General features: G+C 47.3%; 3 protein-coding genes across 4 annotated transcripts in view; all 3 read right to left on the reverse strand.

Moving 5' to 3' along the window:
* The window catches only part of MRI1 (methylthioribose-1-phosphate isomerase 1), a 6928-nt gene extending 5514 nt beyond the window's left edge, over positions 1 to 1414 (reverse strand). For both annotated transcript variants that reach the window (XM_075859164.1, XM_075859163.1), the window contains exons 1-3: positions 1233 to 1414; positions 324 to 559; positions 74 to 246 (exon numbers count right to left, since the gene is read on the reverse strand). In XM_075859164.1, coding sequence (XP_075715279.1) covers positions 74 to 246; positions 324 to 559; positions 1233 to 1364 — 541 coding nt within the window. In that variant the 5' untranslated portion in view covers positions 1365 to 1414. The remainder of the gene's footprint in view (positions 1 to 73; positions 247 to 323; positions 560 to 1232) is intronic.
* A 23448-nt stretch (positions 1415 to 24862) lies between these two features.
* Positions 24863 to 43317, reverse strand: KHSRP (KH-type splicing regulatory protein). Its single transcript, XM_075859165.1, has 20 exons — positions 43117 to 43317; positions 37874 to 37967; positions 37307 to 37345; positions 36410 to 36446; positions 36284 to 36336; positions 36124 to 36195; positions 35891 to 35948; positions 35261 to 35432; positions 35051 to 35149; positions 34228 to 34395; positions 34048 to 34150; positions 30905 to 31005; positions 30683 to 30824; positions 30428 to 30588; positions 30064 to 30191; positions 27085 to 27185; positions 26741 to 26941; positions 25519 to 25590; positions 25228 to 25436; positions 24863 to 24957 (listed from the first exon to the last, which is right to left on the reverse strand). The coding sequence occupies exons 1-20, from the start codon at positions 43189 to 43191 to the stop codon at positions 24949 to 24951; spliced, it is 2094 nt and encodes a 697-aa protein (XP_075715280.1). The 5' UTR covers positions 43192 to 43317; the 3' UTR covers positions 24863 to 24948.
* A 19499-nt stretch (positions 43318 to 62816) lies between these two features.
* Positions 62817 to 72089, reverse strand: part of LOC142750231 (mitochondrial adenyl nucleotide antiporter SLC25A23-like) — a 61725-nt gene continuing 52452 nt past the window's right edge. The window contains exons 4-10 of the mRNA XM_075859167.1: positions 72036 to 72089; positions 68870 to 69028; positions 68633 to 68785; positions 68037 to 68144; positions 67741 to 67908; positions 67489 to 67642; positions 62817 to 64970 (exon numbers count right to left, since the gene is read on the reverse strand). The exon at positions 72036 to 72089 is cut by the window's right edge and continues 58 nt beyond it. Coding sequence (XP_075715282.1) covers positions 64786 to 64970; positions 67489 to 67642; positions 67741 to 67908; positions 68037 to 68144; positions 68633 to 68785; positions 68870 to 69028; positions 72036 to 72089 — 981 coding nt within the window. The 3' untranslated portion in view covers positions 62817 to 64785. The remainder of the gene's footprint in view (positions 64971 to 67488; positions 67643 to 67740; positions 67909 to 68036; positions 68145 to 68632; positions 68786 to 68869; positions 69029 to 72035) is intronic.

A 72089-nucleotide genomic window follows, 5' to 3' on the forward strand; every position in this document is an offset into this window, starting at 1 on the left:
GTAAAGATGAATGTTCTAAGTAACTAATCTATGAAAAGCTAAACAAAAAAACAAAGCAGCCGTCTCCTCTTACCCAGGGCAGTGCCGTAGCCAGCCGTGGCCAGTGACCCGGTGTTGCAGTGGGTCATTATAACCGCCCCGCCAGGGGCATCAGTAGTTTGCAGGATGTGTTGGGCGCCAAGGTCCCCGATCATACGATTGTCTTTGACGTCCTTCTCCAGAAGGGATTCTGCCCACTGGATCACACTGACAGGGGAATGACAGGGGGTGAGGAAGAGGACGGGCAGGAGACGGGACACAAGCACGGCTGGCATTACATGTACCTGTCAGTTAACCCCTGCACGGTCACCCCCGGCTTCTCCGCCTCCTGCGCCAGGAACGCGTTCAGCTCGTCAGCGGCTTTCTTCATGTTGACTGCTGTGGGCCTGGCACCCACCAAGTGATCCAGCGATTCACGGACAAAGCTCAGGAGATCAGACATCAGCTGTGGCGGGCTGGTGGTCAACTCCACTGCCAAGCTGAGGGAGCCCACAATGGCGATCGCTGGAGCACCCCGGACCTGGAGAGGAGGAACCCACCTTGTGCGTACGATTTTATTTTTAAAGGGCGAGAAAAACATTGGTCACGGTTGTTCATTTCCCGGCTTCTGAGAACCGGGATCACGATGGACGCCATTATGTGTTCAGTTCTGCAACTTCCTCACATCTGGAGGTTTGTTACTATTGTATCCAATCTCCTGTGAGGTAAACACATTCGCAGCGCAAATCTCTTTCCAGTATTGATCGTTTGTTACTATGTATCAGTGCAGGTAAAATGATCAGTCCTGAGTCACAAAGGATTGCCTAAACTGGATCCAATTGTAACAAACCCTCAACTGTGAGGAGTATTAGGCTCTGTGCAAAATACTTGGCATCATCCCCTGCCCATTTGTTTCAAAGTAGTCGCCTATATTGGTTAGACCTGTTGCTAAGCAACACTCTGTACTAAGAGCTGAAGAATAACCAATCATTTCTTTACTGAGGTAATAAAATGAAAGCAGTGATCTGATAGGTTACTAAAGGCAACACCCCCAACTTTGTGTTCCAATATTTATAATGGAAGGGGTGATGACATGATAACTAACCAATTATCTTCAAGAGCCAAGGTCATGTGTTATTTGGGTAACAAAACCACGCCCCTTAATACACAGCAGCTACTGTCGCTGTAGCCCCTCCCCCGTCACCACCACTCACCTTCATGGTCCGAATGGCGTCCGCTCCCTCCCGCACCCCGGTCACCGGATCATACTGACTGCTCTGCGGTAGAAGCAGCTGGTTTAGCACCTGAAGAGACCCCCTGCAGTACCTCACGGACTCCAGAGACATGGCGAACACGCTGCTTCCGGGAGGCGGGCCTATGATCACGTGTCTTTAGCAGGAGCGTGGTTATTTATAGAACTGGGGGGGGGGCGGTTTTTTTTTTTGTCACAACTTTATTGCTACTTATTACAGCTTCACACTCCTGTGGAATTATTATACAATATACCACGTTTCTAAACGCCTATGTACTAGCCCTGTGACGTATTATTACGTCATTGGTATTACTATACTCTGTTACTACATTATTACTCTATCACTGTATCCATGTAGGCTCTGCGCGCATCACGTTTTTTGGCCTACGCTTGACGTATACACCAGGAAAAGCTCCTGACAAGTCACCATAGAGTTTAATGCTATACGTTAAATGTATACGTCATGAAATCTCATGACCCTGTACATGACGTATGCATTTAAGGGATACCCTTATAGTTTAACGGGGATGGATGCCGCTGTTAGTCATCCATAAAACGCACGTAGTCCATAGACTATAATGGTACCCGTTAAACGTATACGTCATGAAAGGCTATTCACATGTTTATGACGTATACAGAAAAGTGTTGTCTACTACGTTATTCCATTATCCAATAAAAGGTATACCGATGTATACCAGCCCGACGGGCCAAAAGGACATTTTTTTGCCTCTACTGGGCCGGGTTCCCACGGCGTTGCGGAATTTAATTCCGCAGCGTGTCAATTTATGCTGCGTATTTTTTTTATTTTCTGTGGCGGGTTTTCGCCATTGAATTCAATGGGGATACAAAAGCTGCAACAGAAAGCCAAATGTTGCGACATTGGCGGCATAATCGCAGCTCCTGCAGTCCGACGTCCTGGGAAGACGGTTCTCCCATGTGACCGCTGCAGCCAATCACAGGCCGCAGCATCACATGGCCTGCAACGTCACCGTAAGAGGTCGGACTGCACGTAGAGAAGAGGGAGGGGGTAAAGTATGGATGTTTTTGTTTTTTCAATGTGGTGCAACTTTTCGGGCGGAAGGCACTGCGGTTTCCAGGTCGGATACGCTACGGTTTTTACGCAGCGTATCCTGACCCGTGAGAACTCGGCCTTGGCTAATGAAGCCCTAACCACACGTTTAGGCCTCATGCACACTTCCTTCACATCTTTATCGGCCGTTTTTGACGGATCCATGTGCCCGTTTTGTGGTTTCCGTGTGCACTCCGTGTTTCTGAGCGCCGAGCATGGTACTGTCCAGGGTGCTGAAAGAGCAGGGTTGTTCAGCGCTAGTCACTGTACAGGGGGCTGAAAGAGTTAATGGGCTGCACTGATCGGCGGTAACTCTTTCAGCACCCTGGACAGTGGCTGAAGAATAACCATGCTCGGCGCTCGCAAAATACAATTCTAATGAGATAAAACAAATCAGTTCATACTTACCCAGAACTCCCTGCTTCTTCCTCCAGGCCGGCCTCCTGGGATTACGTTTCATCCCATGTCACCGCTGCAGCCAATCACAGGCTGTAGTGGCGGTTACGCCGGACTGGATGACGTCAGAAGGCCGGCCTCCAGGGATGACGTTTCATTCCACGTGACCGCCTCTGCAGCCAATCCCAGGCTGCAGCGGCCACATGGACTGCCGCGTCATACAGGAAGGTCGGACTGGAGGAAGAAGAGGGACTCGTCACCAAGACAACGACCGGGTACGTATGAACTGCTTTTTATTTTTATCAGCAGCCTCTTCTCTCTATCAGTGCTGGATAGAGACAAGTGGCTGCCGATTAGTGTAATATATCTGTAATGTACTTCTGCACGCCCGGCCGTTGCTAGGCAACGGCTCCGTCACACACAGACGGCCCACGGATGCCTTCCGTGTGCCTTCAGTTTTTTTGACGGCCCCATTGACTTGCATGGGCCTCACGGTCACGGAATCTAGGACCAAAGTAGGAAATGCTCTACTTTGGATCGGAACGGAGCAACGGGACCGTCAAAAGAACTGAAGTGTGCATGGCCCCATTGAAATGAATGGGTCAGGGTGCTAGCCGCCAGAAAAACAGCTAGCACCCTGAAGGAAAAAACTGAAGTGGGCATGGGGCCTAAGGGTAAGTTCACATGTAGCGTAAATACTGCAGATTTTCCGCAACAGATTTAGTTGTGGAAAATCCGCAGCATAATACGGTAGCAGCAGAGCGGATGAGATATGAACAAATATCATCCAGACGCTGCGTAAATGATGAGCGGAAAAAACACTCAGAAATTGACCTGCCGTGCGTTTTTTTTTAATCCGCAGCATGTATATTGTATTTGCGTAATCGCTGTTTTTTTGTTGCAGTTTTTTTCCATTGAATTCAATGGGGAGGTAAGACATGAAACAAATAGCAGATGTTGCGTTTTTTTGCGGCGGAAAAGTAGCTATTCCACTGCAAAAAAAAGGCAAAACAGAAAAATAAATAAATCTTATACTTACCCAGAATTCTGTGTTTCTTTGGCCAGCCCGGCCTACTGGGATGGCATTTCATCCCATGTGACCGCTGCAGCCAATCACAGGCTGCAGCGGTCACATGGGATGAAACGTCATCCCAGGAGGCCGGGCTGCTGGACAGCGGAGGGATGCGTCGCCATGGCTACCTAAGTACCAAACTTTGTTTTTTATGAGCAGTTTTCTGCAGCCGGCATTCCGGACAAAAAAGCGCACAACAATTTGGTTTTGTCTTTTTTCGGCCGGAATTCCCTGCAGCGCCCAAGGCGAATACACTGTGCGCTCTTACGCAGCGTATCTGCCCTGTGTGAACATACCCTAAGGTCTCTTGCACACGACCGTTTTTGACGGCATCCGAGTGGCACCCTACAGTCTTCAAGGACCCATTTACTTTAGCGGGTGAATCGGGTCTGTGAAAAATGGTCCGAGTCTCCGATCCGAGGAAAGATAGAACATGTCCTATCTTTCCTCAGATCACTGACGGGACTCGGACAGCACACACGTGTGCATGAGGCGTAAGGGTATGTTCACACTGGCTATATTCAGATGTTTTTTGGGCCGTAAACACCTCGAAAAATCGCTAAAAAGGTGGGGGCTGAACGCCTCCAAACATCTGCTCATTGATTTCACTGGGAAAAATGGTGTTCCGTTCCCACGGGGTGTTTTTTACAAAAACACCTCGTAAAAAGAAGTGCAATAGAGAAAGAACTCCAAAACTGGCCGTACAAAAAGGCTGAAAATAAGGAGCGGTTTTCCCTTGAAAACAGCTCCATATTTTCAGCCATTTTTTGTTAAGAGTGTGAACATAGCCTGAGAGAGAATATCTCCATATATACGATGCAGCCTGTATGCACTGCGCTCTGCTGTGTGCATGATTCCTTACTCTTATATTACTCTCAGTATACCCCGAGTTACTATTCTGCTACTTACTGGTCCTGGAACATGTGATTACTAGAGGAGTCTGTATTACTACTACACTATGAGGCCTCATGCACACGAACGTAAAAACGCCCGTAATCACGGGCCCATAGACTTCTGTTGGTCACGGGTACCTCCCCGTATGCTTACGGGAAGGTGCCCGTGCCATTGAAAAAGATAGAACATGTCCTATTTCAGGCCATAATAACGGCACGGGCAACCCATAGAAGTTTATGGGGCTCCCGTAATTACGGGTGACTACGTGTGTGCACCCATAATTACGGGAGCGTTGCTAGGCGACGTCAGTAAATAGTCACTGTCCAGGGTGCTGAAAGAGTTAAACGATCGGCAGTAACTCTTTCAGCACCAGGGACAGTGACTACCGATCACAATATAGATAAAGCTGTAAAGAAAAATAAAAAAAGACGTTCATACTCCCTGCTTCTTCCTCCAGTACGGCCTCCTGGGATTACGTTACAGCCCATGTGACCGCTGCAGCCAATCACAGGCCAATCACTGGCTGCAGTGGTCACATGGACTGCCGCATCATCCAGGGAGGTCGGACTGGATGTCAGGAGAGGGACGCGTCACCAAGACAACGGCCGGGTAAGTATGAATTTCTTTTACTTTTATTATGGAAAGGGCTGTCCCTTCTCTCTATCCTGCACTGATAGAGAGAAGGGGCTGCCGATTAGTGCAGTGTAATTTTGCAGCGAAAACGTGCCCATAAATACGGGTCGAATACGTGTGACCAAGGACCCGTATTTACGCCAGTATTTACGGGTGGACAAAAATACGGTCGTGTGCACGGGTCCGGTGTCACACGTATTCGACCCGTTTTGCACCAGTATTTACGGACCCGTGTCCGTAAATACGGTTCCGATGTCACCAGTATTCCACCCGTATTTACGGGCACGTTTTTGATGCAAAATTGCACTGCACTAATCAGCAGCCCCTTCTCTCTATCACTGCAGGATAGAGAGAAGGGGCAGCCCTTTCCGAGATAAAAGTAAAAGAAATTCATACTTACCCGGCCGTTGCCTTGGTGACGCGTCCCTCGACATCCAGCCCGACATCCCTGGATGGCGCGGCAGTCCATTTGACCGCTGCAGCATGTGTTTTTTTTTTTTACAGGTTGATTTATATTGTGATCGGAATTCACTGTCCAGGGTGCTGAAACAGTTACTGCCGATCAGTTAACTCTTTCAGCACCCTGGACAGTGACTATTTACTGACGTCGCCTAGCAACGCTGCCGTAATGACGGGTGCACACATGTAGCCACCCGTAGTTACGGGAGCTCCATAGACTTCTATGGGCTGCCCGTGCCGTTATTACGGCCTGAAATAGGACATGTTCTATGTTTTTCAACGGCACGGGCACCTTCCCGTAAGAAAACGGGAAGGTAACCGTGGCCAATAGAAGTCTATGAGCCCGTTATTACGGCCCGTAATAACGGGAGTTTTTACGGTCGTGTGCATGAGGCCTAAGGCAGTATTTTCATCTATCCTGAAATACGACCGTAAATATGGATCAATAGGCATCCGTATTTCCTCCGTATATACGGGTTCTTACAAAAAGAGGGAGGTCGCACATGATGTCATCAACATGTTGCCTAGCAATGCTTCAGTTAATACGGCCGGTGTACAGATGCACATCAGTAGCCGTCCGTATTTACGGAAGCTTCCATACACTTCTATGGGAGAGTCCTTGCCGTAATTACTGACAAGAATAGGACGGGTTCTATCATTTTTTCAGCACGGACGCCCATCCGTAAAAATACTGAAAGGTGTCCGTGGCCAATAGAAATGAATGGGTCCGAAATAACTGATGAAAAATACTGTCGTGTGCATGGGGACTTACGCTGCGGTTTTGCCGCACATAATACACATCGTTTGTATTGCCCCTTCATGTTCTGCTGTTTTATCTTCAGTCTCCTCTAGGACGTGTCTGCTACAGCGACCAATCAGAGCTCAGCTTTCATTTTCTAGCCTGCGTTTGGACAAATGAAATGTGGACTTCACTGAATGTCACCGAGCGAGGCGTGGCATTTTTTTTTAAGATGATACAATCAGTGCTACCCCAGCACACCACTCCGGTTCTCGAGCCGGATCACGATGCATTTGTTGTAAATGGAGGGGGCAGAGTATCACATTTTGGAACGAGTCACGTGAATGGAGTGGCCACCGGCAATAGCAGCCGCCTAAATCGAAAAGGGATTAAGAGCTCCGAATGAGGTTTACTTAGAGGGTTTTTCCAAAGAGAGAAAATTGATGGCCTCTTCTCATTATAGGATACCAATATCTGATCGGTGGGGGTCCGACTTGGCACCAAGGGGATTGCAGTACTTGTTGTGCTGCCCTTCCCATTCTCTCTCTTGACTGCTCAATACTGTTAAAGTGTCAGTGTTTGACAGTATTGAGCGATGAAGGGAAAGCGCGCTTCGCATGAGCGCTGCAGCCCCTACAAAACAGCTGATTAGCTGGGGTGAGTCGGACCCCCACAGATCAGATATTGATGGCCTATCCAGAGGAGATGAATTTTCTCTCACCGGATTAACCCCTTTGATATGTTCACAAGCATCAGTTAAAACGGCTGAAAATTACGGAGCTCTTTTCAGAGAAAACCGCCTGACTTTTAACCGTTTTTGAAGCTGAATACGTTTTTTTGAGGCGGTTTTGGAGCTATTTTTCTATTGCCCCTACGAGAAACAGCTCCAAAAACGGCTCAAGAAGTGACTCCCATTTTTCACTCAGCGTTTCCTTTTTTACAGTTTTTTAAAACCGCAGCGTAAGAAAACGCCCCCGTGGGGGCGTGGCTCAAATGGCAGCCTGAGAGGACACATGAATCGGAGCTCCCGCCAACCTGATTGATATCCTGCATATCTAGCACCCATCCCTAAATCTGTCACCAGCTGGTGCGATGGATTGAACCCTGCACGACTATCTGTGGTTGTATCCGCGGTGTTCCCGGCCCCAGCGAGGAGTAATTCACAAGACGCTGTTCTGAGGTCGACGCCGCCATTTGCTGCCGACTCGCATACACGCGGGCAACCACAGGAGACACGCTTCTCACAGCACTTACCCTTATATTATATATACCTGCCACAGCGGACTCTGTGGGATCCTCTGGATCATGGATCAATATCGATTCATATTTACCTGACCCCCGCTCCGTCCTCACAGAAACACCCTGATATATTTGTCACAGTTTCAATTACTCTGCTCTCTGTTTGAGCACTGGGTCGGTCATAGCCAGTTAGAATTGATCCACCAGAAAACACTAGATCCTTACGTCCACCCCTAAATCGATGGATCCACCCCACACTATCGTTTCTGGGAACGAACAGGAGGAGGAACTTACCCTGCGTCAAGTATCTCATCAATTACTCCAGGCCATAACGGCTTGCAAGACTTCCTTGGCGGGGAAAATAGAAGAGATTAAAATTGATGTTGGTCTTCTGCGGCAAGATGTGCAATCAATGCGGACGCTTAACGGAGATGGAATCTCGTGTTTCCCAACTGGAGGAGAGAGTTTCTCCGCTGGCATCTACACTATCTTCAGTTTTGATGCATGGCAACAAAAAACAGATGACCTCAAAAACCGGTTACGCCAAAATAATATTCGAATCATCGGTTTACCGGAGCGTGAGGAGGGTCAATCCTCTGAGGGTTTCTTGGAAACGTAGCTAAAAGAAACTCTGGGGGATGATTTCTCTCCGATGTTTGCTGTGGAACGCGCACATAGAGTACCAGCGGAACCCCCACCACCTAGACCAACTGGTATCGTCCGATATACATCTTTACCAACCGCTAATTATAGCGCCGGTAACCCCTATATATCGAAGATTGTCCTTTATGTACGGGACACTGTTACTTTGAGCAATGTTTCTTGTTCTGTTTGGTTACATAACTTTTTCCTTTTTTTTTTTACTCAGGACCCAATCACTCATGGGCATTACTCAGGACCCAATCACTCATGGGCATTACTCAGGACCCAATCACTCATGGGCATTACTCAGGACCCAATCACTCATGGGCATTACTCAGGACCCAATCACTCATGGGCATTACTCAGGACCCAATCACTCATGGGCATTACTCAGGACCCAATCACTCATGGGCATTACTCAGGACCCAATCACTCATGGGCATTACTCAGGACCCAATAACTCATGGGCATTACTCAGGACCCAATCACTCATGGGCATTACTCAGGACCCAATCACTCATGGGCATTACTCAGGATCCAATCACTCATGGGCAATGCTATGAGGGAGCTTCTTCCTTCCTCCATTTACATAGTGTAAACACATTGATATATTCTTTTAGCTCTATGCACCAAGACGCTGCTATGCCTTACACATTACTTCTACACCCCAATGGCTGATAATATTGTATGCATGACCTGGAATGGTAGGGGACTAGGTACACCTCTTAAAAGGGTAAAGGTATTTTCCCATATACGACAATATATACCTCATATATTAAGTCTTCAAGAAACTCATTTGACATCAGAATGGGCTTGAGGGCTAAATAAACCGTGGGTTCAGTGGTCCACCTTCGGCCTCTCTAGAAATATTACATTGGGCGGTTAGCTTCGGACTTGACCACCCAGATGCGTCTGTCATATATATTGGAGATTTTAATCCATTAATGGATAACAACATGGATAGATTTCCTGATTCATTGACTTCTCGTCTGGGCCTCACAACTACTACTTTATCCACTTTTATAACTGGAACTGGCTGGTTAGACCTGTGGCATTTTCAATACCCTGATGTACATGTCACTCCTCAACGAGGCGCACGTTGTCTCGTCTGGATTACATCTTTGGGTCCCATGATCTTGCATTACGCATGGACTCCATACAACATGGTCATAAAGGAATATTGGATCATAATCTGGCCATTCTTTCTCTTCGAACCCCCTTAAATAGAAGCAGACCTTCGTGGAAAGTGAGCCCATTTTGGCTATCTCTGATTGGCCCCTCAGATAGGATCCCAGATCAATTAGACTGTTTCACATCTACTCATGATACCCAGACCAGAGAATCTCTTCTATGCGATACCCTTAACCCCTTAGTGACCACTAATACGCCTTTTTACGTGATTCACTAATGGGCTTTAGGCTAGGCTGACGCCTTTTCACGTCAGCCTAGTCTAAGTCCTGCATGGGTCTCCCGTGCAGGCAGGAGCCGGGGCTCTGCTGTCTGATGACAGCTGAGCTCCTTTTCCAACGCCCGCGATCGAAGTTTACTTCGATCGCGGCCGTTTAACCCGTTAAATGCCGCCGTCAATAGCGACCGCAGCATTTAACTTTGTTTACAGAGGGAGTGCGCTCCCTCTGTCACCCATCGGCGGCCCGCGAATGAAATCGCGGGTCTCCGATGGGGTGTCATGGCAGCCGGGGGCTTGATAAAAGCCCCCAGGTCTGCCCTGGACATATTCCTGTTAGGACGCGCCGGAGGCACGTCCCAACAGATTGCCTGTCAGATTTACACTGACAGGCAATAATGCTCTGGTATACGAAGTATACCAGAGCATTATAGCAGCGATCTGAAGATCGCACAGTAAAGTCCCCTAGTGGGACTAATAAAATCAGTCATAAAAGTGAAATAAAGATTATTAATAAAAAGTGGTTTTATTTAGTAAAAGTGTAAAAAAAAAAAAAATAGTACACATATGTGGTATCACCGCGACCGTAATGACTCCATTAATAAAGTTAATATGTAATTTAAACCGCAAAGTGAACGTAAAAAAAAAACGCAAAAAACTATGGCGAAATTGCAATTTTTTTCCATTGCCCCCCAAAAAAGTCATAATAAAAATGAATCAATAAGTCCCATGCACCTCAAAACAGTACCAATCAAAACTACGTCTCGTCCCGCAGAAAACAAGCCCAAAAAATCACTATATTGATGGAAAAATAAAAAAGTTACAGCTCTTGGAAAGCGACGATGCAAAAACAAATAATTTTAGTTCAAAAGTGTTTTTATTGTGATAAAGTCGTAAAACATAAAAAAACCTCTACATATGTGGTATCGCCGTAATCGTACCGACCCATAGAATAAAGGTAACATGTTATTTATGTCGCACAGTGAACGGCGTCAATTTAAAAACGCATAGAACAATGGCGGAATTTCAGGTTTTTTTTATAATCCCCCCCAAAAAGGTTAATAAAAGGTAATATAAAAATTATATGTACCCAAAAATGGTGCTATTAAAAAGTACAACTAATCCCGCAAAAAACAAGTCCTCATACAGCTATGTAGACGAAAAAATAAAAAAGCTATAGCTCTTTGAATGCGACTAATAGAAAAACGAATAAAATAGCTTGGTCATTAAGGCCTAAAATGGGCTGGTCACTAAGGGGTTAAAGAATACTGGCGTGGGTGTTTTATCGTCTACCATTTCATATATAAAACGCACATCTGCCCAGGATGAGGAGATTCTGACCTCTAGGTTGAAATCTGCCGAACAATCCTATACAGGGCCGCCATCAGGCGGCTATTACTGGTGCTCCCGTCAGGGGCCCGGCCACATGGATGAAGAAAAGGGGCCCGCCGGGGTGCCATCGCCCCCCTCGGACTGTTGCCCCCCCTCGCAACGCTCGCGCCCCGCCCCTACTAACGCCCACGGCACCCCCTAGCAACACTCACGGCACCCCCCCTAGCAACACTCGCGGCACCCCCCTAGAAACGCTCGCGGCACCCCCCCTAGCAATGCTCACGGCACCACCCCTAGCAACGCTCGCGGCACCCCCCCTAGCAATTCTTCACTGGATGGGGAAGATGCAGCATGTGCTGAAGCTCCGTGTGGAGATCCCACCCCCCAGCCTTGTGAGTATGTTCCCCTATCCATCCTGCTTCCCATCCCCCTGACCCCATTTGTAGAATGTATAAAGTTGATTAAAATATTTTTTGGTATTTTTTCGTTTTCCTAGCGTTTTTTTGCCGCGATTTTCGTAATCGCGGCAAAAATGGCGCAGTTTTGGTGCAATTATATAAAAATCACGGCAAAACCGCGTGATTTGTGCCGCAATTACGAAAATGGCATAAAAAAAAGATACAAAACATGAAAAGTGCTGTTAGGCTATATTCTCACAGTGCGGTCAAATCACGTTTTTGAAAAAATTGTGGCAAAAAAATGGGATTTCACCGCACTGTGTAACTAGACTAAGGCCTTATTCAGACAGCCACTTTCGGTCCGTGACACACGGAGCGTGTATCGGGTGACGCACGTGATTCGCGCTACAGTAGGTAAAGAAGAGAAGGGAAACATAAAGGCCCCTCCTTCTTTACTGTGTTGTAAACATCAAAACAGAGTGTCATAATGATGCCGGCTGTGCGAAAATCACGCAGCCACGCACCATATAGAGATGCCACACTGAACTTTTGCTCGCGCAAAACGCAGCATTTTTTGCGCGTGCAAAACGGACACGTTCGTGTGAATAAGGCCTAAGGCGATATTCAGACCAACGTGTGTGAAATCAGACGTGAAGAACGGCCGTTTTTCGTGGCCGATTTGCAGCCGTGCAGGACCCGTCCTATTTTTTTACAGGCCCTTGACACGGTCCGTTAGAACAACGACCATGTAAATAACCCCATAGAAATACACGCAGCCGTGTGACGGCCATTAAAAAAAACGCCCTTCACACGGACTATTAACACGTTAGTCTGAATAAGCCCCAACTCATGTGAATGGGGTTTGTCAGAACGTCACGCACGTGCAGCATTTCACCCCACAAATAATTTTTCTTCAGCTTCCCAGTACATTATGCGGCACAATAAATGGTGCTGTAAAGGATCTGCCAGGCACAGCTTCTGTATCCACGCCCATGGGTAATCAGTCTGCACCTGCTTCTATGTCTGTGAGACTGACTCCATCTTCCACCACTCAGGATGGCAGGCTTAGGAGTGGGAGAGCCTATCACAGCCTGGCCAGACGGAGCTAGCTCCCGCCCTCTGTCTATTTATACCTGCCTTTCCTGTTCCTCCTTGCTTGTGATTCTTCTCGTTTGGTTTCCTGGCCCTGCTGCAGCTTCTTGATCTATTTGACCCTGCTTCATATTGACCCCGGCTTGCTGACTACTCTTCTGCTCTGCGTTTGGTACCTCGTACACTCCTGGTTTGACTCGGCTTGTTCACTACTCTCCTGCTCTGTGTTTGGCACCTCGTACTCTCCTGGTTTGACTCGGCTCGTTCACCACTCTTGTTGCTCTCGGTGTTGCCGTGGGCAACTGCCCCTTTTCCCTTGCTTCTGTGTACCCTTGTCTGTTTGTCTGTCGTGCACTTACTGAGTGTAGGGCCCGTCGCCCAGTTGTACCCCGTCGCCTAGGACGGGTCGTTGCAAGTAGGCAGGGACTGAGTGGCGGGTAGATTAGGGCTCACTTGTCTGTTTCCCTACCCCTGTCATTACAGGTGCCATGAAAAACTACAACTTGTACCGCAAAAACAAGCCCTCAAGTAAAAAAAAATTATAGCTTTTGGAAGGTGGAGAGGAAAAAACAAAAGTTAAAATCCAAAAAATGGCTGAGGAGGGAAGGGGTTAAATAAGCTGCATGCCTATTAGGGTCTGTTCACACAATTTTCAGACGTTTTTTAAGCAAACTCGTGTTTTTTACGGCCGTTTTTGGAGCTGTTTTTCTGTAGAGTCAATGAAAAACGGCTCCAGAAACGTCTGAAGAAGTGACATGCACTTCTTTTTCGCGGCCGTTGTAAAAAGAACGGCCCATCGGAACACAACGCCGTTTTTTTCTCATTGAAATCAATGCACAGATGTTTGGAAGCGTTCTGCTTCCGATATTTCGGACGTTTGCGGCCAGAAAAACGGCCGAAAATAAGCTGTGTGAACATAACCTAATGTTGCAGAATTGTAACGTATTTCATCCTTTACAATGTAAAGGGTTAATTTGCTGTAAATCCCCAGCAAATTCTGTAACGCACACATTGAGGAATCCGGTGCACAAAATCCGCATCAAAACCGCAGGTAATTCCGCAGGTAATATCTGCACGTATTAGTGCGTTTTTTTATAAGTTTTTAGGTGCGGTTTTTACTTTTTGATGCGGAAATAGGTGCAGGTTTTAAGCTGCAGATTTTTTTATTATTTAAACTAGTCAGAAACAATTCGCAAGCGGAAACGCAAGATAAAGTGACATGTATCATATTTTCATATACGCACCGCAGGTCAGTTTTTGTGCAGAAAATGCGCCATGTAGATGAGATTTCTTGTTCTCCTTTACTTTGCTGCTCCTGGTTTACACTGCGGATTTGCCGCACGAAAATACCCGCGACAAATTTGCACGTAATAAGTATCGTGTGCATTTGGCCTAACAGAGATTTTTTTTAACTCCCACTAAGGCCCCGTTCACACATGTTGGATTTGATACGGAATCCGATGACATGTCGATGATTCTGCATCCCATGCATATGAGGTTTCCGCAACCCAGTTCACATGCTGCGAAAAATTTTCCACGTGTATTTTTGTCCGCACCATGAAAAGAAATCCGCCACAGCAATAAGTAGCGTGCGACTTATATTACATGGAAAAGCCGAGGATGAGCAACTGTGAATGATAATGGGACTTAGGCCTTGTTCACACAGTATATTGCAGGCAGAAACATCTGCCTTGAAATTCCTTCAGGCTTTCTCTGCCTCCCATTGATGTCAATGGGAGGTCAGAGACGGAAATGCCTGAAGAAAGGGCATGTCGCTTCTTTCTCTCGCGGGAAAAAAACCGCCTTCGCCTCCCGTTGAAATCAATAGGAAGCGATTTCGGACGTTTTTTGCCGCGGTTTCCGCTGAAAAAAATGTGGCAAAAAACTCTGTGTGAACAGGGCCTTATTCTCGTGCGGATCTGCGCCAGGAATCAAAGGGAAAGCCTCCGATTTTTGCTGTGGAAAAACACATTGAACTTTAATGGCAACGTAAGAGCGGAGCATTAGTTCCGCTTACATCCTCACAAGCGCTTCCCCCTCCCTTCCCCCTTCACATCGTGTTGTTGCCCTAAGTTTATCGTGTAATCAGGAAATCTCCTACCTTACAGTATAAACAACGTAAACGATAATTCACAGGGCTCCATTATGTCCTTTTAGCCTCCGTCGGGCTGGTAGACGTCGGTTTACCTTATTTTTGAAGGATGGAATAGTGTAGTAGACTTTGTTATTCCGGAGTCCCCAGGCAGCATCACAAGTGCTCTACCCGTGGAGTTTGTCCCTGGGAAAGCTCCTGACATCACTGTCCATATATGTAAAGTGACATCAGGGGATTCTCCAGGGCCGGAATCCCTGGCAAGAATGTTGCAGATGCGGCCGTGTACTCAGGCATTGCAAAGCTTTGGACGTCACTTTACGTATATGAACATCAGGAACAGCGCCATAGTCCCCGGGCAGAGCGCTAGTAAAAGGCTCCAGCCCTGTTCATGGGCAGTGACTTCAGTAGTTTCCCCATGGCCATTCCCCGGGCGACGTATCCCACTGTATGCCATACTGTCAGATAAGTTTTGGCTAAATAGATCAAAATCCCAAGCATTAACCGGTCACTGCCGGCTCCATGGTTTCCTTCACTATAATTGACATCAGCACCAAAATCAGTTAATGCGTATAACGTACAAACGTGAGCGCCACAATTTCCGTTGCCCACCCCCGGTAATGGAGGGGGGGGGGGGCTCAGACATCTTGGCTGTATGGGGCCCAGAAATTCCTGATGGCAGCCCTGATCCTATATATCTGATCCTAGTGATGCTCACAGGTCTGACTGGTTAAGCTTTCAGACACTATACACACACAACACCAACATGTTTTCTAGACAATCATATTTTGAACTCGGAAATCAATCTAGAAAATGATTGGCATTTATGGTGAAGCAACAATCTACCTCAAATTCGGTCTTGAAGCTTAAGGCCCCCTCGGGGGATATACTGGCCAGTGGCGGATTATCATATAGGCGTTTCAGGCGGCCGCCCGGGGCCCGAGGCTCCCAGGGGGCCCATGGCAGCCCGAACCGCACATCATCTCCTAAATCTATTCAGCGTGCTAGCGCTGCTAACTGCCGAAGATGAGGAGCAGGGAATTGGCCGGGAAAGGGGTAGGACACGCCTCCCTGACAAGTGCGGGCCGCCGCCATTGAGTAACAGAACAGCGACGGACGGCTGTTCTGTTACTCCAAAGCAGCAAAAGAAGAGCCGGGCAGGCGGTCACCGGCGCTGAGGTCAGTACAGGCTTATCCTCCTGCCCAACTGGTTCCCGACCGCTGGCTGTATTTTTACCGCCAGCGGTCAGTGACGGGTCCTTAAAACCCGAGCCATAGACTTTCTACGGCTCGGGTTTTAACTTGCCCGCGCGATCGGGCAGCTGAATATCGGGTCTCCGGCTGTCAGTGACTGCCGGGGACCCTGAGGAGAAGATAGGAGCAGCTTTCGCTGCTTCTGTCTTCTCTGATCTCTTTTACACAGCGCTCAATGAACAATAAGGAATAGAGACAGCAGCAGCGGCGCTGTCTCTATTCCTCCCGGTGATCATGTGACTGGTCACATGATCGCCGGGTGCCGTTAGTGGCAGACTGCTGCTGGGTCTTACTAGACCTAGCACAGCCCAGTTAGTGACAATCGTCACTGTGAGAGGGCTGATTTCCCCTGTAACTGGGGCTGCTGTGGAAAAACATGGTGGAAAAGAAAGAAAAAATATATAAAAGTTCCCCAAAGGTCTTTTTTGACCTTTTGAGGGACAGACCACAGTAATAAAAAAATAAAAGCAAAGTAAAGTGCAAAATTTTTTTAATAATAAATACACATAAAATACCCCCCCGCCAATCATTGTTGTAACGCTAGCGCTGACCCAATTACCCTAATACAGACATGTAATATATTAACATTTACGGTAGACAATGACGATCACAAATAAAAGGTCTATTTTAGGGTAAAACTATGTTATTACCAAAAAAAATAGCTGAAAATTAAACACGCTGTGTCTGCACTGCCAGAAGCTGGGCGTTGTGAAGAGAAGTGGATGATACTTCTCATCAGAACGCCCAGCTAGTAAAAGTAGTAAAAACGCCCCGATGTACGCACATAATACACGCCCACTTGGACTTGTACTTTTAAACACACCCACTTGGACTTTTGCAAGCCTCATTTGCATAAATACAAAAATGGTCATAACTTGGCCAAAAATGCTCGTTTTTTAAAAATAAAAACGTTACTGTAATCTACATTGCAGCGCCGATCTGCTGCAATAGCAGATAGGGGTTGCAAAATCTGGTGACAGAGCCTCTTTAAGCATTTTTATAACCAAACCACGTTTATCTCAAACTATTGGGACCCCTATGATAATAATGTCCTACTTTCATTTGTTCAACTACAGACTAAATATGACGTGCCACATACCCATTTTCATAGGTATCTACAGATTCGTCATACCTTACAAACCCAATTCCAACACTTGGGGAATGAATTAACAATCTCTTTCCCACTTATTGGAATTCTTAAATCACAGGGTCTCCAAGGACTGATATCTACTCTATATACTCACTTATTAAGCAGAGACCGGTTAATTAGCAATAAGCATTTAAGGACTTCCCCTATAAGTATGTACCGGTAACTGGACCCCAGCGTATTTTTTTCTTTATCTCTAGGATCAGTTCGGAGACAGTTCCCTATCCTACCACTCAGGAAAAGATTTGTTCTAGGCTGTATACAGGGCTGCGCCTCAGTGACGAAGGTGTACCAAGATGGAGGACATCTTCTTGGTACACGGCGACGGGGCACTTTACCTTATCCTGGTAACGGTAGAAGGGGAGGAGGACCCCCCTGTTGGAGCATCCCCCGTTCGTCTAGGTCCGAGGTGGATTTCCAGACCGACCGCCCGCGCTCTCCCAGTACCCGGAAGTGCTGCTCAGCGTTACAGAGGCATGGATGGGGGCGGAAGTGATGTCAGCTTGGCCCCGCCCCCCAGTTGTGATGCGCTGACACAGCAGGCTCATAATGCCGGTGTCTCGTTTGAAAGATTGCACGCCCAGGCTCTGGACAGCCCTCTGCTTGCTAAGGTTACTACGGCTGTTTACATTGATGGGTCCTGATGTGTCTTGATGCTGATGGCTATGCTCATTTCCTACCATGCGTTTCTTTCTGCCTCTTCTCTAGATGTTTGCCAGAAGAGAAGGTAGGAAAAGGACCCACAAATCCAGGCACAGGCTTTGCAGGGAATGCCTCCAGCCTCTGCCTGATGACACTGTCAGATCTATGTATATCGTGCTCCACCCCAGTCGCCTCCTCTCCCAGGGAGGATTCTAGGGGATTTATGCAATGGTTAAAACAAAATTTATCCGTACTTTTTGAACATGTCAAATCATCACACCATGCTGAAAGGGCCAGACACTCTTCCTCTCCACCTCCTCAATACCAGGAGGATTCCTCCTCAGCAGGAGGTTCAGATTCAGAGGTGGTCTCTGACTCCCCAGACTCTGACAACCCTGAGGAATGTTACATCCTGAGTAAGGATAAGCTCCGTGATCTCCTCAGAGCGGTGAAGGATACATTGGAGACGGGGAAAGAGGTTGAGCATAAACCTAAAAAGGACAGACTGTTCTATTTTCCCATTACCAAGGGGAAAAATGCTCCCAGCCATCCTATAATAACGGAATGGATGAAACGGGATTGGGATAAGCCTGAGAGGAAGTCTGAACTGGGCTCTTGGTTTAAAAACCTCTACAGACTGGAAAAAAATGGCTTCAAAGATTGGGAGAATATTCCAAAACTGGACTTGCCAGTGGTTAAATTGGCAAAGAAAGCCGTTTTTACACCCGATGAATCAGCCCTGCTGAAAGACCCCATGGATCGCAGGGCGGATTCCCTTCAGAAGAAGGTGTATACCTCAGCAGTGGGCTCGTGCAAAGCCTCCTTGTCTTCAGTACCGGTGGCTAGAGCACTCCGGGTCTGGCTAAGCCACCTGTCACGGGATCTAGAGGATGGAGTCCCAAGGGCAGAAATTCTCCAGTCCCTCCCAGTAATGAAGTCAGCTTCGGAGTTCCTCTGTGACTCCCAGCTGGATAACATCAAATGTGCATCTAGGGTTTTGTCCCTGTCGAATGTGGCCAGGAGGGCTCATTGGCTTAAATTATGGTCAGGGGATAATCTCTCCAAAAATAATTTTTGTGGCCTCCCTTTCCAGCCAGAATCTCTGTTTGTTCCCCAACTAATGGATATCTTGAATTCCTTGGGGAAGGCAAATGGATACCAGGCGTTACTTTCGGGATCAGAGAAGAAGGTCCCCAAAGTTCAATAGAAAGTTTCCAGACCGTCATCGCACGTTTAAAACGAAGCGGGAAAACCTTTCCTCCTTTCAGAAGAAAACCCCCGGCCAATACTACAAGTAGAAGCAAGGCTTCAGAGATTCTCCTCTCAGTGGTCGGTGACATTATCCGACGACTGGGTGACGGCAACCATCAGGAGAGGATACTCGGAGTTCAGAAATCTCCCCTCAGACCACTTTGTCCTCAATAGGCATCACAATCCGATAGTTGATAGTCCATCGGCTTCTGCAGGTCTTTCTCCAAAAAGCAGCCCTGGAAGATGTTCCAGTCTCAGAAAGAGGACAAGGAGTTTACTCCAGAGTGTTCCCGGTGTTCAAATCAGACAGCAGTTGGAGGCTGGTAATAGACCTGACCTTTTTCAATCAATATCTGGTGAGGAGAACCTTCAAGATGGAGACTATGCGGTCGATGATGAACCTTCTGGAGAGGAACGATTTTATGGCAACAATCGACCTCACGGACGCATATTTGCATGTCCCTATTCTGGCCGCACACAAAAGGTTCCTCCGACTGGCGGTCCAGACGCAGGGCAGAATACAGCACTTCCAGTTTACCGCCTACCCTTCGGGATTTCGTTGGCACCCAGTGTGTTCACGAAAATCGTGGTGGTCTTAACAGCAGCGCTGAGGCTGAGAGGGATATGTGTGGTCCCTTACTTGGACGACTGGCTAATAAAAGCGCCATCAAAATCCCTTCTCCAAGAGCATCTCCTAACCACATTGGAGTTTCTTCACTTTCACGGGTTCCTGGTGAACTTCAGAAAGTCACAGCTCTCACCATCACAGAATCTGAAATTCTTAGGATTCATGGTGAATTTCCAGTCGATGACCGTCAAGTTGTCTCCAGGGAGTATTACTGCAATCCGGGGTTCAATAGAACGCCTTATTTGCCATCCGAATATATTGGTTCGAGGAGCCATGAAAATCCTACCTCTAATGACCTCATCCATAGATGCGGTCCCCTGGGCCATAGCCCACATGAGATCATTACAGCTCGACATCCTCAGATCCTTGGACAAGAATTTCAGAAATCTGGACGCCCTCTTCAAGGTCTCCAAATTCACCCTTCAAGACCTCAACTGGTGGTTAATGCCGGACACTCTCCGGTCCGGCAAGTCTCTGGTTCCCCCACCACAGAAAGTCCTCACAACGGATGTTTCCTGCTGGGGTGCCCATGTAGATCACCTATGGGTTCAGAACAGATGAAGTCAGAAGGAAGTGTCACTATCCTCCAACATGAAGGAACTCAGAGCAGTGAGATTGTCGCTAATGTCCTTTCAATCCCATCTGGGAAATACCCAGATCTTGGCCCAATCGGACAAACTTGCAACTGTGTTCTATGTAAACAAGCAAGGAGGAACGAGGAGTCCCTCAATGTCAACCGAGTGCAGACGACTTATGAGTTGGGCAGTACAGCATTCATTGGGAATTTCAGCAGTTCACATCAAGGGCTCCTTGAACCACACTGCAGACTTCCTCAGCCGCAATACCCTCCATCCGGGGGAGTGGAGTCTCAACCATCGGGTTTTCAGCAGCTTAGCTGCCACGTGGGGAATGCCAGACGTGGATGTGATGGCATCAGAAGAGAACAACAAAGTACTCAGCTTCTGTTCTCTGCATCACACCCGCCATGCAGTAGCATTAGATGGCCTGCCTGTCAGTTGGAGAGAAAAATGTATCTACATTTTTCCTCCCCTTCCCTTAATACCCAGAGTACTGAGAAAAGTTTGGGACAAAAAAGCGGAAGCCATTGCAATCCTGCAATTTTGGCCCCGCAGAGCCTGGTTCTCCCTAGCCTTGTCTCTCTCGAAGGGCAGGTTCCTGAAACTACCAGTGTCACTGGACCTTCTGTCCCAGAAAGGGGTGTATCACCCGAACCCTCGCAGTCTACATCTCACGGCCTGGAGACTGACCGGGAGAACCTGACAAATGGGGCTCTCATCTGAAGTCATTAACACCTTGCTGTCAGCTAGACGCCCCTCAACGGTCAAAGTATACAACAGAGTTTGGACCCTGTTTACCTCCTGGTGCTCTAAGAATTCAGCAAACACAGTTTCTCTGAATACTATCCTACAATTTCTTCAGGACTTCAATAAAAGGTTGAAGCTAAATACCCTAAAGGTGCAGTTCATGGCAATCAATGCGCAATTGAAAAAAATAGTTTCTCCAACCAGCAGTTGGTGAAGACCTTCAAGGCTTTGAGAAACCTTAGCCCAGTCTCTCGGGTGCCCTCTCCTTCCTGGGTCCTTTCAGTGGTGGTGTCAGCTCTAACAAAGCCACCGTTTGAACCCATGCAAGAGTCGTCCATCAGATTTCTCCCCTTCAAGGCCTTCTTCCTGGTGGCAATCACGTCGGCCAGGCGCATAAGCGAGCTGCAGACCTTTCCTTCAAAGAACCATATTTGAGGGACCTGGGAGATTGTCTTCTACTGCGTACCATGCCTGGGTTCTTGCCTAAAGTTCCTTCCTTTAGGAATATAAATCAATAGATATTATTGCCAGTTCTTTTCCCTCATCCCCAAGATCAGGAGAATTGGCATACACTGGACGTGAGAAGAGCAGGTCTCACCTACATTCAAAGGACAAAGGCTTTTAGGAAAGCAGAAAATCTGTTCCTCCAACAGCCGATCCTAATAAGGGGCAAAAAGCAAGTAAAGCCACCCTAGCAAGGTGGATTAGATAAACTATTGAAAAATGCTATAATCTCAGTGACCTTCAATCTCCTCTGCAGATCAGGGCACATTCCACGCGCTCTACAGCTACCTCATGGGCAGAAGTCGGGCATATTCCCCTGGATCAGATCTGCAGAGCGGCTACGTGGGCATCCGCATCAACCTTTGTCAAGCACTACAGGCTCGACTCGCTGGCATCAGAGGGTTCTCCATTTGGCAAAAGAGTGCTTGAAATGGCGTTTGCTATCCCGCCCATATAGCTATTGCTTGGCAAGTCCCATATGTGTTGTGCTGCCAAGGACGATCAGGAAAACGAAAATTTACTCACCGAAATTTTTATTTCCTGGAGTCCGGAGGCAGCACAAGCATAAATTATTTAATAGAAACGGAGTTTTATTGTGCAAACGCTGCAAAACATTAAAAAAAAAACGAAAAACTACCAATAAAAGCTACAGCTCGTCCCGCCAAAAATAAGCCCCCAAACCGCTCAATCGCCCAAAAAATAAAAAAAAGTTCCGGCTCTCAGAATTTAATGATCCAAAACTACTTTTTTTTTTTTTTTTTTTTAACAAATAAGCTTTTCTTCGTAAAAGTAGTAAAATATAAAAAAAAACAAAAAAAAAAAAAAAACTTACACATTTGGTATCACCGTAATCGTATTGAGAGAACAAAACTAAAGTTGTTGTTTTTATCGCACGGTGAAAGATGTAAACAAAACCCCAAAAACAATGGAGGAACCAATTTTTCCCAGTTTCCCAGCACATTTTATGGCACTTTAAATGGTGTCAATAGAAACTACAACTCCTCCCGCAAAAAATAAGTCCTCACATCGCTGTACTCATGGAAAATGTGCAGTGAATTTTTCGTGTTTGCGTATTACAGTAAAAGCAAAGTGGATGAAATTTCAATAACTCTTCTCCACGCGCTGCGGCGTATTTATGAACACAGAAAAGGTGCATAAAATGAATGGAATTGCGGATTATAAATCAGCGGCGCGCATGTTTATGCTGCGGAGTCGCTGCAGTTTTTCCCCTTGGAGTACGACGATTTAAAAAAATCAAGCCTATACTCGCCTCTTCTGGTGATGTCATAGCAACGTATCTCTGCTCTTCTGGCGGCATCGGTCACATGTGATGAAACGTCATCACAGCAGGTCGCCCTAAACAGCACCCAGGAGAGCAGGGACGCGTTGCTATGACATCACCACAAGAGGCCGATTCAGGCTTTATTTTGTTCTGGTGGCCGTTTCCCACACCAAATGAAAGCACGATTCAGTGTAAATGTTCGGCTAGATTTCCCAGCAGGCTGCAGACTTTTCTGCAGAGTTTCCGACTTGTCTGAACATACCCTAAGGCCGGGTTCCCACGAGACAGATCCGATGCGTAAAAACCACGCAGCGTATCCGACCTGGAACCCGCAGTACTTGCGGAAAGCAGCGGCAAAACGCACTCATACCGAAGTAGGTAGTTATGTCGGCGCGTCCCTCCATCGCAGTCCAGCCTCCCAGCTTGATTGGCTGCAGCAGCGGTCACATGGGATGTAACGTCATCCCAGGAGGCCGGACTACAGGAAGAAGCAGAGCGTTCTGGGTGATTATTTTTTTGCATAACCGCCACAAATCCACCGCAAAGGTCACAACACTTGGCTTTGTTGCAGGTTTTGCATCCCCATTGAATTCAAAGGGGAAAACCCACTAGGGAAAGACAAACGCAGCAGAAATGGACATGCCGAGAATTAAAACCCGCACCGCAGATCAATTTATGAACGTTTACACGCCAGTTTTTTCCCCGCAGCGTGGGCATGAGATATCGAAATATCATCCGCTTTGCTGCTATTGTAAATGCTGCGGAATCTCCACACAGAATTCCGTTGTGAAAATTCCGCAGCGTTTACGACCTTTTGGTGGTGAACTGTCCGACGGCCAGCGTTTCAATACTTTGTCAAGACCTTTGCTTGCTGCCAGCTCATAGATAAATTCTTACCCAATGCTTCTTACTACGGAGGCTTTGCTGCAATTGTATCCACCCTAAACAATCCTCTGCAACACAAAACTTTATCCAGTGCCGTTTGCTACAATGTATGAGTGCAGGTAAAACTTATCAGTATTGCTTAGCTCACAGAGATTGCCTAGACTGGATAGAATTGTAGCAAACCCTCAGCTACGACTAGTTTTAAGCCTCTTTCCTATTCACTGACAGCATGCAGAGATCCTCAAAAATGGTGAAAAATGTAAATCCATAGCATACTAGAAAGTTGCAGTACCTCATTTACATTATACTAGAAAACAGATGACCAGCAGGGACCACTGCTATAGGGTAAAGGGGCGGCGCAGCAGCCTACAGGATACCATAAATTGTGCTTACAAAGCAATAGGGTGAGGGGTAACTGGTTCTGCATTGCAATCCCCCTCCACAAGTCTGGAACTGACCCACGTAGACTTTTCTTTCACAGGTTTATTGGGGTTCCCTTTGCCGTTCCAAAACACAGCATAGAATTAATCCCGAGAAACATTAACAGGAAAATAAAACATCCACCTGAACCTGGAAACCGGCGGCGCGACGGACGAGACCGCCGCAGGAAGAAGAACAGAGCGGAGAGCCAAGTCGCCAGAGTTTTGTCATTGTTTATTGTGAAGTTAAAAACAGGCAATAAAAAGTAAAAACTCAGCGTACAGTTTCCATGTCTCTGAACAGACAACACACATCGCGACCCCCCCATTGGCGGAAGGGACCGGCGCACTTCACAACGCCCCAGCTGCGGATGTGGGACCAGCAGACAGCATGGGGGGTGTCACCAGGGAATGTTCAACCAACTAAAAGCACAGGGACAAAGAAGGGGGGGGGGGGGAGGGAGAAGAGGGGGGATAATCTCTTTACGTTAAAAAATAAAAAAAAATTATATATATTTCATTACTCACAGGCAGCTCCAGCGAATAAAACCGTGTTTTTTATTTGTCGGGGTGGGAGGGGGAGGGGGGGGGGTGAGTGGACGGGAGGCGCTCAGATTAGTCCTAATGTCTAGAACCTGCCCTGTCGCTGAATAAACTTCCACGGGGGCCGGGACATCTCTGGTTTTCAAAGATGAGAAACCGGGAAAAGGATGAAGGACAAAAAAAATAAAAAATAAAAATAGGAAAATGTCCTAAGAAAATAAAAATGAAATAAAAATACAACTAGTGGACTTTATCAAACATCTTCTCCCCTCACTGAGGTCAGCAACAGAGGCTCCCGTCTCCAGACTGGTAATGAGTGACGACGAGTCGTGACATTCACTGGGCCTGGAAGAGACAAGAGGACGGGACGTCACGTGGTGGGCACAACAGTCATCCAACCATGGGGGAGGGGGACTGTTATCCCTAAATGTACATCCAGGGCAGCGCAAACACAGAACCTAGAGGAGTGTCCCAAGGGGTGACGCTGCTATGCCATCTGGATGGTTGGCCCCACACATGCTCGTTATTTGTGAAAGTGCATACTACCGCTGTCAATCATGGCGGACTGCCTGCGGGTGATGGCACAGGTTAGTGATTTCTACATATGAGACTGACCTGTGGCCCCTGCTGTGCCGGAGGCGGCTGCGTGGGTGGCGCTCCCGGTGCCTGTCCATAGTACGCTGCCTGTTGTCTGTAATATTCCGCCCATGCCGCACTGTAGTCTGGTTGTGCTGTGGGTGGAACAGATGATGCCGCTGCCACCGCTGCCGTTGCAGCCGCTGTGGTGACCACCGCTGGGGCGCCAGGAGCGGCTGCTGCTTGGGCTACAATACATTACATAGAAACATTAGAAAATAAGAGCCGTAGCAACGCTGCACGTGTAGAGACTGGGCCCGGGCACTGCACCTTGTTTCTTGTAATATTCTTCCCAGGCCTTTGTGTAATCCGGCTGTCCTGTGGGCTGAGTCGTCTGCTGACCTGCAGGAGGAGGCGACAGTCAGAGGGGGGCGCTATACTGGGATACACCATCAAAAACAGACATTTCTTCTGCATTTTCTTACATTTTAACCCCTTAATGACCGGGCCTGAAGAGACCTTAATGACCAGCTCAATTTTTCTGTTTTTGCCTCTCTGCGTTTCAGCAGCCATAACTTTATTTTTTCACCGACGTGGCTCTATGAGGCCTTTGAATTATGCGAGAGAAATAGTATTTTTTTTTTTCCCCCCACAGTTGGGGGTCAAAAAAGTTACAAATTTTTACGCCGTGAATATAGGAAAAAGCGATTCTTGGAATAGGTTTTTTTTTTTTTTATCCCGTTCACGTTAAATAACCCATTAGATTAATTCTCCAGGTTATTACGGTCGTGTAGATACCTAATATGTGTAGGTTGTTTTTATTTACTGTAGGGGCAATAAAATTTATTTAATGCAAAATAAAGACTTTTTTTTATTTGTTTGTAACTTTATTTTTTACTTGCAATGTATTAGCATACTTCTGTACGCTAATACATTACACTGTCACTGACACAGGCTGCTGATCGGGCAGCACATAGTGTGCCCGAACAGCAGGCACACGGAACAGACAGCCCTGGGGTGCTTTGTAGGTCCCCAGGGCTGACTGCAGAGGGATTCCCCAGTGTTTGATCGCATCACTGGAATCCCGGTGATGCAATCAAAGAGGGGAATTCCCTTCGATCATGCCGTGGTCACGGACCGCGGTAATCAAAGGGTTAAACAGCTGGGGTCCGAATGTTTGCAGACCCCAGCTGTGTTCAGGAGGCTGCTCTGAGATCAGGAGCTGTAAGTTACACGAGCGCTCATCAGCAGCGACGCCAAAAGACGTCTCTGTAGACTAAGCACCCGCACCTCCTGACGTCAAAAGACAGTGGGCGGTCGGCAAGGTGTTAATAGAGGCTGTTCACTGAAAATGGTCATTGAATTGCTCCAATCGACAGATTGCAGAACGTAAAGACCACGATGACCGCTCTGACGCTCACTTTACAACGCTGCTGCAAAACTGCACTAGTCCAGGCACGAAAAGCAAACTGCTGCAAACCACAATATCCCATTAACCACGACGGTAACGGATCACAGCAGCAAATGCACAATGAGATCTTTTCCAACTCACCCATCTTCTTATAGTACTCCTCCCAGGCCTTTGTGTAGTCAGGCTGGCTGGCAGGCGGGGGCTGCTGAGGAGGCTCTCCTTGAGGTGGAGGGACCGGGACGGCAGGGGGCTGCCCAGGGACAGGAGCAGGAGGTTGTTGGTAGTAGTGCGAGTAGTAAGCGGCCCAGGCAGCGCTGGGGTCTGTGGGGGCGGGAGGTTTCGCTATGAAGGAAATTAGGGGGAATTACTAGTGGGATTGACAGATCTTATGTCAGCCGGCGTAAAATAACCCATTATCAGCACTGGACACAACTTGAGCGCTGATCCAGAAGTCACCAGCCATTGAGATCTTGCATGTGACTTACTTGGGTCGTGAGGAGCTGGCGGTTGCCCCCACTGGGGATACGTGCTGCCCCAACCTTGTGGGGGGTACTGGTGAGAAGGTGGAGGCGGCGGAGGCCCCGGACTGCAATACAAAAGAGGAAATGACAGATCAGTAGTGAAATACTGATGGCCGGTGGGGAAAAAAAAAAAGCTTTACATTTTTAGGCAATTTAACCCTTAGGGTATGTTCACACGCAAATTCAGAAACGGCTGAAAATGACGGAGCTGCTTTCAAGGGAAACCAGCCTCGGATTGTCAGCAGTTTATGTAGCCGAAAAGGTTTTTTTGGAGCCGTTTTTCCATAGACCATGAAAAACAGCTCAAGTGACAAACAGGCTCCTTTTTACGCAGCGTTTTGTTTTTTTTCATTTTTTTTTAAAAACTGTAGCGTAAAAAAATTTCCCCGTCTGAACGTAACTTCGTTTCTCCCATCGAATACGTTTTTAGGCGTTTATTCCCTGAAATATGCCTAAAACAAAAACTGTGTGAACATACCCATAACCCCTTAGTGTCCAAGCCGGGTTGTTTGTTTTTTTGCGGTTTTTCACTCCACGCCTTCTATGAGCCATAACTTTTTTATTTTTCCATCAATAGAGCGATGTGAAGGATTATTTTTGCGGCATGAGATGTAGTTTCTATTGGCACCATTTATTAAAAGTACCATATAATGTACAGGGAAACCGAAAAAAATCATCTAAGTGGGGTGGAATTGGGAAAAACTGATTCCTCTATTTTCTTTATTCTTCTCAATAGAATTACAGCGATACCAAAATTTATATAGGTCTAGTGTTTTACAAAAGAAAAAAAAAAGAAAAAATATTTTTCCAGATTCAGAAAGCCATAACTTTATTGGACCAAAAAACAGCAATTCTGGCATTTGTTTTTTTTTTTCTTTACGGCGTTTACCATGCGCATTAAATAAAGGTATATTGTAACGTTTCAGACTTTTACGGACGCAGTGATACCAATTTTTTGGGGGTTTTTTATTCTTACATTAAGGAAAATTTTCTTTTTAAACTTTAAAAAAAAAAAAAAAAAAAAATTCACTACGAAAACTAACTTTTTTAAAATCCATTCTATTTGTCCCTAGGGGGACTTGAACCGGCGATCATTAGATTGCCGACAATACACTGCACTACTGGTCATTTTTACAGGCATCTGAGATAAAATGACTGTTCACGCTTGTAATTTATGAATGTAAATATGTTTGTAATAGACGTACATTTTCCAAATCGGCCCAGTTTCCAGATGCTGCCGTGGGGTACCTGACTGGTGACGTCACTCTCTGGCCGCTGTGTTGATCTTCAATCCTCTTCCGGGTACACGACACGTCACTAGTGCCGTGTATGGGCTGTTCTGTTATACCGCCCGTAACGCGTTCGAGATAACAGCAGGGACCGCACATGCACCTTACGGGCGGTATAACAGAACAGCCCATACACGGCACTAGTGACGTGTCGTGTACCCGGAAGAGGATTGAAGATCAACACAGCGGCCAGAGAGTGACGTCACCAGTCAGGTACCCCACGGCAGCATCTGGAAACTGGGCCAATTTGGAAAATGTACGTCTATTACAAACATATTTACATTCATAAATTACAAGCATTAACAGAGTCATTTTATCTAAAAAAAAACAAACTAAGCCCTGCCAGAGGCCAGGCCTAACAGAGGCAGAGTGAAGGGATTGGGGTGCTGTCGGAGTGGGGCGCCCCCCTCTCCAACGCTTCAGATGCTGCAGTTGCAACTGACCGTAGCATTTGAGGGGTTAAACGGCCAGGAACAGCGCGATTGCTTTTACCGTCCGTTGGTGTCAGCTGTAATACACCTGCGCCTTGATGTAAGTGCAGGTCGAGGTGCATTAAGGGGTTAATCTATGCACAAGAACCATAACATGCAAATACCTGCAGCCAAGAAATGGAAACATAATCCCCTTAAAATAGCACCCAAACTATGGACCATAAAAAAAAAAAAGTTCAACATTAACAGAAATCGCCTTAATCCCGGTATAAATAAAAAGTTAAATACAGCGACAGCACAAAACTGATCGTTTGCTACAATGTACCAGTTCGAAGTTCAGGCTGTCGGGCTCACAGAGCATTGCCTAGACTGTATACAATGGTCTAGATCTCGCTGCGGAGCGCAGGTCTGTGCCAGTCTGCAGCCTCTGAATGTAAACCAGTGTTCTCATTCACTGACAGCAAACAAATATCTTAATAGTGAGGAATTGAAACAAAAGTGTGTGTGTGTGTGTGTGTGTGTGTGTGTGTGTGTGTGTGTGTGTGTGTGTGTGTGTGTGTGTGTGTGTGTGTGTGTTTTACTAAAACTCAGCATTTCATACGCTATTCTTAAGACAGAAGCCAGCTGGAGTACGATGCGCCAATATTAAGAGGTGTACGCCGCCGCTTAAATTTGGGCTCTTTGTACGTGGATCAATGCACGGTCACAAATCTCTTAATAGATCTCACCCATGTATATTAGAAATGTTTACAGCTTGGCATACAGTGATAGCGCTTTATTACCCCAGGCCCCATGCACACTACTGTAGAATTTGTCCGTAATTACAGTCCGCCATTATGGACCAATTCACTTCTATTGATCACAGACTCCTTGCCATATATTTGCGGGCTGTAGAAAGCCTCCGCAAAAGATAGGACGTCATATCTTTTGCTTTTTACGGACCGTGCTTCTAATACTTTGTATGGGAGCACGGGCCGAAAGTGCTGGTGGGCTCTAAACAGCCGCCAGCCGTAATTGCAGAGCGTGATAATGGGCACGGCTGTGTGCATGAGGCCTAAGACCGGAACAGCTCCCCAATGCTGCATTCGCACAGACGCTTAGTTGGATGGCGCCACTTGTTCAGCGTACTTTATATTACATCTTTTGGAAATTTAGCAGTAACACAACAATTCATGTACAGTAAAAACTTTAAGAAGGGTAAAATATAAAAAAGTTGTAATCACCATAAGTCTTCAACATACTGCGGCGGAGCTCCTGGGGGCCCAGGTGGGTAAGGACCTGGGTTAAATGGACCCATAGGGCCAGCTGGACCAGGACCAGGGGGCCCAGGTCCAATCGGGCACAAGGGACCCTGGAAGAAAAACAAACATTTTACATTCTCACATCAGTAAAGCAATTTTAAAATAAGTTCTCTCTTCTATTTTAATGACCCAATTTAAACGGTTTTGCAAAACGCTGTATATAAAAGCAGTAAATAATGCTGAAAACTAAAAAGTTGATTAAGTGGAGGAGCGCGCATAGAGGAACCCGCATAGAGGAGCGCGCAGAGAGGAGCGCGCAGAGAGGAAGGAGCGCTGCAAGACTCACCTCAATCTTTTCTTCAATAAGCTGTTTGGCATGGTCGATCTGTTGCGGGGCTCCGCGGATGATGAACATCTTGAAGTTCGGGTCGCCGTTGGGTGGCGGCTGCCGCGAAATCTCCACAAATGCTCCAGTCTGTTGGTTGATTGCCTTTACATTTTCCCCACCTGCAGACGTGGAAGAAACCATTAAAGGGTGAGAAGGTGCGCGACGGGGGAACTGAACGTGAACACATCAGACTACTAAGACCAATCAGCTCACCTCTACCAATAACTAGGCCACATTTATGAGAGGGTATGGAAAAAGTCATTTCTCCTCCAGGAGGTCCCCATGGCCCCTGCCCTCGGCCCCTTCCTCGGCCACCAGGTGGCATGCCTGGGCCTTGAGGTCCCGGAGGACCGGTCTATAAAAGAAAAGTACGAAGTGAACACGTGATAAAACGGATGATGAAGGTAAGTAGCTCCATTTACTACAAGAACTTACTCGCAAACTCTGCAACAGGTCACCAATTATTCTGGCTGCGTGATCACACCGGTCCGGGGGACCCATAATGTGTGCGATCTTATCTGGACCACTGCCATCATCTGAAGGGAAACAAGAGGAATTAAATCTTCACCTCACTGGATCTGGTGCCAACACATTATAGAAAACAGAAACAGACTAAAAATGATCTACAGGCAAACTCTAAAAACACCAAGGAAATAGCAAAAAAAACACGCCATACCCTCATCACTGGCACTTAACCCCTTAATGACCAAGCCATTTTTTACGTTTTTCCATCGTCGCATTCCAAGAGCTATAACTTTTATTTTTGCATCGACATCGCTGTATAAGGTCTTGTTTGTTGCGGGACAAGTTGTATTTTTTAATAGCACCATATTGGGGGACATATTATCTATTGATCAACTTTTATTGGGGGGGGGGGGGGGGGAATAGAAAAAAAACCTGAAATTTCGCCACTTTTTTGCGTCCTAAATCTACGCCGTTTACCGTGTGGTATAAATAACACTAACTTTATTCAGCGGGTTGTTACGATTGCAACGATACCAAATTTGTATAGTTTTTGTATGTTTTACTACTTTTACAAAGTAAAAACGCTTTTTTTTCAAAATTATTTGTTTTTGTGTCTCCGTATTTGAAGAGCCGTAACGTTTTTATTTTTACGCCGATGCGGTTGTATGGGGGCTTTTTTTTTGCGGGACGACTTGTAGTTTTTATTGGTACCATTTTGGAGTAGATGCGACTTTTTGATCACTTTTTAATCACATTTTTTTAAAGTCAGGATTCACAGAAAACAGCAATTTTTCTATAGTTTTTTATTACATTTTTTACGCCGTTCACCGTGCGGGTTAAATAATGTAATAGATTTATAGTCGGGGTCGTTACGGACGCGACAATACCAAATATGTGTAACTTAACGTTTTGTTTTTTTAATAGTAAAGCATTTTGTAAGGGGAAAAGCTGGGTTTAATTTTTTTTCACATTTTTTTTTTATTAACTTTATTAAACTTTTTTTGTACTTTTTTACTAGTCCCACTAGGGAACTATAATATGCGATTCTGCGATCGCATTTATAATACACTGCAATACTTTTGTATTGCAGTGTATTACTGCCTGTCCGTTTAAAACGGACAGGCATCTGCTAGGTCATGCCTGTGGCATGATCTAGCAGGCATTCGCTCCAGGCAGACCTGGGGGCCTTTATTAGGCCCCCGGCTGCCATTGGAGACACAGGAGAGGGAGCTCCCTCCCTCTCTCCAAAACCACTCAGATGCGGTGCTCGCTATTGTGCACCGCATCTGAGGGGTTAAACGGGTGAGATCGATAATAATATCGATCTCACCCGGCAGAGCAGGGACGCCCCAGCCCTCAGCTACATCTACCAGCTGAGAGCAGGGAGATCTGACAGTTCCCTGCTCTGTAAACTTATTCCGATGCCGCGACGTAAAAAGTCTATGGCATCGGAATAAGGCCCGTTAGTGACCGACGTAGAAACACGATGGGCCGGTCACTAACGGGTTAAAGGGGTTGTCCAGTTTCAACAAATTGTTTTCCCCCCAATATACTATATATAACCGATCCTGTATTAATTCTTCAGTTTTCACAGCCTCTGCTTGTCGTTCCGCAGTAGGACCATTTGTTTACTTCGTGGATAAAATGATGTCCATGATCCTGTGATGGACACCGGTGCACGGCTCATTACAGTTAGTGTATAAGTGATCGCAGCACCTGTCTGATAACCACATGACCATGTAACGAGCCGTGCACCTGTGTGTCCATCACATGATCATGGAGAGGATTTTATCCACCGAGCGTAATATACAGCATATGGCATTATTTAGCAGTTTTCCCCTCTGCAGGCTCTATAATTCCCAGTGGTCCCTGAGCTAGTGGGCAGAGCCCTAACCGCTATCATGCCTTCTATACACTGAACACCGAAGAGGAGACTCCTGTTCTATCCCTCACGTATAGACATAATGCAGGAGCAATGAGCAGTGTAGCTGAGAATCCAGCACTGGGGTGACATAACACTTATTAGAAGTTGCAGTAGCGTCAATGTGTGTCTGTCTACACCCTCCTCTCCTTTCACTCTTCATAGACTTTTATGGGCAGCATCTGTGTCTGCTCCCCTTCTCTCCATAGACTTCTATGGAAAGCGTGTCTGGGCCTCTCTGCTTCCTTTTCCGGCCGTCAACCCCCCCCCCCATCTCAATAGACTACTATGGGCAGCACCTCCCTGCTTCCCCTCACCATAGATTTCTATGGGCAGCGTGTTTGCTCCTTCTCCCACCTCTCCATAGACTTATTGGCAGGCAGCAGAAAAGACACCCCCCACTTCCTCAACTCAGTGTCCTTTGCTCTAACTATTCACACAATTTGCATGGATAAAACTACATTTTAACAGTAAGTAGATTACAAAGTTGATATATATATCAGGTATACTTTTAGATCAGCAGAAGTAATTTAAAGAGGCTCTGTCACCAGTTTATAAGTGCCCTATCTCCTAATCTAATCGCCACTTTAATGCAGATAACAGCTTTTTTTTTTTTTTAAATGCTTATTTTTTACCAAGTTATGATCATTTTTAGTTTTATGCTAATCTGTTCTAAATGCCCAACTGGGCGTTTTTTTTTTTTACTCTTCACCAAGTGGGCGTTTTAAAGAAAAGTGTATGACGCTGACCAATCAGTGTTGTACACGTCTCTTCATTCATTGCCAGCTTGTTTCACTGCACCGCGTGATCTCGCCGCGACGGGATTTCCTCCCGCAGGTCCGTCACCGGAGTGACGGAAGAGTCAAAAGACATCGCCTCCAGCCTCTGCAGATTAGGATAAGCGTCCTGCAGGCGATGTCTTAACTCTTCCGTAGCTCCGGTGAAGGACCAGTTGGAGGAAGTCCCGTCACACTGTGCAGTGAAACTACGCCCACAGGGAGTAATAAATGCCCAGTTGGGCATTTAGAACAAATTAGGATAAAACTAAAAATCATCATAACTTGGTCAATAAAAAAAGCTGTCATCTACAGTGAAGCACCTATCAGATTAGGTAGGAGACGGGGCAGTTATAAACTTGTGACTAAATTTTTTTTAGCATCCATTAAAACTTAATAGCACGTTGGATTCTTACCTTGTTTAAACTGTATCCGGACACCGGCATCGTTCTGAATTTTCTTAATCATTTCTCCATTGCGCCCGATCACTACCCCAACTGAGTGTCGAGGAACCGGTACCTGCGATGAGGAAGAAGTCAATGCCTGAAACACTTTACACAGTCCACTGATGTCCACCAGCTTGGGCCACTACTTACATCTATGCCACCGCCGCCTCCTCCGCCGCCACCACCTCCTCCTCCTCCGCCACCACCACCACCTCCTCCTCCTCCGCCACCTCCTCCTCGGGAGCTGTACTCATTTCTCTCACCGAAGTTTGACTGCTCTCGTTCTCGTAAGAGATCCATGACCATCTCACAGGCTTGCTAGAGAACAACAAAACATACAGATGTGAGAGAACATAACTGTGGATTTTGGTAACATAAAGGAAGCCTGCACATAGTGGTGGGACATCTCCGAACACTCAAACGTCCTCACCAGATCTCCAAAAAAAAAAAAAAAGCATAAAAATAAAAGTCAATTACTTTCCACAGTTCCTTAGCAAACGTTTACTAAAAAGAGCTAAGCATTTCTGTACAGGGTTTCATTATCTGTGGGTGTCGACTCCCCCAGGATAGGCCAATAGCGTTTTAGATGGGTATACTTATTTTTAAACCTTGCCATCGTGTAGACAAGCGTGCAGCTGGTTGTCAGCCCCATAGACATTGAATGGAGCAGCATCAGACATGCATATCTGCCACCGTGCATTGAGAAACGGGGATCGGCACTGCCATACTTGTGATCGGTGGAGCCCCTGGCGATCATACATTGGTTACCAATCCTGTGGATAGGTGATAAATGCTCGCAGTGGTAAAACCCTTCAATGCCAGCGTCCTTTTACAAGACATGAGACTTTGCCTTGAGTCTAGGCATTGTGCCGCTGACCTACATATAGAGTAATTCAGTGCCAACACCAGAGCAACAGTTTGACAATATATTAGGGACAGTATATAGGGACAGCTTCGATTTCTGGAAACCTACTTGCACTTTGAAGGGATCTCCTACGATGCGCAGAGGCTTATCGACATTCGAGCCCTGTGAACCATCTTGTATCAGAATCATCTTGACTCCCGCACGCTCCTGGGACAGAGAAGAGGAGGAGGGGGGGGGGGGGATACAAATACATTACTTTACCATGACAATACGCCATTCCGCAGGCCCAAGTCCCCTTCATTGTACGGAACATCTTACTTGTAACTGTTTAATTGTTTCTCCCCCCTTTCCGATGATAAGTCCGGCTTTGCCAGCAGGAATCATGATTTCTTGTAAGGAGCCATTCTGCCCATTTCCATTATCGTGAAACTGGCCGGATGGTCCTCCACGGCCCCGTGCCACTATGTCATCGAGCATCATTTTTGCATTCCTGCAGGAAAAAACAGGAGGAGGAGACCAAATACAGAACCTGGGTCACGATTATCAATAAAAAAAACACTTTGCAAATGAAAAGCAATGACAGCTGAACGCCACGGAGGCTACACGTGAAGAGGCTCTGTTCACACTAGCATCATGGCTTTCATTTATAACAGAAGCTACGGTGCCGTGACAGATCCGTTCTGTGGATGCGAATGGTCGCTGAAGGTCTCCATTGACTTTAATGGGGTTTCCACAATAGTATTTGCCCTAAATAAAAATTATCAGGCTGTTTGATGAAAAGCTGGACAGAGGTTCACAACTCCAGTGTGAACAGAACCTTACACCACACCCTTTTAAAAATGGCACCCAAAAGCGTTCAGAAAAATTAAAAAAAACGGCAATCTGCATTTCTTGGTTTTTTTTAACGCTGGATTCATGGAGAGAAGTTTCTGTAGGTAATTTACTTACTGCACAGCGTCTTGAGAACCGGTTAATGACACCACCCTCTCCGGTAGACCCCCACTGTCTGTAATAGAAAAGATCGCTTATTAGTATCTGCCTACAGGTCCTCTTACACGGCCTGTCCTGTGCCGCGTAGACTAGCGCCAATCAACGAGACAGCTCGTATTGAGAACAAATCTAAAAAGCCTAACAGATCATGTTAGTGAATTGCGATGCAGGAAGACATGAAATCTTCTCACCTGGGGAAATCTGAACTTTACATCCCGACTCTTGCTGGATCTTGTTGATTTGTTCTCCTCCGCGGCCAATGACTGAACGTGAAAGACGCTTCATCAGTCTACAGTTTTATTACAGTCAATTAGAACATTAAACAAAAAAGTCAAGTTACGCATTACTCACTGAGTCCCACCATGCCGTCAGGTACACGATATTCTTCAGTCACCGATGATGCCCTGGAGCCATAGGAAGGTTACAATGAAGTACAAGAAACAAAAAAGGATGTGAAAGAACAGGTAGAAAACTTACCGAGTGACATGTACTGGAGTGAGAGGAGGCGCCATCGCTGGAATATACAAAAAGACATACATTACATTTCTGCAGGATAAAATAAAAGTCATTAGGCAACACTACAGTCAGCCTCTCCCCAGCCTGAACGGCTGATAACAGGAAGCAATAGACTGCATGGAACTGTACAATTGAAGGGGTTTTCCCACTATAGTAGGTGACGGCACAGCGGCCGCTTCCTCACAGATTGCTCCTGGACACACAACGTGCAGGGGAACTACAACATTTTATTAGTGGGGGTTGTGTTTCGGGAATAAGGTGAAAGGACTCAGGGGGTCAGACACCCAACCAGAAAATGTGACAGCCTATCCGAGTGAAATATGTGGAAAATCTATTTTACGTTCACACTTGGGTTGTTGCCTCAGTTCATAACAGAGGATACGATACAGTGTCAGAACCATCGCACGGTGGATACCGCTAGACGGCAGACTAAGGCCCCAACCGTAGATTTCATCCGGAATTATGGACCCATTCATTTCTATGGCCGACGGACAGCTTCCCATATATTTACGGAAAGGTGTCCGGGCCGTAGAAAGCAGCCGGAAAAAAATAGGACGTCCTCTTATTTTCTTTTACGGACCGTGCTCCACTACTTTATAACGGGAGCACGGCTCACAAATGCGGGTGACGGTCCGAGTCACATCAATTATAGCGGTGATTACAGGCACGGCATTGTGCAGGGGGCCTTACAATTGGGACCGTTTGGACAAAGAATGGCGCTGTGTGCAGCACTATCCCTCCTATCACATCAGATGAAAATTGCCACGGTGGTTCTGCCTCAAATGGGAATCGCGCCCAAGTCCTCAGGATTCACTGATCAATACACATAACAGTAAAGAAACCCCATAAATAACTTACGTTCGCTCTGTGTGGCCATTTTCTTGCACTCTGGTTGGTCTATGGAGAGAAAAAAAATATATATATATAAAAATCTAAATAAAAAAAAAAGGGAAAGGGCTAAATGAGCGACTATCAATATGAAGCTGGCCATATACCGTACCTAGGAGTCGGCCAAACGCTCGTTTGGCTGACAGCTATTCCTTCCGACCTCCTCGGGCAGAACACGCATGTGTTCAAGGGGGAGATGGGACGAAGTTGTTGCCGGACACCTTATCTCCCGTGAGTACAAAGGATCGGCCATATTGAAATCCAACACGCCCGATCCTTCTTTGCCCGAACATTTACGGTTGGGGGTGGGGCAAGGCAGGACAAACCCATACACAATAAATGGGTGGCCGGTCACACAGAAGTGGTTCGATTCGGCAGACGTACATCTAAAGGTTTATGGGCACCTAAAGTTCTGTCCACAATATCACATTGTGGTGGGTCATGCCCAAACTCATCCTTCTACCCCAGGCCTTTGTATACACCCCACTCCGGTAATACCAGCAGCCAATTTGTATATAACCAGGGTCAAGTTCTTACCTCCATCTTCTAGCTGTCTTTTCTGACCGCCAAAATTAAATTCTTGGCTGTTGTTAACTCCTCCCGTAGTATCTCCGCCAATTTTTGCTGCAATCTGTATAAGACAAGAGGCGAGAGGTCAGTCCGAAACACTTCTTCAATTATAGCGGTTTCTTCTACAAAGTTCTTATTGATTATGAGGGCATTGAAACCAAAAATTGCAGCAATGAAAGCCTTTGCAACCATTCTAAACTCTCACAGAAGAGAAATATATGGCTAAAGAGACCAGTAGAGGGTCTGATCGGTGGATAGAACGTAGATGTGATCGATTACAGGTGGTACTGATTTCTGATTGGACAGTGTCAAACTGCATAGGGACACACCCCCAACTGGCACCAGGAGGAATAACAGAGGAATACAATGCAGAGGTCTAAGAAAAGATGCTCCAGAACCGTTATTTTAGTGAGAATATAAAGATTTACTAAAAACCAACATATCAAGAGAGCAGACAGACAGGCCCACTTTAATCTGGTTATGTGGACAGGGATGTGAATGGGGCTTTGGATTCAGGCTGGTCACTATGACAAGGCTTGAGGGAGAGCAGGAAAGTGTTGTCATGAGGACATAGGAGCGGGATGGAGCAGGTGCTGCACAGTTACCACTTCCGCCGGATGCAGCTGTATCAGCAGGGGAAGATAATAGTGTAGAGTATATTAGGGATAGACGGGATGAGGTAAAGCTCAATGAACGTTATATTTATAGAAATTACACCACAGAATAGAGACGCCCAGCTCATAAATAAATCAGTGAGCGGCCTGCTGTATCAGGAACCTGACGAGTCTCGTACCTAGGACTTTACGAGGACTTTCACAGTGTAATGAAGCGGCTCCCAGGAGCTATAACAGGGTGTAATGACACAGGGAGAAACCACTGTCCTGAGGGCAAGGAAACACCAAAGCCTCATTCACACGAGCACGTCCGTGATTCTCCCCTGCAAGCACCTCCTTTTCTTTATCTGCATTTCTTTAGCAACCGATACGTGAACCTCGGACAGCACATGGAGGTCGTCCGTGTGCTGTCCCAACCGTAGACTTCAACTGGCGACAGGGTCCGCAAAAACAGGACATGCAGTGAGTGTCACGAAACAGACTCACAGCGTGAAAAAACACGCAGGTCTGAACAGCCCTATTGACTTGCACGGGTCCGTGTCCGGTCAGTCATTTCAACGGACACAGAACACTCGTCTGAATGAGACCCTAAGAAAAGACTCGAACTTCAGTACTGACAACATATATGTCTACAAGCCCAGATCTCCAGCTGGAGTGATTGATTGATATGCCCCTTCACAGTCTCTATAGGTTACAGAGGGGCACCCTGAACTCGAAAAGTGAGGACCCCTAGAAATTTCCTACTGGTTATCAGAGAATAGATTTAGGCTACACCCAGGAATCAAGGCATTCACTTCAGTCGGGAAAAAAAAAAAAACTACCCCCCCCCCCCCCCCCTGATTGAACCAGAGGCCATTTCCATCAGTGGTCCATTATATTAAATCAGGACAGAGGAATCAATATATAACCTAGAATGAAAAGTATCCGATTCTTCATCTACCACCCCACTATCAACTGGACAAAAGGGAACAAAAAGAAAATCCTACACCCCACACAACCCTAATGAAGAAGTGATCACCTGGAGAGTACATGATACCAGATACTGCGGTTTTGGCTTGGTTAAGGGTATGCTCTCACGCCCGGACGTAATTCAGGCGTTTTACGCCTCGAATTATGGCCGAAAAAACTGCTCCAAACATCTGCCCATTGAATTCAATGGGTCTTACGATGTTCTGTGCAGGCGGGCTTTTTTTATTTTTTACGTGCCGCTTCTTAATAGACAACTGAGCGTTTAACTTTTTACCAAGTAGGCATTGTAAAGAGAAGTGTATGATGCTGACCAATCAGTGACCAATCAGCGTCATTCACTTCTCTTTACAACACCCAGTTGGCAAGTAGGTAAAAACGCCCAGTTGTCTATTAAGAAACGAATTAGCGTAAATCTAAAAAATTGCTCATAACTTGCTCAAAAATTATCGTTTTTCAAAATAAAAACCACTGTTCTCTACATTACAGCGCCGATCAGATTATGTAGGAGATAGGGCACTTATAATCTGGTGACAGAGCCTCTTTAACAAGGGGGCGATTATTGCCTAAAACATCGTCATATCGAGTAACACTTCACAATCATTGGTCAGGGTGAACACGTTCAGCGAGAAATTAATTGCTCGCTGTTTATCGAATCTCATCACGTCCCAAAAAGTAGTGCTTGTTGGCAAGATCTCCTGGTGTGAACAGGCACCTGCTAGTCATAAGTAGACAAGTAAATTCGATTGGAGCTTTGAAAAAAAAAAAAAAAATGCGTTCAAATGCAACAATAAATCGGACGTCTTTTGAATGTTAACGACTCGCTATGGGGTCATCAATTCCGTACAGTCATAGGAGCAGAAACATGTCATTTACGAAGCACAATAGACACCAATGGAACCTGATGGATCCTATAGACTTATACTGGGGTCCGCGGCTTCCATCATTGTGACGGGAAGAACAGTGCTGCGTGCCGCGGTAAACGTTTCATCATATATATGACAGTGTCCAACGTAGATTTGAACAGTACCCGTATTGTTGGTCGGCGCTGGTTTTTACCAATTTATCTTTGGGTATAAAAGGAGTTAGAAATCACGATCACAGCCGCTTGCATTTTGTGGTCCACAAAACCATAGATCAGTTGCCGTCCATCGGACCGCGAAAAGCCTTTGTTGTGCATCCAGGATTAACGTCAATTTCACCAGTTCTGTGAACCCGCAAATCCGGACCGTACGATGACATGTCCTGAGTTTTCGCGGCTCGGTTTTTGCAGCCCCAGCCCGGATACATGAAAACCAAGGTCGTGTGCAAGGAAGGGGTCATAGAAGTGACTACATCCACGATATATCTCAAAAATGTGGATAAACTGTGGCCAAAAATAAGTCCTTAGGCCCACGGCCGTGTGTACGGCCTGTGATTACGGCTGCGGAGTGCCGTGTGCAAACCACGCACCATGCACATACTGATTTCAGTGAGTCCGGAATGCAAATACGGCCCTTATAACGACAAGTCCTATTTTTTGGCAGTCCGGACTCCCGGCCAATGCACGGACTGTGTAAACCACCGTCGTGTGCATGGGCCCATAGAAATGAATAGGTTCGCAATTCACCTGCATTTTTGCGGATGAGTTGCGGGCGAAAAAACAAGTTTGTGTACATGTGGCCTTAGGCCATCAGGGGTCACATCTGGTGTGAGTGCCGATTTCTTCTCCAGCCTCAATACACGTTACCAAAAACTGCTTAGGGGCCTGTTCACATCAGCGTTGGCTTTCTGTTCCGGGGTTCCGTGGGAGGTTGCCGTCGGGTGAACCCCGCAACGGAAAGTGAAACTGAAACCACAGCTACCGTTTCCGTCCCCATTGATATCAATGGTGACCGATACATTGCTAATGTTTTCCGTTCGTCAACATTCCGGCAGGTTCCCGTTTTAACGGCGGAATCAACACCGCAGACGACTTTGCTATTGATTCCGCCGTTAAAACGGAAACCTGCCGGAATGGTGACGAACGGAAACCATTAGCAATGTATCCGTCACCATTGATCTCAACGGTGACGGAAGCTGTGGTTTCAGTTTCACTTTCGGTTGCGGGGTTCACCCGATGGAAACCTCCCACGGAACGGAAAGCGAACGGTGATGTGAACAGGCCCCAACACAAAAATTGGAGCAGTTGCCCATGGCATCCAGATTCCAGCTCATTTTTCATTGGCTCTTTGGACATTGAAAGCAGCAACTTTTTTGTTTGTTTTTTGCAAGTAGCAGATATACAATTTTCTTTCCGGAACACAAGGGGTTTATTAAAGGGGTTGTGCCAGAACCGACAATCATCATCACCCATCCAAAGAACAGGTGATTGTCTGATCACTTGAACCCCACCGATTACAGTTAAGCTGCCCAGGACCCCCTCATTGCACCCCCCCCCCCATAGTGAGGAGCTTGAATAAAGCAGCAGTCGAGCATGCGCCCTCCATGGGGTTGAGCAGTGAGGAGGATCAGGGGGCTTAGGACCCCGTTCTTGAGATTATTGGGAACCCAGCGGTCAGACAATTATCACCAATTCAGTGCATAGATGATACATGTGTATTCCCAGGATCTACAATGAATACTGTAGAGTGTAAAATAAATTATTTTTTCTACATTAGGACCCTATGGGCAACATACGCCGAAACAGCGGCATACGTCAGAGTCTTCCATTGGTTTATATCAGGAAATACTCGCACTTTATACCTCCGATGGAAGATAACGCGGTGTGAATGGAGCCGAACATGGCGGGAAATACCGAATACTTCCATTATCTAGAAAATCTCACTCACATTTTACATACCGGGACCGTACTAAGAGAAACACATGTGGGGGAGGGGGGGGGGTCGTCCTGCCCCTGCTAAATACCCCCCAAACTACAGATCAGGGCGAAGCCACCAAAAGTCCCAGCTTATATCTCCGCAGTAATGGCTGCAGGCGTGACTACGTTATTACCATGGTAACAGGACCGCATAAGGTAACCCGATAGTCTGAAACCTCCCCCTTCTTAGAAGACCATCACAAGATCCGGGCGCTAGCCTATGACTGGAGCGGGCAGGCCGCGGTCACGAATAACTCAAAATCAATGGCGGACCCATTGTAATCACTGACCCCTTTTCGGCCAGTCAGACAGCGCCCCCTATAGCTTCTCCACGAAACAGCGACACGCATCGATATCGCACCAGTGTTTAAGGCAGAAACCCCCTTTAATGTCAATGGCGCCTGAGGTAAAGAACCACGACCTTATATCAAGTCTCTGGATTTTTCATATTTTTTTAAAATTAGGAGTTATTTATCAGAGTGGCAGCTGAACCCGTCCCATTGTGTGGTGATGCTATGCGACAGGGCACTGCCATGCTGTGTCGAGACATAGGGTCGTGCACATGTGCCTTGCCGGCTAGCATTGTGTATCAGTGAAGCACACATGACACAGTGTTGTGCAGCAGCGTGCGGAAGTTGTAGTGTATAACAATATAACAACACACTACCACATAGTCCCTACACCACAACATCGGCCGGATACACAATACACCCCACACACACAGCCGGCCTGCGTGCCCTCCACCGCCCCTCAGGTGTCTCCACAGTACCCAGCCCACGCTTTCTCCTCACCTGCCTAGCCCTCTGCACAGCATCGGCGAACGCGTCCTTGCGATTCCCGGTTTGGGCTCCGGGATAGTCGGACATGGCGGCAGCAGCGGCTCCTCCGCGGGCTGAAGGCGCGAACAAGGCCGCGACGCGCAGGGCACACTGGGAAACGGGGGAGACAAGAAGCCTGTTGATTGACGTCCCAACGAGCCAATCGTTTCTCTGTTAGGCGTTATGGCCGGCCAATGACAGGAAGAGGTTGGACATGGACTTTGTGATTGGCAAACCGTGATGGCCAATACGGAGAGAGCGCCCTGCGTCGATAGGGACAAAGACAAATGGGAGGGTCTACAGTGATTGCAGGCCGTTTCGACCAATGAGTGTGAAACACGCTAGTAATGGACAGGAAAAACAACCAGTCACTAGGATTTTACGAGACTGGGGCGGGGATGATACAGGTTTTATTCACTGAATTGGTTCAATGGACTTTGAGGGACGTTAATAGGAGCCAATCAGAAATTGACCTGCAAAATGACGCGATTGTTCAGCATAATAACATTATAGGCTTTTGTATTGAGCAGGTGCAGCAGGCACAGTATGGGGAAGCCATTCATTAAATCACATCACACTACACCACAGAGAATAACGCCTCATTCTGCTGACATTCCCCGTTATATTTCATGTAATAGCTGCGTTTATTAAATGGTATCACAGATTACAAAAAAAAAAACGTGTCAAATGCGCCACCGCAGAGGTAGTACGGAGATATTTTCTATGAGACACCATATATAAGCGCACGGAGCGCCTATGGATACGTATTCCAGGCTCGTTCTGTGTACACAGCATTGCGTCACTCCCGTAAGGCCTCATGCACACAACCGTAATAGTTTTTACTGTCCGCAGAGCTTTTCTACGGCAGAGATACACATCCGTAAATATACGAAAAGGTGCCCGTGGCCAATAGAAATGAATGGGTCCGTAATTACAGATTCCATAATTACGGATGAAAATGACGGTCGTGTGCATGGGGCCTTACATGGGACAACAGGAAGTGCGGCCATATTGGTTGTCCTCTTTGAATTATCGTCAATTGTGACTTTGGTCTTAATCCGACCGACATAATGCGGCCGCAAGACCCGAAACAGCCACTTCCTGCCGTTTAAGTGAAGCATTAAACACTATGGTGATCTGAGTTCGGTTCACGCTGGCGGTCCAGGTGTTGGGGCCGTAAAACAGAGGCCAAAATACGACCTAAGTTATATCTCGAACAAACTAAATGACATTGTATCATGAGTGGCTGAGAAGCCACTGACACCGATAGGGCTGTACTTCTTGTCAAAAATGGCCGCCTCTATCCCTGTCAGTAAGGCGAAGTTCACACGTAGCGGATTTGTTACGGAAAACAGTAGAGCGTCAAACCCCTATACTCCGCTCCCATGGCAACGCTTAGTCTCTCTACACCTGGAATCCATCAATGATGTATCGCTACATGTGACCGCTGCAGCCTCTGATTGGTTGGTCAGCACGACACGTCATCAATGGAGACCTGGTGTACAGAGACGGACGGACAATGCAGCAAATTCGTGTGAACGAAGCCTTAAAGTAACAGACGGCGGCTGCTCGTTTACTTACATATGGACATTTCGGATGGATCAGATGATAATGGAGGACAAAATCGAGTGTCTTCTATGTTAGTGGTCCTTCAGAAATGTCTTGCGAGGGGGTTGGGTGATTGAACGTTAAAAAGATTTTCTAATCACGATTCTGCTGCTTCTTCTGCTGCTCTCTTTGTGCCCATATTACGGACGCAGCACCCGGACCTTCACTGGCAGCCGCCATCAGTGCGGCGGCGTGTATACACTCTGCACACAATCGTTTATATATATGTATATATATATATGTTATGTGTACTGTATAGTAGATCACTGACGTGTATAGTGTATATGTGTGTGTATGTGTGTCTATATATATATATATGTTATGTGTACTGTATAGTAGATCACTGACGTGTATAGTGTATATGTGTGTGTATGTGTGTCTATATATATATATATATGTTATGTGTACTGTATAGTAGATCACTGACGTGTATAGTGTATATGTGTGTGTATGTGTGTCTATATATATATATATGTTATGTGTACTGTATAGTAGATCACTGACGTGTATAGTGTATATGTGTGTGTATGTGTGTCTATATATATATATATGTTATGTGTACTGTATAGTAGATCACTGACGTGTATAGTGTATATGTGTGTGTATGTGTGTCTATATATATATATATGTTATGTGTACTGTATAGTAGATCACTGACGTGTATAGTGTATATGTGTGTGTATGTGTGTCTATATATATATATATGTTATGTGTACTGTATAGTAGATCACTGACGTGTATAGTGTATATGTGTGTGTATGTGTGTCTATATATATATATATATATATGTTATGTGTACTGTATAGTAGATCACTGACGTGTATAGTGTATATGTGTGTGTATGTGTGTCTATATATATATATATATGTTATGTGTACTGTATAGTAGATCACTGACGTGTATAGTGTATATGTGTGTGTATGTGTGTCTATATATATATATATATGTTATGTGTACTGTATAGTAGATCACTGACGTGTATAGTGTATATGTGTGTGTATGTGTGTCTATATATATATATATATATATATGTTATGTGTACTGTATAGTAGATCACTGACGTGTATAGTGTATATGTGTGTGTATGTGTGTCTATATATATATATATATGTTATGTGTACTGTATAGTAGATCACTGACGTGTATAGTGTATATGTGTGTGTATGTGTGTCTATATATATATATATATGTTATGTGTACTGTATAGTAGATCACTGACGTGTATAGTGTATATGTGTGTGTATGTGTGTCTATATATATATATATATGTTATGTGTACTGTATAGTAGATCACTGACGTGTATAGTGTATATGTGTGTGTATGTGTGTCTATATATATATATATATGTTATGTGTACTGTATAGTAGATCACTGACGTGTATAGTGTATATGTGTGTGTATGTGTGTCTATATATATATACACACACTAGTCCTTCTCAATGAATTAGAATATCATCAAAACGTTAATTTATTTCAGTAACTCAATTCAAAAAGTGTCTCATATATTCTATAGATTCATTACACGCAGAGGGATCAATTTCCAGCATTTTTTTCTTTTAATGTTGATGATTATGGGAACAGTTAGGCCCTGTTCACACAGAGTTTTTTTTGACGTTTTTGAAAAAGGGCCGAAAATGCCTCCCATTGAGTTCAATGGGAGGCGGACACGTTTTTTAACCGCGAGCGGTAAAAACAATCGTCATGCCCTATCTTCGGGCGTTAACGCCTCTGACCTGCCATTGACATCAAAGTGTATTTCGCGGAGTTTTTGCCTGTGGCACTCAATCGGCGCGAGCGAAAAACGCAGTGAAAATCGCGGCAAACCGTGTGCAAGCAGATCAAAATCTGCCTCAAAATTCCAAACTGAATTTTGAGGCAGAATTTTGCTCCTGCAAAAAAACTCAGTGCGAACACAGCCTTAATGAAGACCCAAAATTTAGTGTCTCAGAAAATTAGAATACTATATAAGCCAAATTTCAAAAATGATTTTTAATAGCAAAATGTTGTCCTACTGAAAAGCATGTCCAGTATCTGCCCTCAATACATGGTCGACTCTGCATGAATTACTGCATCAATCTGGCGTGGCATGGAGGCGACCAGCCTGTGGCACTGCTGAGGTGTTATCAATGCGGCGTGGCATGGAGGCGACCAGCCTGTGGCACTGCTGAGGTGTTATCAATGCGGCGTGGCATGGAGGCGACCAGCCTGTGGCACTGCTGAGGTGTTATCAATGCGGCGTGGCATGGAGGCGATCAGCCTGTGGCACTGCTGAGGTGTTATCAATGCGGCGTGGCATGGAGGTGATCAGCCTGTGGCACTGCTGAGGAGTTATCAATGCGGCGTGACATGGAGGTGATCAGCCTGTGGCACTGCTGAGGTGTTATCAATTCAGTGTGGCATGGAGGCGATCAGCCTATGGCACTGCTGCAGTGTTATCAATGTGGATTGGCATGGAGGCGATCAGCCTGTGGCACTGCTGAGGTGTTATCAATGCGGCGTGGCATGGAGGCGATCAGCCGGTGGCACTGCTGAGGTGTTATCAATGTGGCGTGGCATGGAGGCGATCAGCCTGTGGCACTGCTGAAGTGTTATCAATGTGGCGTGGCATGGAGGCGATCAGCCTGTGGCACTGCTGAGGTGTTATCAATGCGGCGTGGCATGGAGGTGATCAGCCTATGGCACTGCTGAGGTGTTATCAATGTGGATTGGCATGGAGGCGATCAGCCTGTGGCACTGCTGAGGTGTTATCAATGCGGCGTGGCATGGAGGCGATCAGCCTGTGGCACTGCTGAGGTGTTATCAATGCTGCGTGGCATGGAGGCGATCAGCCTGTGGCACTGCTGAGGTGTTATCAATGCTGCGTGGCATGGAGGTGATCAGCCTGTGGCACTGTTGAGGTGTTATCAATGCGGCGTGGCATAAAGGCGATCAGCCTGTGGCACTGCTGAGGTGTTATCAATGCGGCGTGGCATGAAGGCGATCAGCCTGTGGCACTGCTGAGGTGTTATCAATGCGGTGTGGCATGGAGGCGATCAGCCTGTGGCACTGCTGAGGTGTCATTAATGCGGCATGGCATAAAGGCGATCAGCCTGTGGCACTGCTGAAGTGTTATCAATTCAGTGTGGCATGGAGGCGACCAGCCTATGGCACTGCTGCAGTGTTATCAATGTGGATTGGCATGGAGGCGATCAGCCTGTGGCACTGCTGAGGTGTTATCAATGCGGCGTGGCATGGAGGCAATCAGCCGGTGGCACTGCTGAGGTGTTATCAATGTGGCGTGGCATGGAGGCGATCAGCCTGTGGCACTGCTGAGGTGTTATCAATGTGGCGTGGCATGGAGGCGATCAGCCTGTGGCACTGCTGAGGTGTTATCAATGCGGCGTGGCATGGAGGTGATCAGCCTATGGCACTGCTGAGGTGTTATCAATGTGGATTTGCATGGAGGCGATCAGCCTGTGGCACTGCTGAGGTGTTATCAATGCGGCGTGGCATGGAGGCGATCAGCCTGTGGCACTGCTGAGGTGTTATCAATGCTGCGTGGCATGGAGGCGATCAGCCTGTGGCACTGCTGAGGTGTTATCAATGCTGCGTGGCATGGAGGTGATCAGCCTGTGGCACTGTTGAGGTGTTATCAATGCGGCGTGGCATAAAGGCGATCAGCCTGTGGCACTGCTGAGGTGTTATGGAAGCCCAGGTTGCTTTGATATCGGCCTTCAGCTCGACTGCATTGTTGGCTCTGGTGTCTCTCATCTTCCTCTTGACAATACCCTATAGATTCTCTATGGGGTTTAGGTCAGGCAAGTTTGCTGGCCAATCAAGCGCAGTGATACTGTGGTTATTACACCAGGTATTGGTAGTTTTGGCAGTGTGGGCAGGTGCCAAGTCCTGCTGGAGAATGAAATCACATCTCCATAAAGCTTGTCAGCAGAGGGAAGCATGAAGTGCCCGGAAATGTCCTGGTAGACGCTGCGCTGACTCTGGACTTGATATAACACAGTGGACCAACACCAGCAGATGACACGGCCCCCAAACCATCACTGACTGCGGACACTTCACACTGGACCGCAAGACACTTTGATTGACTCCTCTCCACTCTTCCTCCAGACTCTGGGACCGAGATTTCCAAATGAAATGAAAAATTTACTTTAATCTGAAAACAGAACTTTGGACCACTGAGAAGCAGACCAGTCCTTTTTCTTCTCAGCCCAGATAAGAGGCTTCAGACGTGGACTCAAGGAATGCTAGTTGTAGCCCGTGTCCCGGATACGTCTGTGTGTGGCGGCTCTTGAAGCACTGATTACAGCCGCAGTCCACTCCTTGTGAACCTCCCCAGATTCTTGACTGGCCTTTTCTTGACAATCCTTTCAAGGCTGCGGTTATCCCTGTTGCTTGTGCACCATTTTCAACCACACGTTTTCCTTCTCCTCAAGTTCCCATTAATATTCTTGGATACAGCACTCTGTGAACAGCTTCTTTAGCAATGTCCTTTTGCGGCTTAGGAAACCTTTGCAGGTGTTTTGTGTTGATTCACTGATTAGAGTGTCACACCAATCTGCCACTTTTACAACATATTAAAATTTTTGGAGAGACTACATTCTGGGTTTTCATTAACTGCTAGCCATAGTCATCAACATTAAAAGAAAAAAAAAATCTGGAAATAGATCCCTCTGTGTGTAATGAATCTATAGAATATGAGTTTCACGTTTTGAATTGAATTACTGAAATAAATGAACTTTTTGATGATCTTGTAATTCACTGAAAAGGACTAGTGTACTATATACACACACACACACACACACACACACACACACACACACACACACACACACACACACACACACACACACATATTTTAGAAATAAGTCTGCACCCTTGAATTGCAGGCGATTGTACACAAGCGATTTTCTACATACATAAACACATAATTATAAGACATTGCATGTGATAAGGCGTAGTGAAGCTCAGTCTAATAGACCACATACTTGGGCAGCTCTTGGACCCTAAATTTTTGAATACGTGGATATTTATTGTTGCTTGGCTGCCATATTGGTCATCAGGCAAGTGATGTAATGTATGTACTGTCACGTAGGGTTCGTGGACCCACTGGGCCGTACCGCCTTGGCGGTATGGCAGCTGCCTAACAGGGCGCAGGTCACAGTCCAGTTCGTATAAGGTACCTGTGGCAGCTCGGACAGTAGCAATGCGGGCTCGGCTGGGACTAGGCAGTGGGTAGACGTCAAGCGTAGATACAGCACAGCACGAGTACAGCTCAGCACGGCACTCAACCAGGATAGTACGGGATACAGGATACTGGAACAGGGAACACTGGAACTGGAAAACACTAGGAGACCATTTGCTTAGACAAACTAGGATATGACAAACAATGCTCAGGCAAGGATCAGAAGGGCAGAGGCCTTCTTATAGTCCAGGAAATCATGTGAGTTTATGATGATGATTGTTTTCATGTGCGCACGCTGGCCTATTAAGAGCGGCCAAAAGCGTGCGCGCGCACCCTATGGAACACATCGGACCGTAGCGGAAGTGAGCACTGACGTCTCCTAGGAAGAAGATGGGGACCAGCACTCACAGATCCATGGCTGCGGGCGTCGGGAGGTAAGTAAACCGGACGGCCCGCGACCATGGACGCTACAGTATCCCCCCTCTTACACCCCCTCTTCTTGGGGCCAGAGCGAGAGAGGAATTTCTTCAGAAGGGTAGGACCATTGAGGTTTTCCTCTGCTCCCAGAACCTCTCTTCAGGACCAAACCCCCTCCAATCCACCAAATAAAAAGTCTTTCCTCTTACTGTCTTGGTGTCCAAGATCTCCTTAACCTCGGAGGTGTCTGAAGGGCCGCTGGAGGCAACTCCAGGGCTAGGAGTCTTGGTAAAGCCGTTCAGAACCACCGGTTCAGGAGAGAGACATGGAAGGCGTTGGGGATCTTGAGGGTAGGAGGCAGCCAAAGCTTGTAGGAGACAGGGTTGATATGCTGCAGGATCTCGAAGGGTCAGAGGAACATGGGTGCAAATTTGTATGATGGCACCCTTAAACGAATATTCCTGGAGGACAGCCAGACATTCGTGCCAGGAAGAAACTGAGGAGGTTCTCTTCTCCTTGTGTCTGCCTTCCGTTTCATGCAGTCGACTGCCAGCACGATGGAGGATCGAGTCTGCTGCCAGATCTGCAGAAAGTCCCTAAAAACAGTGTCAGCAGCTGGTACCTCAGATGTATCAGGCACCGGGAGACGAATTCGGGGGTGTTGGCCATAAACAATAAAGAACAGTGTCTTCTGTGTGGACTCGCTGGTGTGATTGGCAGCAACATCACCCAGTTATCATGCTGCTTGGAGATGAAGTGGTGTAAGTAGTTCTCCAAGATCTGATTGATCCTCTCGACCTGACCATTGGACTGAGGATGGTAGGCCGAGGAAAAGTCCAACTTTACACCTAGGAGTCCGTAGAGGGCTCTCCAGAACTTTGAGGTAAACTGAACCCCCCGATCAGACACAATATGCTGCAGCAAGCCGTGCAGGCAGAAGACGTGCTGGATGAACAGCTTGGCCAGTTGAGGCGCAGAAGGAAGACCGGTCAGAGGAACGAAGTGGGCCATCTTCGAAAATCGATCCACCACCACCCAGACAATGGCTGGAGCAGGCCAGCAGGTCTGGAGTGAGCGACCTTGTTAGATGCACACACTGAGCAGGAAGAAACAATGTCCATAATGTCCTTGGGCAGCGTGGGCCACCAGAAATGACGGGCAATCAGATCATGGGTCTTACGAGTACCCGCGTGACCTGCCATTCTAGAGGAGTGTCCCCAGCGGAGGATTCTCCCTCTGTCAGCCAGGTGCACAAACGTCCTCCCTGGAGGAATGTCCCCAACTTGCAGGGGATTGACAGAGACAATGCAAGATGGATCAAAAATCTTCTGTCGAAACTCCATGTTGTGTTCTGTTTCGAAAGACCTGGACAAGGCATCGGCCCGCACATTCTTGTCGGCCGGACAATAATGGAGCTCAAACTGGGACCTGGTAAAGAACAGTGACCACCTGGCCTGACGAGGGTTCAGCCGTTGGGCCGTCGGAAGATAGGTGAGGTTCTTGTGGTCCGTAAAAATCAGGATGGGATGAGCTGCGCTCTCTAGCAGATGTCTCCACTTCTCCAGGGCCAATTTGATGGCCAGTAATTCCCGATCCCCAATCGAGTCGAGTAGTTGCGTTCTGCAGAAGAAAAGAGCTTAGAGACGTATCCACATACCATTGACTTGCCCTTGGAACCTCTCTGGAACAGGAGTGCACCAGCACTGACAGAGGATGCGTCCACCTCCAATGAGAACTGTAGGGAAACATCTGGATGATGGAGGATAGAGGCTGACGTGAAGGCGCTCTTCAGGCTATTGCATGCGGTCTCTGCCTCAGGAGTCCATACCTTGGCGTTCATGCCCCTCATAGTGAGGTTAGAGATAGGAGATGTCAGTGAGGAGAAGTTTGGACTAAACGGTCTATAAAAATTGGTGAATCCCAGAAAGCGCTGTATGGCCCTCAAGCCTTGAAGACGTGGCCATTCCAGGACAGACTTTACCTTTTCAGGATCCATCTTGAGACCTCTATTCGAGACAATGTAGCCCAAGAAGGGTAGAGCATCCTTTTCAAACACGCACTTCTCCAACTTGGCGTACAGACGATTCTCCCTTAGGCACAGCAAAACTTGATGGGCATGTCTCTGATGCGTCATAGGATCTGGAGAAAAAAAATCAAGAGGTCATCAAGATAGACCACAACAGAAACATAGAGGTCAAGGAGAATGTCATTAACGAACTCCTGGAAGACAGCGGGAGCATTACACAGGCCAAAGGGCATTACTAGATATTCATAGTGTCCGTCATGGGTGTTAAATGCTGTCTTCCATTCGTCACCCCGGCGAATCCGGATTAGGTTGTAAGTCCCACGCAGGTCTAGTTTGGAAAAAATCTTGGCACCACGTATACAATCAAACAGTTCAGAGATCAGTGGCAACGAATACTTATTTTTCACTGTGATTTGGTTGAGACCCCGGTAGTCAATACAAGGACCCATCCTTCTTTTTTTTTTTTTTTTCTTATTCAAAGTTTTATTAAGTTTCAGTACACAGAGTTACAAGACATAGTAGAGGGAAGGCCTCCACACAGTAAATTAACAAACAAACAAGGTCAAAGACCAAAGCAAAAACCCACTAAAACAAAATCAGAAATGTGCATCACAACCCCATTCAAGGACATTATTCAGTATATGTCGGCATCATGAATGAGTTCATAAACAAAGCATCAGAGCATACATTGAGGCCACTTAATTGAAACGGAGAAGGAGAGGCACATTACCCTAGACAGGGGAAAAGAACAAATAGAAAAGGCCCCAAGAGAGGGAGGGAAAGGAGGGAAGGGCGAGGGCATGAGGATCCTGGACTCCTGTTCCGGGGTATTATGAATGCAGCCAGCAGAAAATAAGCACCACCGTACACTTCACAGGGGCATAGGCCAACTCAGGTTACGGCCGTGAGGTATGAAGAAGAAGAAAGGAACATTATCCATGGCGACCATGTAGACGTATATTTTACCACAGCTGCCGGGGAGTGAGCTACCAGGTGTTCCATGCGCTGTATCACGGCAACCTCCCGAAACCACTCATCTAATGTTGGAGGCATTGCAGTTTTCCACCTGCGCGGGATCACTGACTTTGCCGCCTGAAGGAGATGTCTAGTTAAGGAACTTTTATAAACGTGTATTGGCATCGGGAACATAAATAAAAGAGCAGCTTCTGGGGAATCGGGAACAGAAACTCCAGTAACCTCCAGTATTAATTTAAGTACTGTATCCCAAAATCTCCTCAACAAGGGGCAACTCCACCAAACATGTGACATGGAGCCTCCCGCAGCACCACAACGCCAACAACTGTCAGGCACAGATGGAAACCATTTATGCAGAGCCGCCGGGACCCGGTACCATCTAGAGACAATTTTGTAACTAGTTTCCTGGGCCCTACTGGCTATAGAGGCTTTTTGAGAAAGGGTAAAACATCTCTTCCATTGTGCTTCTGTAAATGTAGTCTGTAATTCTCTCTCCCAGGCCCCGCAGAAGGAGGGGAGTTGTTGGGATCGCTGTGCAAGTAGTAGTTTGTATAATGTGGAGATGGTGTGGGTAGGGGGCTGGGTGGAGACACAGAGGCGTTCAAAGTCAGTTAACAACCGGTGGAGATGTGCGCGTCGATTAACGGCTCCATAAAAGTGCTTTAACTGGGCGTATTCATACATACGGCTAGGAGAGAGCACGTCATCGGGGCAGATAGAGGTTAAAGGGAGAAGAGAGGAGGCAGAGAGGACCTGGGCAAAATACAAGGGGTTGGTGGGTGACCTACCTAGGAAGGAGCGACCAGCCTTACCAGCAGGAAAGGCAGGATTGTCCGTAACCGGAGTTAAAGGACCCAGGGGGTCAACCAGCGTACTTCCAGGCTTTATGCGCCTCAACGCCACAAGGGTATGGTGTACAACAAAGGAGGGTTGGGTCGGTCTATTCCCAGGCAGGGTCCACGGCAGGGTAGATAAGGTACTGGGGCATAGTTGTTGAGCCAAACGAACCCACAGTTTTGATTCTCGGTTGTGAAAAAAATCTAAAACCCGCGCATGTGTTGATGCTAGATAATAGAGCCGACAGTCCGGCAGACCCACCCCACCCGCACCCCTGGAACGAGTCAGAAGAGCTCGGCTCAGACGCGGACGACCAGTCGGCCAAATGAAGGAGCCAAAACACTGCTGAAGCCGCAACCAGTAGGTAGATGGGATAGTGATGGGGATGGTCTGCAGGAGATAAAGTAATCGGGGGAGTAGAGACATTTTAATAATATTAATCTGACCAAACCAGGAGAATTCAGTCTTATGCCAGGAACTAAGGTCAGTACGAAACTTGGCCAGCAGGGGGATGAAATTATTTGTAAGCAGCTGTGTGAGGTCTCTACTTATATGGGCACCTAAATATGTAATGCCTCTGGAAGGCCACGAGAAAGGGAAGTTACTTTGGAGAAGCGACACTAGCTGGGCAGGGAGAGAAACATTTAACGCTTCAGACTTATAGAAATTAATCTTGAAATTAGACCAAGTTCCAAACCGGGACAACTCGGACATCAATGAAGGGAGGGAGACATGAGGGTCCGTGAGATAGACCAATAGGTCGTCAGCAAATGCCGAGCACTTATATTCCATTCCTCCAATGGTAATGCCTTTGATATCCATGTTGTTCCGGATGGAGGCCATGAGATGCTCCATGACCAGGACATACAACAGGGGGGACAGGGGACATCCCTGTCTAGTGCCATTATGAATCGGGAAAGGTGCCGAGAGGGATCCATTTATTTTTATTTGGGCCGAAGGTGTGTGATACAGTGCCATAATTTTTGCCAGGAGAGAGGGTCCCACACCTACATGTCGAAGGGTTTGGTGAAGGGCAGGCCATGATATTCTATCAAACGCCTTTTCGGCATCCAGGGACAGGATCATGAGCGGGATGTGGTTAGTCTGGGCATGGTGGATGATATCAAATGTTTTGAGGGTGTTGTCCCGCGCCTCCCGGCCCGGTACAAACCCCACCTGGTCCGGATGAACTAGACTAGGCAGGTATTTATTCAATCTATTGGCAAGCAACTTGGCATATATTTTTAGGTCTACATTGAGTAAGGAGATGGGACGATAACTTGAGCAGAGTTGAGGGTCTTTACCCGGTTTAGGGATAACCGTGACGTGGGCTAAAGTGGAGCTGGGAGGAAACATGACCTCCGGGGAAACAGAGTTAAACGCTGGTAGTAGGAGCGGTATCAAATGATCAGTTAACATTTTGTAGAATTTGGCAGTATAGCCGTCCGGGCCAGGGCTCTTTCCCCCAGGAAGATCGGTTATAACCGCAAGGAGCTCCGGGGAGGTGAAGTCCATATCTAGTTCCTCTGCTATCTCCCTAGACAACGGTGTGAAGGGAGAGGGGAAAGAATCCCTGTCCGGCGGAAGGGAGGGGGCGCGGGCGGGCGAGCCAAGGCTGTAAAGGTCAGAGAAAAAGCTATGGAAACAATCCGCTATTTCCGGGGTCGTGTGAACAACCTGGCCAGACGGAGATTTAGTGTTTGGTATGTGTGACTGGGCAGTCCTAGCCTTCAAAGCTCTGGCCAACATGCGTCCGCTTTTATTGCCAAACTCATAGAACCTACTATGACAGACTTGAAGAGCACGCTGCTGGGCCGAGTCCAGCAGCCGCCTGGCCTCCTGTCGGGCAACCTGTAATTCCCGTAGAATCGGAAGGGAGAGCGCACGCTTGTGAGCCAGTTCCAGGGAGCTAATTTTTTGGAGCGCAGTTTTAAGGGAATGGGCCCTCTCTCTTTTAAGGCGCGCCCCATGTTTTATGAGTACCCCCCTGAGAACACATTTAAGGGCCTCCCAACGAATCAAGGGGGATGTGTCATCACGAGCGTGATCCAGTGTGAAATGCTCCACCGTCTTAAGCAAGTCAGCATGGCATACCCCATCCAGGAGGAGGGACTCGTTAAGTTTCCAAGTCCAGGGGCCCTTAGTGAGGAAGGGGAGCTGCAAGGTGCAATACACCGGCGCATGGTCAGACCACAGAATACTACCAATGGACGTGTCGGTGACCCAGGGGAGAGCATGCTGCTGCAGAAAAATGTAGTCCAAGCGACTGTAAGTGCCATGCGGATGGGAGTAAAAACTATAATCCTTATCAACGGGATGTTGAATGCGCCATGCATCACATAGTTGGAGCTGCAAGATAGCACGTTTCACCCGTTTGATAGCACCATATGCCAGACTCGAACGACCAGTAGAATTATCCACTGTCGGATCCAAAGTGAGGTTGAAGTCTCCGCACAGCACCACAGTCCCCCGGACCACCGGAAGAGCAGTATCTATAAGTTTAAGAATGAAAGGCACCTGTCCCTGGTTGGGAGCATAAGCATTAATCACCGTAAACTCCCTCCCACCAATATTGAGCACTAAAATGATATACCTAGCGTCGGGGTCCACGACCGAATTGACAACCTGATGGGGGAGGGACTTGTGGAGAGCTATGGCCACTCCACACGATCTGGAAAGTGGGTTATTATTGAAGTGCCAAGTAGTGTAAAATTTATGTTTAATTGTAGGGGTGTGTCCTTCCTTGAAATGTGTCTCCTGGAAGCATGCAATGTGTACCTTACGCTTGTGTAGATGGTGGAGGATTTGCGCCCGCTTTTCAGGAACATTCAGCCCCTTCACATTGAAGGAGGCAATATTGAGGTCAGCCATGGATGTAGACTAAACGGCTTGAAGATGTGTACTGGAAAACCCACGAAGGGCAGGAGTCCAGGATCGCCAGGAGGAAGGAAGGGGAAGGGAACAGGCTAAAAGTAAAAGACAGAGCATTAGAAAAAAAACACATACAAGTATTCAACAAAAAAGGCAGTATGAGAAACACTACCGCATCAACTAAACGCACAAATGCGAAAGACCAAAAATTTGGTCCAATACCTACAGGGGGAAGGTGACAACTATGCATGAGAGTTATCCACACTCCCCAGCGTACTATAATAGAAGTATGAACAGCTTAACATCTAAAACTCAATGTAAAGACAAAAGCAGTAGTAAGGCATCTAATGGAAATATTCAAACAGCAGGCAGCCTCAATTTCACACAGAAGATGAAGCAGTCCTCATCACCGGAAAAGGCACTCCAGGTCATCACGCCGAGCGGGCAATTTCCATAGGTGGAGTAGGATCACGTTCTTGCCGGCGACCAGATCTTCTGCGGGGTCCGCGCTGAGGGCGACCCACCGTCGCATGTAGGGGCCTAGGGAGTGGCCGTCCCGACCGCGGTCCCCCGCCAGCAGGGAATAACAGTGAGGGCCACTCCGGTAGAGAAACCTGCGGGAGGTTCAAGTCCCGTAAGAATCCAGGCACATCGGCCGGGGATCGTATTGTATGGGTACGACCATCTTGTCGGACCATCAGGGCAAAGGGGAAGCCCCACCTATAGAGGATATCACGGCTCCGGAGTACCTCCAATAGGGGTTTGAGAGCAGCTCTTTGCGCCAACGTATGTCGTGATAGATCCGGCAGAATACGTAGTTGCGTGCCTTGATGAAGGATGATAGGCTGTCGTCTGATTTTTTGTAGGATAGAATCTTTAATGGCGTAAAAGTGAATTCGGCAAATGACATCCCTTGGGCGTGGATCCTCAACACTCACCGGGCGGAGAGCTCTATGTGCTCGGTCAATTTCTATATGGGTGTTCGGCGGACGGCCCAATAAATTATTAAAGATGGTTGACAGGGTTGAAAACAGGTCAGACGCAGGAATGGATTCTGGCAACCCCCGGACTCGTAGGTTATTCCTCCGGTTACGGTTTTCAATGTCGTCCAGATGTTGCTGTAAAGTGAACAGTTGGGCTGAGTGCTGCTGGATCGTTGTTTGGATATTCACAATGGTAGCATTATCAGCCACCCGGTCCTGAGTGAGTGTGTCCACTCTCGCAGTAAGTGAGGAAAGTTCAGCACGGAACTGGGTAAACTCTAGCTTACACTCTTCCACAATCTGTCTCGCAAAGGAAGACATATCCTCCCTAGTGGGCATCAATTGAACAAGCTGGCGAATATCCGAGAGGGTTGCCGGCCTATTTTCACACACAGACCCAGACGACGTATCTGGGAAATACGATCCCAAGCCTGCTGATGTATGGGTATTATCCAGGCCAGGAGAAGAAAGTGGGTGGCACGGGGGACCTTGCCCGCTTGTCCGCAGCACAGACATATTCCCGGGGTGCGGGATAGACCCCATATACAGGGGCTGAGTGGTTGTCAATAAAGCGCTGGGGGTACTGCTCAGGGACCAAGAGGGGGAGGCCTCTACCTGCACAGGTCCTCTGAGAGGGGGATCTGGGTATATCAGCCCCACATGCTGAGCAGTGGCACTGGCGGTATGTGGCACAGGGCCCTGGTACTCACTGCGCCTCCCAGGGGGGTCCTCCATCTGACCATCCACCGTCGGGTCGTCCGCGGAGTCTCCCATTCCCATGGACTCCAGGTCAATCTGTGTCCGCCCCTCATCCTGTCTAGGAGGCACAGGGCCTGCAGGCCATGAAGAGAACTTCCCCGACTTCTGCTGGTCAGCCCGAGAACGCCGGCGGCCATCTTGCAGGACCACGTGATCTGACTGCGGGAGCGCGGCGGCGGCCGCAGAGGAGGCCCCAGAGACCTCAAGTCCCGGTCGGGGGTCCGTTTCCCTCGGATCCCGAGCTCTCCCAACTGGCGGGAGTGAAAGAAGGGCCGTGCTCTCCCGAGCGGGCCCGTTTCCAGAAGACACAGAGTCCCGGCGGCGGCCATCTTGGGAAGCAGCAGGTGCGGTCGGCCGGGCCCCAGTCTTGTCCGATACCTGGTGAGGAGACCCGGATCCATCGACCTCCTGCAGCTGCACCATGGAGGGTAAGTGGACGTCGTCCGGTGCGGTCTCCGGAGGCCCAGGACACCGAGCTGGTGTTGAGGAAGACTCCGAGCGGCCATCTTGGTCGCCTGCTTCAAACCGCGATGAGGCCCTCAGCTGCATCTGCTGATGGCGCCCGAAATAGACCCCAATATCGCGCTGGGGTGAAGAGGGGCAGGAAAGGGCTGCTGCCTTAGATTTTTTGGATGCTTTTCCCATTACTGGGAGTCGATGTTAGCCACTTATATGATCGCTGGGTGAGGAGCTGGAAAAAACACGACTTCACTCTCCCATAGCTGGCCACGCCCCCCATCCTTCTTTTTGATGAAGAAGTACACGGCTCCTGCCCGGGAGGAAGACTTCCGTATGAAGCCCCTCCCCAAGTTCTCTTTCACATAGGTGGACATGGACAGAGTCTCTGGCAAGGAGAGAGGATATACCCTACCACGGGGAAGGGATGCACCAGAAATCAGCTCGATAGGACAGTCATATGTGGGGGCAGTGTCTCCGCCTCCCTTTTACTGAAAACGTCTGAAAATGCAGCATAATGTCCAGGTAATCCTGCCAACGACTCAGACAGAGGAGGCTGAGCCAAAGGAATCTGCACCAGGCAACGGTTGTGACACTCGGGGCCCCACTGGAGAACCTCTCCAGAGTTCCAGTCCAGGACTGGGGCATGTAGTCAGAGCCAAGGCAGGCCCAGCAGCACAGGGTTAACGGCCTTGGACAGGACATAGAACGATAGAAGTTTGGAGTGGAGAGCCTCAGCCTCACTTGGAGTCTCAGCGGCTTGGTCACAGCAATAACTGGGTCTGGCAGAGGTAGTCCATTTACTGATGCAACCATCAATGGTCTCTCCAGAGGGGTAGTGGGTAAGTGAAGAAGGTCCACCAGGTCTCTACAAATGAAATTAACAGCGGATCCAGAGTCCAGATACGCAGAGACCTGATGTGTTTTCTCACTGGACACTATGGTCATGGGTATGGACAATTTAGACAGGAGTCCTTCTTTGCCCAAGGTTGTCTCTCCTACCAACCCTAGGCTTTGGGGCTTTTGGGGACACAGACGCACAAGATGCCAAGGCCGCAATATAGACAGAGTCCCGAAGTGAGTCTGTGTTGTCTCTCCTGGGTAGATAGCTTACATTGGTCCATCCTCACAGACTCCTTAGGAGGATCGGACTGGACTAGGAAGACCTCCCTCCCGACGAACCTCTTGGAGCCGTTCTCGGAGCCTTCCATCAATCCGGGCAGCCAGAAGGATGAGGTCATCCACAATAGACGGTAGATCTCGAGCGGCAAGTTCATCCTTAATTTTAGGAGACAGTCCATGCCAGAATGTAGCCACCAGGGCTTCATTGTTCCACAACAGTTCTCCCGGCAGGGTGCGGAAGTGGATGGTGTACTCGCCCACAGAGATGTCTCCTTGACGTAGGTTCAGTAAGGAAGCCGCTGCAGAGGAGACTCGTCCAGGCTCCCCAAACACTGTTTGAAATGTCCTGAGCAACCCCTGGAAGTCATGGGTCTCTGGTCCTTGTCTCTCCCAGATAGGGTTTGCCCATGCAAGGGCCTTGCCTGTAAGAAGAGAGATGATGAAAGCGACCCTTGCGCCATCAGACGAAAATGCCCTTGAATACAGGCTGAAGTGGATCTGGCACTGGTTCAAAAATCCACGACAGGTACTTGCGTCTCCATCATAGCAGTCTGGAAGTGGCAAAGAAAAACGAGGATCAACACTGCCAGGAGGTGTAGTCTGAGGAACAGTACTGCCAGGAGGTGTAGTAGGAGGAATGGCAGCTCGTGTCTCCTGCCGATGTGCGAGAATATTCAAGGCCTGGAGGAGTTGGTCCTGTTGAAAACCGGAGGTCCAGCATATCCGCCCGCATCTCTTGTGACGTCGTCATGGTCTTGGATCGACCAGCGGGGTCCATGGCCTGAGCGTACTGTCACGTAGGGTTTGTGGACCCACTTGGCTATACCGCCTTGGCGGTATGGCAGCTGCCCAACAGGGCGCAGGTCACAGTCCACAGTTCGTATAAGGTACCTGTGGCAGCTCGGACAGTAGCAAGGCAGGCTCGGCTGGGACTAGGCAGCAGGTAAACGTTAGGCGTGGAGTAGCAGGACAGGCGTAGATACAGCACAGCATGACTACAGCTCAGCACGGCACTCGACCAGGATAGCACGGGATACAGGAACAGGGAACACTGGAACTGGAAAACACTAGGAGACCATTTGCTTAGACAAACTAGGATATGACAAACAACGCTCAGGCAAGGATCAGAAGGACAGAGGCCGCCTTATAGTCCAGGAAATCATGTGAGTTGATTATAGTCCAGGAAATCATGTGAGTTGATGATTATTTTCATGTGCGTGTGCGCTGGCCCTTTAAGCGCGGGCACGAGCGTGCGCGCGCGCGCACCCTACGGGACACAGCGGACCGGAAGTGAGCGCTGGCTTCTCCTAGGAAGGAGATGGGGACCAGCGCTCACAGATCCATGGCTGCAGGCGTCGAGTGGTAAGAAAACTGGACGGCCCGCGGCCATGGACGCTACATGTTCACGGTGACTCCACCAGTAGAATAGTGAGTGCAGCTCTGGAGTATAATACAGGATGTAACTCAGGATCAGTAATGTAATTTATGTACACAGTGACGCCACCAGCAGAATAGTAAGCGCAGCTCTGCAGTATAATACAGGATGTAACTCAGGATAAGTAATGTAATTTATGTACACAGTGACCCCACCAGCAGAATAGTGAGGGTCAGCTCTGCAGTATAATACAGGATGTAACTCAGGATCAGTACAGGAGAAGTAATGTAATGTATGTACACAGTGACTCCACCAGCAGAATAGTGAGTGCAGCTCTGGAGCATAATACAGGATGTAACTCAGGATCAGTACAGGATAAGTAATGTAATGTATGTACACAGTGACTCCACCAGCAGAATAGTGAGTGCTGCTCTGGAGTATAATACAGGATGTAACTCAGGATAAGTACAGGATAAGTAATGTAAAGTATGTACACAGTGATTCCACCAGCAGAATAGTGAGTGCAGCTCTGGAGTATAATACAGGATGTAACTCAGGATCAGTACAGGATAAGTAATGTAAAGTATGTACACAATGACTCCACCAGCAGAATAGTGAGTGCAGCTCCTGAGTATAATACAGGATGTAGTTCAGGTGCAATATTTCTTCCGCTATATTTCCACAGTTGGCTGTTTTATACTGTGATGTGCGAGTAGTGTTGGTGTTCCTCTGCCGACACATATTTTTAAGCAAGTTCCATAAATTTGATATTCAAACAGTACAGTCAAATTGCATTTTTATGTGATTTTCCCAAAATTGCAGCAACAACTGTTACATGACCACACCGTGTGAATACACCCTAAGACCGGGTTCACATGTTGCGGCCGCTACGCACCCGAAACCACGCCAATATACGGTTTTGCTGCAAACTGGATTCAAGAGTGTCTCTAGTTCGCCACCCAGTGACCAGCTATAGTTACTGCATAATAAATAAAAAGGGGCAACTGTAGAATTATTTCTGGCTGCCACATACATTGCTAGAAGTCAGAATCAGAACACAGGGGTGAAGAATCAGAAATGAGTTTTATTCAGTGTAGAAATGACTGTCAGTAGTGAGGTGTATACACATCCCTCTGGGGATTCAACAGTGCAGGCGATACATGCCGAGCCCTCCAATGCTGCAGCGTAATGCTCTGCAGAGACACACGTACAGTGTAGAGCTCACATAAAACACTTAGGCAGCAGAGCAGTGTTCTGCGGGCATACAGTGTTAGTGCAGAGCTCCACCAGTAGTGGTGCAATGCTCTGCAGTATCACTGTCAATCTTCGTGTACAATACATACATTATTTTTAGGATCTTTTCCATTTAAATAACCTACAAAAAATACGAAGGATGTAATGCAATACTCTGCAGATATACAGTATTTACCCAAAATATACAGGCCGCAGCGCATTTCTCAACAGAGATAGATTCGTGGCGTAAATATTAACCATATATTACAAAAAGCTGTGATGTAACGCTCTGCAGAAGCCCAGTATCGGTGTCCGCCTTTGCTAACATTACACATGCCCTGTTATGATGCTACGCAGACATACAATAAACAGCACAAATGCCCTCTTTATACATAGGCGATGGTGAAATGCTCTGCAGTCATTATTCATCACTGCAGACTTCCACCAATGAAAACCACAAGCTGCAGTACACACAGGTCAGGTTGTAATGCTCTACATTATCAGTGCGGATAGGCGCTAGAGCAATATTCTGCAGATCTTAAGCATCCAATAAACACAGGTTGAGGTGCAATGGTCTGCAGAAATACAGCCGCTCAGATAATGCACAGATTACAATGTTCTGCAGATTTCAAAATCAGTGCAATTTCCATCCATGTATACAGGTTGAAGTGCAATGCTCTGCAGATATACAGTAACGACGTACATTTCCATCGAAATAAAACAGTCTGCAGAGAACATTGCAAATTTCCTTCTACTATATACAGGTGGCGGGGATATGTTCTGCAGATGTCCACCCCTACAATACAGTGCAATGCTCTGCAGGGATACAGTTTGAATGTGCAGAGAATACACAGCCAGACATCTTTACAGTGCAACGCTCTGCAGATATACAGCATCAACACAGTTTTTAATCAGTGCCCATCCAACGTATCATGTAGGACTATATACGAACACGTGTTAAGTGGGCGGAGCTTCGCCACATTATCCGCAGAGGATTGTGCGTTGGTTGTAGGTACTTGGACAGTATTTGTTCTATTTAAGACTTGGCTATGAATAAAATGACACTTGTTCTGTAATCGGACGATACGTTCTCTCTCAGACGCTCGCTGCAATAAATACATTCACAAGAAACGTCATTAACATTCATTAAAAGAATTCCTTTTTGTAAGAGGCGGAGCTAAAATACGGACAGCCGTGAATAATTCCCTAGACTATTGGTCTCTAAACCTACGGCTCCTAAACTCCCTAGACTACGACTCCCAGCGTGCCACGACAGTCGGCATACTCGGAGTTGTAGTTTTGACTGCTGGGTGAGCTTCGGGTTGGAGACCACTGCTCTAGACTAGGACCTGTCCTGCAGCGCCACCTGGCTGTGGCGTCATAAGATACATTCAGTGTGTGTGGAGCGCGGTACATTCAGGTGAGGGCGTCCGTTCCCCTCTGGCATCCTCTAAAAACACAATTTTTTTTTATCTTACATGCAAAATATACATTCAGTATAAAATAACGCACTGAAGTGAGGCCGCGATACTCGCCCCGTTGTCATCATCCAGGGCATTAGTGAAATGTGGCAGTATTAAGCACCCCAGAAGTCTCAGTAATTAAATGCAGACACCTCGATTTCTTTGCAGTGAGATGCAGCCCTTAAAATAGAGGCAACCTTTAAGCCCGGTTGCAAAGTGAATTATTTTTATTTTTTTTTTAAATGGGGGGTTTGCGTTTATAATTTCGGGCACCCTAGACTCGTAATCACTGATGTCCACGTCTTCGTAGTGATGAGCCACATTGCGTCTTCCTCGCTCACCGACTGGTCACGCCCAGCACGCGCTTCATATTTTCATAGACGACGTAGCTGATGCTGACAGCAGGTATCACTTTCATGAAGTTGGGGGCGATTCCTCGATATAGGCCGAGGACCCCTTCGCGAGCCACAATGTAACGAAACAGAGCCACCATGGAGAGCTGCGGAGACCCCTGGATGGAAGCTGAAATAAAGAGACATTGTCATGTACTAGGATCATACCATACAAGCCTAGCAGAAATACCACATATCCTGCATAGACACCATGACTTCTATTCGATGCACATCCAGAGCTGAATTCTGAATTCTGCTGTCTGCCACTGCGCTGACAGACACACCCCTTCTACATTTTGAAGATCTCTGCTTACTCTGTATGCTAAACAGTCTGGGCTCCATGGTGATACATTTACCTGCAAAGATACATTGAGGGAGAACTAAGCAAAAGGCGCCACATTGAGCCCAAAAAACTGGTGCACTTTGTTAGGCCCCTGGCTGCCGTGGTAACCTAACCGGTGATCGCATTTGTGGACCGCCAACGGGTGACAGAGAAAGCCCCCTTCCTCTGTCAAACCACTTAAATGCCGCGGTCGCTTTTTAACGCAGCATTTAAGGGGTTAAATGGTCACGATCAGAGGTCTCTCCGATCCCAACTGTTGCAGCAGGAGCCCGTCAGTCAGTCAGAAGCTGTGGCCACACGATCACCCTGCACATCAGGATGCGGGAAGGGGTTAATGACATGGCCCATTTTTGGGGTGGAAAATATTGGTATAATGTAAGCCAACCAAGAAGTGGCGTAAAGATGAGAAGCGTCTAACATGTCTAGTTTATCACGTAGTTTCTGGCGCAGTTTCTTCCGATCTCAATTAGTTTCACGCGGTCTAAATTTAAGAGAATAAATCTGTCCCATTGTCGAAAGTGCCTCATTTATCAAAACGGTCTAACGGTAAAACGGTCCTTGGTGCCCATAGCAACCAATCAGAGATCAGTTTTTATTTCTTAAAGTGCTCTGGAAAAATGAAAGCAGAGCTCTGATTGGTTGCTGTGGGCACCAAGGACAGTTTTAGGCTACATGCACACATTGCGGAAATTGATGCAGAAAATCCGCATGAAATCCGCAGGCAAAATCCGCACCTAATAGTGCGTTTTTTAATGTCTTTTTATGTTCGGTTTTTACATTTTGTGGGGAAATAGGTGCGTTTTTATGCCGAAGATTTTGATGCGTTTTTTTTTTAACTAGTCCGATACGATTCGCAAGCGGAAACGCAAGATAAATTCGCATGCTGCAAATTTTACAATACGCACCGGAGGTCAATCTGGGGCAATACCCATAAACCGGACATGAAGAGTAAATAAGATTTCATTTCTTGAAACCTTATTTACTTTGCCGGTGCTGCATTACGCTACAGATTTGCCGCACGAAAATCCGCACTTAACACGAATCGTCTGCAGGACAGTTTTGATAAATGAGGCCTAATATTGTGCATGTTTTTGGGTGAATTTAAACCACCATGTATTGCCCCATTACTGCCTGTCATGGTCGAGCAGCACGTCTACGGCCGGGACTATAAAACTGGAGGGGGGGGATTGTTTTTGCTTGGGAACATATCGGTGCCCGTACACATTACATGAACGTCGGCGGGACCGGTCAACCATCTGTGTATGGGGGTATCCCAGCTCCCCCCTAACAGCAGATGTGGGAAGGCAGGATCAGGCATGTTGGATTTTAACATGCCCGATCCTTTGTCCTCACGGGGATAAGCCGCCGCCAGGTGTCTGGAAGTCTTAGTCCCCTCTCCCATTGGGTACACAAGCACTCGGCCAAGTGTGAATGGGGTCGGGAGGGATACTTGTCGGCTGAACGCCATCGAAGATGTATTGCCACATTACACGACGTTGGCGTCGCCCCGTTGTGGCCATCCGCTGAGACAGGCCAATGGGGACACTTCACACTTGTTATGTTATATGTCTAAAGCGGGTCATACACATTAGATGTGTGTCGTCCGAACCCGTCCGACTTTGGAGGGACCCTAGCCGACCATCTAGTGTCTTATCTCTCCCCCGACGGCAGATGTCGAGGGAGAGAAAGATCTTTTTGTTTGTTTGTAGATATTCTCTCTTTTTTTTAATTAAAGGCACATGCACACTCGGCTGAGCGTGCACGTGTGTATGGGTACGGTCGAGAGCAATCTAAAGTGGACCTGAGCTAGGGAGGTGATGGCTCACGTGTGGACCCTGCGGCCTACAACCATAGGGACACTCATCTGAAACAGGATCTGGAGCTCTGCTGCCCCTTGTGGCCAGTAAGTGGATTTCGCCTCTGGACTATACTGTAATAGTTTTGCCAGGTATCGCACCCTACTTACTATACCCCATTTCGTGGGGCCAATAAAGTGTGTCAGTGCTGTTCGCTTATCCCTCGCTCTGTTAATAATAGTAATACAATAAGAAACCCATTACAGCCGCCATTAAAATGGTCAACCAGAATGAAATCCTCTAACCCCTGGCGTTCCGCTATTATTACTGAGGGAAGCCGTGTCTGGTCAGACATTTCCCCTGGCATCATTACATGCCGGCCATACAAATCGCAGCTCTTCATTCTGAGGAGGAACTCACCTCTATGATGCCCACATACCCTAAACCAGCATTTGGGCAGGGGTCTTCTTCATAAGACATGCCCTTTAACAATGAAAACCCTTTCTCACCTTGTGCCTGCATGCGTGTCCTAACCAAGGCCAGAGGGTAGCTGGCAATCTGCCCACACGTGCTAGAAATTGTACCACATGCCAGTAACACTAGCACTCCTGGGTTTGGGCTGGCGCCCGTCTGGTACTTCTGTAACCATGTGTTCTTCAATGTCTAGATCATGGGCACAGTAAGAGAAGGGTATTAATGGAGGATGGGAAATACAGACCAGATACCATGCATGGATCCCCACCTCCCTGGCTCAGACTCACCTCGTATACTGCCAAATCAATACCTGCATATGGCACAATGCCCAGCAGGTTTGGGAGGTAGCCCTTGAAGTACGCCCGGACCCCTTCAGTGCGGAGGATATGTCGAGCGCAGTCAGTCATTCCGGAGTACTGACCGGTCCGCCGGAGTGCCAGTCTCGTCTTTAGGACCTAAGGAGACATTAAGGTCAAGGATCTGGCCACACGTCTGCTTCCTTGAATTACGGTAAAAGTCCTTTAACCCATTAACGGCACCTGAAAGATGCCAGATTTGATAGATGCCCCCCCCCCCACCTCACCTCCATAGGATAGATCACAGTCTGGGCTATGGCGCCGGCCAGGGACCCAGCAATGAATCTCTCTCTGACCCTCAGAGTCTCCTGCTCGCCACGGATTAGCTTCTTGATCTGTGAAATAAAACGGTCCTTAGTGATTGACGCCAGGGTGTGTTCACATGTGCAGATTTTTGCATAGGTCCCATTCACACTATGTGGTCGCCAACCATAAGGTTTTGGGGCATTCTTTCATTTTTTTCCGTGATAGAACCATAGGCCATCAGTGTGTGAATAATGGGGGTCCAACCCCCAATACCCCCACCATTACTGTGAACAAAGAGAATGTGGAGCTTTCTGTAGTGCGGCAGCCCCCGGCAGTACACAAGTGCAGGGGGCAATGTCGGGCACTGCAGTAAAGTGGGCGCTGCTACCCCTTCTATGTGTTGATAGTGTCGGTCATGGGGAGATACTTCGATAATTTTCCTGATTTCCTTTATTTATATCAATTATACACAGCAGCCAATCGAAACAAGCAGGTCTGCAGTGTAAAGCATGGAAGAGGGAGAGAGGAGCAGTAGGTGGGATTCAGACTCCAATAGACAGTGCATGGGTGGGCTCACCTGCTCATACGCCATGAACTTGATAGCAGATTCAGGTGCGATCTTTAAAACATTTATCCCGTTCCCGCGCCAGAGCGATCGAATCCCCCCCTCTGTAATCATTCCCTTCAAGCCTTTCAACATTGAGAGTCCATCAGATTTTGTTCCATGAACCTGAGAAGATGCAGATGGAGGGACCTGAGCACAGAGGTGTACGGGTCAGGGATGTTCTATAACCGGATATTTTCTCTACATTACCTGCATTAGTACTTTTAGCCTGTCCAGCGGGGCGGTCCCTGTCCTAGAGACTGCTCCCGCCACTCCTCCGGCTAGAAGCTGCTTCCACCACGTGCCAGATCGGATCTCCTTCTGAGAAAACTCATCCGGAACGGCAAGGGACTCCCCTATGTCAAGCACCTACAATCAAAAAGTGCAGTCATCAGTGTTATCCATTATGTAATCATTTTCTAGTAACGGTTTGGAGTCACTGCCTCCCACAAGACCATCACTCTGATCTCCTGAAATACTTTGTGCTGCTGGGGTTACTCTTCTCCTTCCACTTACTCATTAATTCAGACCCCAGACCTGGCCCATAATTAAATTCAGATCCCTAAATTAATCTTACACCCCAGACCAAACCCCTAAATAAATTTCAGACCCCCCAGTCCCCTACATATCAGAGCCTAGACACCCTAAATATATTTAGACCCCCAGACCACCTATATAAATACCAGACCCAAGACAAACCCCTTAAATATATTCAGGCCACCTATCTTAATATCAGAGCCCAGACAGACCCCTATATTAACATCGGACTTGTCAGATATATTAAGACCCCCTATATTAAATTTAGACCACAAAAAAACCCCTTCAATATATTCAGACCCCCTATATTAATAACAGAGCCGAGACAGACCCCTATATTAATCAGCGGTCTCAAACATGGCCCATATGCAGCCCCTGAGGGGGGTCATCTGTGGCCCGCGGGGCACCGAAGCTCCCTCGGGAGAGGAGAGGGCAGGCCGAAGGTGGAGCATGTCGGGGCTACGTCATGAAGGAGTGCAGTCCCTTTTCCGCGCTGCTGGATCTTTGGTGGTAGGTGAGCAATGGCGACACAGCCCCCTGTAAATAGTGCAACCCCCCCTGTAGATAGTGCCACACACACACACACACACACACACACACACACACACTACACCCTGTTGACAGCGCTACACCCCCTCACTGTAGTTCGCTCCATTGGGGCTCCCTCTAGGAGTGGAATCCCCAGAAAGAGCACTGCCGATGCTCGGGCCGGAGATTCCTCTGCTGGAGGAGCCCCTGAAGTCACTGTTCATGTATGTAATGTAGAATTATTATTATATTGCTGTATTATAGTCATGTAGTATTATAGTAATACTGCTACGCTGCTTCCGTAACTGCCATTCACTACTATGAGTTACGGGAAGTCCATGGTTAGGAAGTGGCCGGGAGGCAGCGATAACAGATAGAACAGGGTTTAGGGGGCCCGGTTTTAGAGATAGATGCCCACCTCTGTGAACTGCTCCTATCTGACAGGATATGTCATAAATTTCCCTCACGGGAAAACCCCTTTAAAGGGTAACTAAACTTCTAAAAAACTTCTGACAGGTCATAGTGAAATGTCAGAAGTTTTGATCGGTGGGGGTCCGAGCACTGAGACCCCCATGGATCGCTAAAACCAAGGGGCAGAAGCGCTCAGGTGCCGCTTCGTTTCTGATTTGCTTTTCTTGGAAAGCCGAGCAGGCGGTGTACGGGCGTACACCACTCCGAGGAATGCCGATTAGAAGCGAAGCGGCGCAGCATTCAATCGTGACCTTCTGCCTCTTCACTTTAGCGATCGGTGGGGGTCTCAGTGCTCGAACCCCCCACCGATTAAAAGTTCTGACATATCAGAAGAGAGGGGTTATCATTTTTTTTTAAATTATTATTATTATTTTCTTTAATAAAACATCAGTGTGTTTGGTGCAACTTTCTCAATACTTTTTTATTAAAAAAGATTTTTGCTTTTTGAGATACAGCTGCTTTATATCCTTAATACAGAGCAGCTGTATCTAGTGCTAAAACCTGTATCTGTCAGGTCAGTGGCACTGACGGGTACACTGTCAGCGGGTTGGGGGGGTTGAATTGCGTGTGAGTGGCCCAAGTGTGAGGGGCCCAAGTCAACAGCCCAGGGCCCATGGTACACTTAATCCGCCACTGCCCCAGAGCCATAGTCCCGGGCAGAGCGCTACTAGCACTCTGCCTGGGACACTGCTCTGCTCCTGACAACACTGTCCATATATGGACAAATATGTCAGGGGCTTCCCCAGAGACGGAGTCCTGGAGCAGAGACACTTTTAGCGCTCTGCCTTGGACTCATTCTCTCCTCCTGACATCACTGTCACTTTCATCTCAAAAACATCTCCAGAATCTGCCCTTTTCTTACTGTGGAAACAGACAAAACTCTCATCGTCGCTCTGATTTATTCTCGTCTTGACTCCTGTAACTCATTACTAATCGTCTTCCCCTCACCAAACTCCAAACTCTCCTCAATGCAACAGCCAGGCTCATCTATCTGACCAACCGCATCACCAATGCCTCTACCCTGTGCCAGTCACTGCCCTGGACCGCGACACCAATGCCTCTACCCTCTGCCAGTCACTGCACTGGTTTCCCATACCGTTCAGAATCAAATTAAAACGTATTACTCTCACCCACAAAGCTCTCCACAGTGCTGCACCTCCTTACATCTCGTCCCTCATCTCTGTCTACCAGCCTACCCGCGCTCTACGTTCTGCCAACAACCTTAGATTACCATCCACCATAATCTGAACCTCCCGTCTCCAGGATTTCTCTCGTGCTGCACCCGTCCTCTGGAATGCGCTACCCCAGACAATCAGATGAATTCCCAACATCCACAGTTTTAGACGTGCCCTGAAAACACATCTATTTAGACAGGCCTATAACATTCCCTAATCTGACTCCTTTCCCTGGCCCCCTTTTACATTAGTCATCAGAACCTGACCCCCCCCTCATTCACAGTATCCCCCATCCTAATACACTTCATGTCCGTCATACACTGACACTGGCTGGTGACCGGCTCATGCAGCTTCATGTTACTACCCCATATGTAGAAAAGATGGCCGGACCATTGTACTGGACAAACACTTTTCACACTTGGTCTCTCCATTATTTCCTCATAGATTGTAAGCTCTTGTGATCAGTGTCCTCCCTCCTCTTGTTCGAATTGTAAATTAGTTTTGTCACTATGCAATGTACCCCCTGAATTGTAAAATGCTGTGGAATATGTTGGCACTATATATATGAGTCTATGTTGTTCTATAGTGCTCTCACTTTGCAATATGGACTATGAGGGTCCTTTAAGATGATCCCAGAAACGGCTTCTTGTAATAAGTGTACTCACAGAGGAATGCTTCCAATAGGTGACCACGTCCTCCATATTGTGCAGTGGATTCAG

Source organism: Rhinoderma darwinii, chromosome 3, assembly GCF_050947455.1.
Source record: "Rhinoderma darwinii isolate aRhiDar2 chromosome 3, aRhiDar2.hap1, whole genome shotgun sequence".
Taxonomy (NCBI): Eukaryota; Metazoa; Chordata; class Amphibia; order Anura; family Rhinodermatidae; genus Rhinoderma; species Rhinoderma darwinii.

What these genes read in the sequence shown, in the direction of transcription:
- KHSRP (XM_075859165.1), bottom strand. Translation starts at nt 43,191, where the DNA reads ATGTCCGACTATCCCGGAGCCCAAACCGGGAATCGCAAGGACGCGTTC. An exon ending in CCGGATACAGTTTAAACAAG is followed by an intron (nt 31,006 to 34,047) that starts GTAAGAATCCAA and finishes GTTTCCCTTCAG; the next exon opens with ATGATGGCAGTGGTCCAGAT. An exon ending in GGAGTACTATAAGAAGATGG is followed by an intron (nt 25,591 to 26,740) that starts GTGAGTTGGAAA and finishes CTCCTCCTGCAG; the next exon opens with GTCAGCAGACGACTCAGCCC.